The sequence below is a fragment of the Anas platyrhynchos genome, chromosome 23 (assembly GCF_047663525.1).
Source record: "Anas platyrhynchos isolate ZD024472 breed Pekin duck chromosome 23, IASCAAS_PekinDuck_T2T, whole genome shotgun sequence".
In the NCBI taxonomy this organism is placed as follows: Eukaryota; Metazoa; Chordata; class Aves; order Anseriformes; family Anatidae; genus Anas; species Anas platyrhynchos.
Genome location: NC_092609.1, coordinates 5986254 through 6057196, shown reverse-complemented (window position 1 = coordinate 6057196; position 70943 = coordinate 5986254).

Below are 70943 nucleotides of genomic sequence, written 5' to 3'. Positions count from 1 at the left end.
TGGGTACAAGAGAACTCCCCAGGGGAGCCTTTACGCAGCCCCACATGCAACTGGACCCTCCGGGTTCGCTGTTTCCGAGCATCCCTAAACATAGCCCTAGCCGTCATCGGAGACGACTGAAAAATCAGGCCCCAGGAAATGCGTTGCGAGCCCTTTTCGCCCATCCAAAAGTGCCCCCAAAGGAAGGCTTTGGGTACAAGAGAACTCCCCAGGGGAGCCTTTACGCAGCCCCACATGCAACTGGACCCTCCAGGTTCGCTCTTCCTGAGCAAACCTAAACGATTTCCTAGCCGTAATCGGAGACGAGTGAAAAATCAGGACCCAGGAAATGTGTTGCGAGCCCTTTTCGCCCATCCAAAAGTGCCCCCAAAGGAAGGCTTTGGGTACAAGAGAACTCCCCAGGGCAGCCTTTACGCAGCCCCACATGCAACTGGACCCTCCGGGTTCGCTGTTTCCGAGCATCCCTAAACATAGCACTAGCCGGCATCTAAGACGACTGAAAAATCAGGCCCAAGGAAATGCGTTGCGAGCCGTTTTCACCCATCAAAAAGTGCCCCCAAAGGAAGGCTTTGGGTACAAGAGAACTTCCCAGGGGAGCCTTTACGCAGCCCCACATGCAACTGGACCCTCCGGGTTCGCTGTTCCTGAGCAAACCTAAACGATTCCCTAGCCGTCATCGGAGACGACTGAAAAATCAGGCCCCAGGAAATGCGTTCCGAGCCCTTTTTGCCCATCCAAAAGTGCCCCCAAAGGAAGGCTTTGGGTACAAGAGAACTCCCCAGGGGAGCCTTTACGCAGCCCCACATGCAACTGGACCCTCCAGGTTCGCTCTTCCTGAGCAAACCTAAACGATTTCCTAGCCGTCATCGGAGACGAGTGAAAAATCAGGCCCCAGGAAATGCGTTGCGAGCCCTTTTCGCCCATCCAAAAGTGCCCCCAAAGGAAGGCTTGGGGTACAAGAGAACTCCCCAGGGGAGCCTTTACGCAGCCCCACATGCAACTGGACCCTCCGGGTTCGCTGTTTCCGAGGAACCCTAAATATATTCCTAGCTGGCTTCGAGACGACTGAAAAATCAGGCCGCAGGAAATGCGTTGCGAGCCCTTTTCGCCCATCCAAAAGTGCCCCCAAAGGAAGGCTTGGGGTACAAGAGAACTCCCCAGGGGAGCCTTTACGCAGCCCCACATGCAACTGGACCCTCCGGGTTCGCTGTTTCCGAGCATCCCTAAACATAGCCCTAGCCGGCATCGAACACGAGTGAAAAATCAGGACCCAGGAAATGCATTGTGAGACCCTTTCGCCCATCCAAAAGTGCCCCCAAAGGAAGGCTTTGGGTACAAGAGAACTCCCCAGGGGAGCCTTTACGCAGCCCCACATGCAACTGGACCCTCCGGGTTCGCTGTTTCCTAGCATCCCTAAACACAGCACTAGCCGGCATCTAAGACGACTGAAAAATCAGGCCCCAGGAAATGCGTTGCGAGCCCTTTTCGCCCATCCAAAAGTGCCCCCAAAGGAAGGCTTGGGGTACAAGAGAACTCCCCAGGGGAGCCTTTACGCAGCCCCACATGCAACTGGACCCTCCGGGTTCGCTGTTTCCGAGGAACCCTAAATATATTCCTAGCCGGCTTCGAGACGACTGAAAAATCAGGCCCCAGGAAATGCGTTCCGAGCCCTTTTCGCCCATCCAAAAGTGCCCCCAAAGGAAGGCTTTGGGTACAAGTGAACTCCCCAGGGGAGCCTTTACGCAGCCCCACATGCAACTGGACCCTCCGGGTTCGCTGTTTCCGAGCATCCCTAAACATAGCCCTAGCCGGCATCGGAGACGAGTTAAAAATCAGGCCCCAGGAAACGCGTTGTGAGACCCTTTCATCCATCCAAAAGTGCCCCCAAAGGAAGGCTTGGGGTACAAGAGAACTCCCCAGGGGAGCCTTTACGCAGCCCCACATGCAACTGGACCCTCCGGGTTCGCTGTTTCCGAGCATCCCTAAACATAGCACTAGCCGGCATCGAACACGAGTGAAAACTCAGGCCCCAGGAAATGCATTGTGAGAAACTTTCGCCCATCCAAACGTGCCCCCAAAGGAAGGCTTGGGGTACAAGAGAACTCCCCATGGGAGCCTTTACGCAGCCCCACATGCAACTGGACCCTCCGGGTTCGCTGTTTCCGAGCATCCCTAAACATAGCCCTAGCCGGCATCGGAGACGAGTGAAAAATCAGGCCCCAGGAAATGCGTTGCGAGCCCTTTTCGCCCATCCAAAAGTGCCCCCAAAGGAAGGCTTGGGGTACATCTGAAGTTCCCAGGGGAGCCTTTACGCAGCCCCACATGCAACTGGACCCTCCGGGTTCGCTGTTTCCGAGCATCCCTAAACATAGCACTAGCCGGCATCTAAGACGACTGAAAAATCAGGCCCCAGGAAATGCGTTGCGAGCCCTTTTCACGCATCCAAAAGTGCCCCCAAAGGAAGGCTTTGGGTACAAGAGAACTCCCCAGGGGAGCCTTTACGCAGCCCCACATGCAACTGGACCCTCCGGGTTCGCTGTTTCCGAGCATCCCTAAACATAGCCCTAGCCGGCATCGAACACGAGTGAAAAATCAGGCCGCAGGAAATGCGTTGCGAACCCTTTTCACCCATCCAAAAGTGCCCCCAAAGGAAGGCTTGGGGTACAAGAGAACTCCCCAGGGGAGCCTTTACGCAGCCCCACATGCAACTGGACCCTCCGGGTTCGCTGTTCCTGAGCAAACCTAAACGATTCCCTAGCCGTCATCGGAGACGAGTGAAAAATCAGGCCATAGGAAACGCGTTGTGAGACCCTTTCGCCCATCCAAAAGTGCCCCCAAAGGAAGGCTTGGGGTACAAGAGAACTCCCCAGGGGAGCCTTTACGCAGCCCCACATGCAACTGGACCCTCCGGGTTCGCTGTTTCCGAGGAACCCTAAATATATTCCTCGCCGGCTTCGAGACGACTGAAAAATCAGGCCCCAGGAAATGCGTTGCGAGCCGTTTTCACCCATCCAAAAGTGCCCCCAAAGGAAGGCTTCGGGTACAAGAGAACTCCCCAGGGGAGCCTTTACGCAGCCCCACATGCAACTGGACCCTCCGGGTTCGCTGTTTCCGAGCATCCCTAAACATAGCCCTAGCCGGCATCGAAGACGACTGAAAAATCAGGCCATAGGAAACGCGTTGTGAGACCCTTTCGCCCATCCAAAAGTGCCCCCAAAGGAAGGCTTGGGGTACAAGAGAACTCCCCAGGGGAGCCTTTACGCAGGCCCACAGGCAACTGGACCCTCCGGGTTCGCTGTTTCCGAGCATCCCTAAACATAGCTCTAGCCGGCATCGAAGACGAGTGAAAAATCAGGCCCCAGGAAATGCATTGTGAGAACCTTTCGCCCATCCAAAATTGCCCCCAAAGGAAGGCTTGGGGTACAAGAGAACTCCCCAGGGGAGCCTTTACGCAGCCCCACATGCAACTGGACCCTCCGGGTTCGCTGTTTCCGAGCATCCCTAAACATAGCACTAGCCGGCATCAAAGACGACTGAAAAATCAGGCCCCAGGAAATGCGTTCCTAGCCATTTTCGCCCATCCAAAAGTGCCCCCAAAGGAAGGCTTGGGGTACAAGAGAACTCCCCAGGGGAGCCTTTACGCAGCCCCACATGCAACTGGACCCTCCGGGTTCGCTGTTTCCGAGCATCCCTAAACATAGCCCTAGCCGGCATCGGAGACGAGTGAAAAATCAGGCCCCAGGAAATGCGTTGCAAGCCCTTTTCACCCATCCAAAAGTGCCCCCAAAGGAAGGCTTGGGGTACATCTGAAGTTCCCAGGGGAGCCTTTACGCAGCCCCACATGCAACTGGACCCTCCGGGTTCGCTGTTTCCGAGCATCCCTAAACATAGCCCTAGCCTGCATCGAAGACGAGTGAAAAATCAGGCCCCAGGAAATGCGTTGCGAGCCCTTTTCGCCCATCCAAAAGTGCCCCCAAAGGAAGGCTTGGGGTACAAGAGAACTCCCCAGGGGAGCCTTTACGCAGCCCCACATGCAACTGGACCCTCCGGGTTCGCTGTTTCCGAGGAACCCTAAATATATTCCTAGCCGGCTTCGAGACGACTGAAAAATCAGGCCCCAGGAAATGCGTTGCGAGCCCTTTTCGCCCATCCAAAAGTGCCCCCAAAGGAAGGCTTTGGGTACAAGAGAACTCCCCAGGGGAGCCTTTATGCAGCCCCACATGCAACTGGACCCTCCGGGTTCGCTGTTTCCGAGCATCCCTAAACATAGCCCTAGCCTGCATCGAACACGAGTGAAAAATCAGGCCGCATGAAATGCGTTGCGAGCCCTTTTCGCCCATCCAAAAGTGCCCCCAAAGGAAGGCTTTGGGTACAAGAGAACTCCCCAGGGGAGCCTTTACGCAGCCCCATATGCAACTGGACCCTCCGGGTTCGCTGTTTCCGAGCATCCCTAAACATAACCCTAGCCTGCATCGATGACGAGTGAAAAATCAGGCCCCAGGAAATGCGTTGCGAGCCCTTTTCGCCCATCCAAAAGTGCCCCCAAAGGAAGGCTTTGGGTACAAGAGAACTCCCCAGGGGAGCCTTTACGCAACCCCACATGCAACTGGACCCTCCGGGTTCGCTGTTTCCGAGCATCCCTAAACATAGCACTAGCCGGCATCTAAGACGACTGAAAAATCAGTCCCCAGGAAATGCGTTGCGAGCCCTTTTCGCCCATCCAAAAGTGCCCCCAAAGGTAGGCTTTGGGTACAAGAGAACTCCCCAGGGGAGCCTTTACGCAGCCCCACATGCAACTGGACCCTCCGGGTTCGCTGTTTCCGAGCATCCCTAAACATAGCCCTAGCCGGCATCGGAGACGAGTGAAAAATCAGGCCCCAGGAAATGCGTTGCGAGCCCTTTTCGCCCATCCAAAAGTGCCCCCAAAGGAAGGCTTGGGGTACAAGAGAACTCCCCAGGGGAGCCTTTACGCAGCCCCACATGCAACTGGACCCTCCGGGTTCGCTGTTTCTGAGCAACCCTAAATATATTCCTAGCCGGCTTCGAGACGACTGAAAAATCAGGCCCCAGGAAACGCGTTGCGAGCCCTTTTCGCCCATCCAAAAGTGCCCCCAAGGGAAGGCTTGGGGTACATCTGAAGTTCTCAGGGGAGCATTTATGCAGCCCCACATGCAACTGGACCCTCCGGGTTCGCTGTTTCTGAGCATCCCTAAACATAGCCCTAGCCGGCATCGAACACGAGTGAAAAATCAGGCCGCAGGAAATGCGTTGCGAGCCCTTTTCACCCATCCAAAAGTGCCCCCAAAGGAAGGCTTGGGGTACAAGAGAACTCCCCAGGGGAGCCTTTACGCAGCCCCACATGCAACTGGACCCTCCGGGTTCGCTGTTCCTGAGCAAACCTAAACGATTCCCTAGCCGTCATCGAAGACGAGTGAAAAATCAGGACCCAGGAAATGCGTTGCGAGCCCTTTTCGCCCATCCAAAAGTGCCCCCAAAGGAAGGCTTTGGGTACATCTGAAGTTCCCAGGGGAGCTTTACGCAGCCCCACATGCAACTGGACCCTCCGGGTTCGCTGTTTCCGAGCATCCCTAAACATAGCCGTAGCCTGCATAGAAAACGAGTGAAAAATCAGGCCCCAGGAAATGCGTTCCGAGCCCTTTTCACCCATCCAAAAGTGCCCCCAAAGGAAGGCTTGGGGTTCAAGAGAACTCCCCAGGGGAGCCTTTACGCAGCCCCACATGCAACTGGACCCTCCGGGTTCGCTGTTTCCGAGGAACCCTAAATATATTCCTAGCCGGCTTCGAGACGACTGAAAAATCAGGCAACAGGAAAAGCGTTCCGAGCCCTTTTAGCCCATCCAAAAGTGCCCCCAAAGGAAGGCTTTGGGTTCAAGAGAACTCCCCAGGGGAGCCTTTACGCAGCCCCACATGCAACTGGACCCTCCGGGTTCGCTGTTTCCGAGCATCCCTAAACATAGCCCTAGCCGGCATCGAAGACGACTGAAAAATCAGGCCATAGGAAACGCGATGTGAGACCCTTTCCCCCATCCAAAAGTGCCCCCAAAGGAAGGCTTTGGGTACAAGAGAACTCCCCAGGGGAGCCTTTACGCAGCCCCACATGCAACTGGACCCTCCGGGTTCGCTGTTTCCAAGCATCCCTAAACATAGCTCTAGCCGGCATCGAAGACGAGTGAAAAATCAGGCCCCAGGAAATGCATTGTGAGAACCTTTCGCCCACCCAAAATTGCCCCCAAAGGAAGGCTTGGGGTACAAGAGAACTCCCCAGGGGAGCCTTTACGCAGCCCCACATGCAACTGGACCCTCCGGGTTCGCTGTTTCCGAGCATCCCTAAACGTAGCCCTAGCCGGCATCGAAGACGACTGAAAAATCAGGCCCCAGGAAATGCGTTGCGAGCCCTTTTCGCCCATCCAAAAGTGCCCCCAAAGGAAGGCATGGGGTACAAGAGAACTCCCCAGGGGAGCCTTTACGCAGCCCCGCATGCAACTGGACCCTCTGGGTTCGCTGTTTCCGAGGAACCCTAAATATATTCCTAGCCGGCTTCGAGACGACTGAAAAATCAGGCCCCAGGAAATGCGTTGCGAGCCCTTTCGCCCATCCAAAAGTGACCCCCAAAGGAAGGCTTTGGGTACAAGAGAACTCCCCAGGGGAGCCTTTACGCAGCCCCACATGCAACTGGACCCTCCGGGTTCGCTGTTTCCGAGGAACCCTAAATATATTCCTAGCCGGCTTCGAGACGACTGAAAAATCAGGCCCCAGGAAATGCGTTGCGAGCCCTTTTCGCCCATCCAAAAGTGCCCCCAAAGGAAGGCTTTGGGTACAAGAGAACTCCCCAGGGGAGCCTTTACGCAGCCCCACATGCAACTGGACCCTCCGGGTTCGCTGTTTCCGAGCATCCCTAAACATAGCCCTAGCCGTCATCGGAGACGAGTGAAAAATCAGGCACCAGGAAACGCGTTGTGAGACCCTTTCATCCATCCAAAAGTTCCCCCAAAGGAAGGCTTGGGGTACATCTGAAGTTCCCAGGGGAGCCTTTACGCAGCCCCACATGCAACTGGACCCTCCGGGTTCGCTGTTTCCGAGCATCCCTAAACATAGCCCTAGCCGGCATCGAAGACGAGTGAAAAATCAGGCCCCAGGAAATGCGTTGCGAGCCCTTTTCACCCATCCAAAAGTGCCCCCAAAGGAAGGCTTGGGGTACAAGAGAACTCCCCAGGGGAGCCTTTACGCAGCCCCACATGCAACTGGACCCTCCGGGTTCGCTGTTTCCGAGGAACCCTAAATATATTCCTAGCCGGCTTCGAGACGACTGAAAAATCAGGCCCCAGGAAATGCGTTCCGAGCCCTTTTCGCCCATCCAAAAGTGCCCCCAAAGGAAGGCTTGGGGTACAAGAGAACTCCCCAGGGGAGCCTTTACGCAGCCCCACATGCAACTGGACCCTCCGGGTTCGCTGTTCCTGAGCAAACCTAAACGATTCCCTAGCCGTCATCGGAGACGAGTGAAAAATCAGTCCCCAGCAAAAGCGTTCCGAGCCCTTTTCGCCCGTCCAAAAGTGCCCCCAAAGGAAGGCTTTGGGTACATCTGAAGTTCCCAGGGGAGATTTACGCAGCCCCACATGCAACTGGACCCTCCGGGTTCGCTGTTTCCGAGCATCCCTAAACATAACCCTAGCCTGCATAGAAAACGAGTGAAAAATCAGGCCCCAGGAAATGCGTTCCGAGCCCTTTTCACCCATCCAAAAGTGCCCCCAAAGGAAGGCTTGGGGTTCAAGAGAACTCCCCAGGGGAGCCTTTACGCAGCCCCACATGCAACTGGACCCTCCGGGTTCGCTGTTTCCGAGGAACCCTAAATATATTCCTAGCCGGCTTCGAGACGACTGAAAAATCAGGCCCCAGGAAATGCGTTCCGAGCCCTTTTAGCCCATCCAAAAGTGCCCCCAAAGGAAGGCTTTGGGTACAAGAGAACTCCCCAGGGGAGCCTTTACGCAGCCCCACATGCAACTGGACCCTCCGGGATCGCTGTTTCCGAGCATCCCTAAACATAGCCCTAGCCGGCATCGAAGACGACTGAAAAATCAGGCCATAGGAAACGCGTTGTGAGACCCTTTCGCCCATCCAAAAGTGCCCCCAAAGGAAGGCTTTGGGTACAAGAGAACTCCCCAGGGGAGCCTTTACGCAGCCCCATATGCAACTGGACCCTCCGGGTTCGCTGTTTCCGAGCATCCCTAAACATAACCCTAGCAGGCATCGAAGACGAGTGAAAAATCAGGCCCCAGGAAATGCATTGTGAGAACCTTTCGCCCATCCAAAAGTGCCCCCAAAGGAAGGCTTGGGGTACAAGAGAACTCCCCAGGGGAGCCTTTACGCAGCCCCACATGCAACTGGACCCTCCGGGTTCGCTGTTTCCGAGCATCCCTAAACATAGCACTAGCCGGCATCTAAGACGACTGAAAAATCAGGCCCCAGGAAATGCATTCCTAGCCATTTTCACCCATCCAAAAGTGCCCCCAAAGGAAGGCTTTGGGTACAAGAGAACTCCCCAGGGGAGCCTTTACGCAGCCCCACATGCAACTGGACCCTCCGGGTTCGCTGTTTCCGAGCATCCCTAAACATAGCCCTAGCCGGCATCGGAGACGAGTGAAAAATCTAGCCCCAGGAAATGAGTTCCGAGCCCTTTTCGCCCATCCAAAAGTGCCCCCAAAGGAAGGCTTGGGGTACAAGAGAACTCCCCAGGGGAGCCTTTACGCAGCCCCACATGCAACTGGACCCTCCGGGTTCGCTGTTTCTGAGCAACCCTAAATATATTCCTAGCTGGCTTCGAGACGACTGAAAAATCAGGCCCCAGGAAATGCGTTCCGAGCCCTTTTCGCCCATCCAAAAGTGCCCCCAAAGGAAGGCTTTGGGTACAAGAGAACTCCCCAGGGGAGCCTTTACACAGCCCCACATGCAACTGGACCCTCCGGGTTCGCTGTTTCCGAGCATCCTTAAACATAGCTCTAGCCGGCATCGAACACGAGTAAAAACTCAGGCCCCAGGAAATGCATTGTGAGAACCTTTCGCCCATCCAAAAGTGCCCCCAAAGGAAGGCTTTGGGTACATCTGAAGTTCCGAGGGGAGCCTTTACGCAGCCCCACATGCAACTGGACCCTCCGGGTTCGCTGTTTCCGAGCATCCCTAAACATAACACTAGCCGGCATCGGAGACGTGTGAAAACTCAGGCCCCAAGAAATGCGTTGCGAGCCCTTTTCGCCCATCCAAAAGTGCCCCCAAAGGAAGGCTTTGGGTACATCTGAAGTTCCCAGGGGAGCATTTACGCAGCCCCACATGCAACTGGACCCTCCGGGTTCGCTGTTTCCGAGCATCCCTAAACATAACCCTAGCCTGCATAGAAAACGAGTGAAAAATCAGGCCCCAGGAAATGCGTTCCGAGCCCTTTTCACCCATCCAAAAGTGCCCCCAAAGGAAGGCTTGGGGTTCAAGAGAACTCCCCAGGGGAGCCTTTACGCAGCCCCACATGCAACTGGACCCTCCGGGTTCGCTGTTTCCGAGGAACCCTAAATATATTCCTAGCCGGCTTCGAGACGACTGAAAAATCAGGCCCCAGGAAATGCGTTCCGAGCCCTTTTAGCCCATCCAAAAGTGCCCCCAAAGGAAGGCTTTGGGTACAAGAGAACTCCCCAGGGGAGCCTTTACGCAGCCCCACATGCAACTGGACCCTCCGGGTTCGCTGTTTCCGAGCATCCCTAAACATAGCCCTAGCCGGCATCGAAGACGACTGAAAAATCAGGCCATAGGAAACGCGTTGCGAGACCCTTTCGCCCATCCAAAAGTGCCCCCAAAGGAAGGCTTTGGGTACAAGAGAACTCCCCAGGGGAGCCTTTACGCAGCCCCATATGCAACTGGACCCTCCGGGTTCGCTGTTTCCGAGCATCCCTAAACATAACACTAGCAGGCATCGAAGACGAGTGAAAAATCAGGCCCCAGGAAATGCATTGTGAGAACCTTTCGCCCATCCAAAAGTGCCCCCAAAGGAAGGCTTTGGGTACAAGAGAACTCCCCAGGGGAGCCTTTACGCAGCCCCACATGCAACTGGACCCTCCGGGTTCGCTGTTTCCGAGCATCCTTAAACATAGCTCTGGCCGGCATCGAACACGAGTAAAAACTCAGGCCCCAGGAAATGCATTGTGAGAACCTTTCGCCCATCCAAAAGTGCCCCCAAAGGAAGGCTTTGGGTACATCTGAAGTTCCGAGGGGAGCCTTTACGCAGCCCCACATGCAACTGGACCCTCCGGGTTCGCTGTTTCCGAGCATCCCTAAACATAACACTAGCCGGCATCGGAGACGTGTGAAAACTCAGGCCCCAGGAAATGCGTTCCGAGCCCTTTTAGCCCATCCAAAAGTGCCCCCAAAGGAAGGCTTGGGGTACAAGAGAACTCCCCAGGGGAGCCTTTACGCAGCCCCACATGCAACTGGACCCTCCGGGTTCGCTGTTTCCGAGCATCCCTAAACATAGCCCTAGCCGGCATCGAACACGAATGAAAAATCAGGCTGCAGGAAATGCTTTGCGAGCCCTTTTCACCCATCCAAAAGTGCCCCCAAAGGAAGGCTTGGGGTACAAGAGAACTCCCCAGGGGAGCCTTTACGCAGCCCCACATGCAACTGGACCCTCCGGGTTCGCTGTTCCTGAGCAAACCTAAACGATTCCCTAGCCGTCATCGGAGACGAGTGAAAAATCAGGACCCAGGAAATGCGTTGCGAGCCCTTTTCGCCCATCCAAAAGTGCCCCCAAAGGAAGGCTTTGGGTACATCTGAAGTTCCCAGGGGAGCCTTTACGCAGCCCCACATGCAACTGGACCCTCCGGGTTCGCTGTTTCCGAGCATCCCTAAACATAGCCCTAGCCTGCATAGAAAACGAGTGAAAAATCAGGCCCCAGGAAATGCGTTCCGAGCCCTTTTCACCCATCCAAAAGTGCCCCCAAAGGAAGGCTTGGGGTTCAAGAGAACTCCCCAGGGGAGCCTTTACGCAGCCCCACATGCAACTGGACCCTCCGGGTTCGCTGTTTCCGAGGAACCCTAAATATATTCCTAGCCGGCTTCGAGACGACTGAAAAATCAGGCCCCAGGAAATGCGTTCCGAGCCCTTTTCGCCCATCCAAAAGTGCCCCCAAAGGAAGGCTTTGGGTACAAGAGAACTCCCCAGGGGAGCCTTTACGCAGCCCCACATGCAACTGGACCCTCCGGGTTCGCTGTTTCCGAGCATCCCTAAACATAGCCCTAGCCGGCATCGAAGACGACTGAAAAATCAGGCCATAGGAAACGCGTTGTGAGACCCTTTCGCCCATCCAAAAGTGCCCCCAAAGGAAGGCTTTGGGTACAAGAGAACTCCCCAGGGGAGCCTTTACGCAGCCCCATATGCAACTGGACCCTCCGGGTTCGCTGTTTCCGAGCATCCCTAAACATAACCCTAGCCGTCATCGAAGACGAGTGAAAAATCAGGCCCCAGGAAATGCATTGTGAGAACCTTTCGCCCATCCAAAAGTGCCCCCAAAGGAAGGCTTGGGGTACAAGAGAACTCCCCAGGGGAGCCTTTACGCAGCCCCACATGCAACTGGACCCTCCGGGTTCGCTGTTTCCGAGCATCCCTAAACGTAGCCCTAGCCGGCATCGAAGACGACTGAAAAATCAGGCCCCAGGAAATGCGTTGCGAGCCCTTTTCGCCCATCCAAAAGTGCCCCCAAAGGAAGGCTTGGGGTACATCTGAAGTTCCCAGGGGAGCCTTTAGGCAGCCCCACATGCAACTGGACCCTCTGGGTTCGCTGTTTCCGAGCATCCCTAAACATAGCGCTAGCCGTCATCGGAGACGAGTGAAAAATCAGGCCCCAGGAAATGCGTTCCGAGCCCTTTTCGCCCATCCAAAAGTGCCCCCAAAGGAAGGCTTGGGGTACAAGAGATCTCCCCAGGGGAGCCTTTACGCAGCCCCGCATGCAACTGGACCCTCTGGGTTCGCTGTTTCCGAGGAACCCTAAATATATTCCTAGCCGGCTTCGAGACGACTGAAAAATCAGGACCCAGGAAATGCGTTGCGAGCCCTTTCGCCCATCCAAAAGTGCCCCCAAAGGAAGGCTTTGGGTACAAGAGAACTCCCCAGGGGAGCCTTTACGCAGCCCCACATGCAACTGGACCCTCCGGGTTCGCTGTTTCCGAGCATCCCTAAACATAGCCCTAGCCGGCATCGAACACGAGTGAAAAATCAGGCCGCAGGAAATGCGTTGCGAGCCCTTTTCACCCATCCAAAAGTGCCCCCAAAGGAAGGCTTGGGGTACAAGAGAACTCCCCAGGGGAGCCTTTACGCAGCCCCACATGCAACTGGACCCTATGGGTTCGCTGTTTCCGAGGAACCCTAAATATATTCCTAGCCGGCTTCGAGACGACTGAAAAATCAGGCCCCAGGAAATGCGTTGCGAGCCTTTTCGCCCATCCAAAAGTGCCCCCCAAAGGAAGGCTTTGGGTACAAGAGAACTCCCCAGGGGAGCCTTTACGCAGCCCCACATGCAACTGGACCCTCCGGGTTCGCTGTTTCCGAGCATCCCTAAACATAGCCCTAGCCGGCATCGAAGACGACTGAAAAATCAGGCCGCAGGAAATGCGTTGCGAGCCCTTTTCGCCCATCCAAAAGTGCCCCCAAAGGAAGGCTTGGGGTACAAGAGAACTCCCCAGGGGAGCCTTTACGCAGCCCCACATGCAACTGGACTCTCCGGGTTCGCTGTTCCTGAGCAAACCTAAACGATTCCCTAGCCGTCATCGGAGACGAGTGAAAAATCAGGACCCAGGAAATGCGTTGCGAGCCCTTTTCGCCCATCCAAAAGTGCCCCCAAAGGAAGGCTTGGGGTACATCTGAAGTTCCCAGGGGAGCCTTTACGCAGCCCCACATGCAACTGGACCCTCCGGGTTCGCTGTTTCCGAGCATCCCTAAACATAGCCCTAGCCGGCATCGAAGACTAGTGAAAAATCAGGCCCCAGGAAATGCGTTCCGAGCCCTTTTCGCCCATCCAAAAGTGCCCCCAAAGGAAGGCTTGGGGTACAAGAGAACTCCCCAGGGGAGCCTTTACGCAGCCCACATGCAACTGGACCCTCCGGGTTCGCTGTTTCCGAGCATCCCTAAACATAGCCCTAGCCGGCATCGAAGACGACTGAAAAATCAGGCCCCAGGAAATGCGTTCCGAGCCCTTTTCGCCCATCCAAAAGTGCCCCCAAAGGAAGGCTTTGGGTACAAGAGAACTCCCCAGGGGAGCCTTTACGCAGCCCCACATGCAACTGGACCCTCCGGGTTCGCTGTTTCCGAGCATCCCTAAACATAACACTAGCCGGCATCGGAGACGAGTGAAAAATCAGGCCCCAGGAAACGCGTTGTGAGACCCTTTCATCCATCCAAAAGTGCCCCCAAAGGAAGGCTTTGGGTACAAGAGAACTCCCCAGGGGAGCCTTTACGCAGCCCCATATGCAACTGGACCCTCCGGGTTCGCTGTTTCCGAGCATCCCTAAACATAGCTCTAGCCGGCATCGAACACGAGTGAAAACTCAGGCCCCAGGAAATGCATTGTGAGAACCTTTCGCCCATCCAAAAGTGCCCCCAAAGGAAGGCTTGGGGTACAAGAGAACTCCCCAGGGGAGCCTTTACGCAGCCCCACATGCAACTGGACCCTCCGGGTTCGCTGTTCCTGAGCAAACCTAAACGATTCCCTAGCCGTCATCGAAGACGAGTGAAAAATCAGGACCCAGGAAATGCGTTGCGAGCCCTTTTCGCCCATCCAAAAGTGCCCCCAAAGGAAGGCTTGGGGTACAAGAGAACTCCCCAGGGGAGCCTTTACGCAGCCCCACATGCAACTGGACCCTCCGGGTTCGCTGTTTCCGAGCATCCCTAAACATAACACTAGCCGGCATCGGAGACGTGTGAAAAATCAGGCCCCAGGAAATGCGTTGCGAGCCCTTTTCGCCCATCCAAAAGTGCCCCCAAAGGAAGGCTTGGGGTACAAGAGAACTCCCCAGGGGAGCCTTTACGCAGCCCCACATGCAACTGGACCCTTCGGGTTCGCTGTTTCCGAGCATCCCTAAACATAGCAATAGCCGGCATCGGAGACGTGTGAAAAATCAGGCCCCAGGAAATGCGTTGCGAGCCCTTTTCACCCATCCAAAAGTGCCCCCAAAGGAAGGCTTTGGGTACAAGAGAACTCCCCAGGGGAGCCTTTACGCAGCCCCACATGCAACTGGACCCTCCGGGTTCGCTGCTTCCGAGCATCCATAAACATAGCCCTAGCCGGCATCGGAGACGAGTGAAAAATCAGGCCCCAGGAAATGCGTTGCGAGCCCTTTTTGCCCATCCAAAAGTGCCCCCAAAGGAAGGCTTGGGGTACATCTGAAGTTCCCAGGGGAGCCTTTACGCAGCCCCACATGCAACTGGACCCTCCGGGTTCGCTGTTTCCGAGCATCCCTAAACATAACCCTAGCCTGCATCGAAGACGTGTGAAAAATCAGGCCCCCGGAAATGCGTTCCGAGCCCTTTTCGCCCATCCAAAAGTGCCCCCAAAGGAAGGCTTGGGGTACAAGAGAACTCCCCAGGGGAGCCTTTACGCAGCCCCACATGCAACTGGACCCTCCGGGTTCGCTGTTCCTGAGCAAACCTAAACGATTCCCTAGCCGTCATCGGAGACGAGTGAAAAATCAGGCCCCAGGAAATGCGTTGCGAGCCCTTTTCGCCCATCCAAAAGTGCCCCCAAAGGAAGGCTTTGGGTACATCTGAAGTTCCCAGGGGAGCCTTTACGCAGCCCCACATGCAACTGGACCCTCCGGGTTCGCTGTTTCCGAGCATCCCTAAACATAGCACTAGACGGCATCGAAGACGACTGAAAAATCAGGCCCCAGGAAATGCGTTGCGAGCCCTTTTCACGCATCCAAAAGTGCCCCCAAAGGAAGGCTTGGGGTACAAGAGAACTCCCCAGGGGAGCCTTTACGCAGCCCCACATGCAACTGGACCCTCCGGGTTCGCTGCTTCCGAGCATCCATAAACATATCCCTAGCCGGCATCGGAGACGAATGAAAAATCAGGCCCCAGGAAATGCGTTCCGAGCCCTTTTCGCCCATCCAAAAGTGCCCCCAAAGGAAGGCTTGGGGTACATCTGAAGTTCCCAGGGGAGCCTTTACGCAGCCCCACATGCAACTGGACCCTCCGGGTTCGCTGTTTCCGAGCATCCCTAAACATAGCCCTAGCCGGCATCGGAGACGAGTGAAAAATCAGGCCCCAGGAAATGCGTTGCGAGCCCTTTTCACCCATCCAAAAGTGCCCCCAAAGGAAGGCTTGGGGTACAAGAGAACTCCCCAGGGGAGCCTTTAGGCAGCCCCACATGCAACTGGACCCTCCGGGTTCGCTGTTTCCGAGCATCCCTAAACATAACACTAGCCGGCATCGGAGACGTGTGAAAAATCAGGCCCCAGGAAATGCGTTGCGAGCCCTTTTCACCCATCCAAAAGTGCCCCCAAAGGAAGGCTTTGGGTACAAGAGAACTCCCCAGGGGAGCCTTTACGCAGCCCCACATGCAACTGGACCCTCCGGGTTCGCTGTTTCCGAGCATCCCTAAACTTAGCACTAGCCGGCATCTAAGACGACTGAAAAATCAGGCCCCAGGAAATGCGTTGCGAGCCCTTTTCACCCATCCAAAAGTGCCCCCAAAGGAAGGCTTGGGGTACAAGAGAACTCCCCAGGGGAGCCTTTACGCAGGCCCACATGCAACTGGACCCTCCGGGTTCGCTGCTTCCGAGCATCCATAAACATAGCCCTAGCCGGCATCGGAGACGAGTGAAAAATCAGGCCCCAGGAAATGCGTTCCGAGCCCTTTTCGCCCATCCAAAAGTGCCCCCAAAGGAAGGCTTGGGGTACATCTGAAGTTCCCAGGGGAGCCTTTACGCAGCCCCACATGCAACTGGACCCTCCGGGTTCGCTGTTTCCGAGCATCCCTAAACATAGCACTAGCCGGCATCGAAGACGACTGAAAAATCAGGCCCCAGGAAATGCGTTGCGAGCCCTTTTCACCCATCCAAAAGTGCCCCCAAAGGAAGGCTTGGGGTACAAGAGAACTCCCCAGGGGAGCCTTTACGCAGCCCCACATGCAACTGGACCCTCCGGGTTCGCTGTTTCCGAGCATCCCTAAACATATCCCTAGCCGTCATCGGAGACGAGTGAAAAATCAGGCCCCAGGAAATGCGTTCCGAGCCCTTTTCACCCATCCAAAAGTGCCCCCAAAGGAAGGCTTTGGGTACAAGAGAACTCCCCAGGGGAGCCTTTACGCAGCCCCACATGCAACTGGACCCTCCGGGTTCGCTGTTTCCGAGCATCCCTAAACTTAGCACTAGCCGGCATCTAAGACGACTGAAAAATCTGGCCCCAGGAAATGCGTTGCGAGCCCTTTTCACCCATCCAAAAGTGCCCCCAAAGGAAGGCTTGGGGTACAAGAGAACTCCCCAGGGGAGCCTTTACGCAGCCCCACATGCAACTGGACCCTCCGGGTTCGCTGCTTCCGAGCATCCATAAACATAACCCTAGCCGGCATCGGAGACGAGTGAAAAATCAGGCCCCAGGAAATGCGTTCCGAGCCCTTTTCGCCCATCCAAAAGTGCCCCCAAAGGAAGGCTTGGGGTACATCTGAAGTTCCCAGGGGAGCCTTTACGCAGCCCCACATGCAACTGGACCCTCCGGGTTCGCTGTTTCCGAGCATCCCTAAACATAGCACTAGCCGGCATCGAAGACGACTGAAAAATCAGGCCCCAGGAAATGCGTTGCGAGCCCTTTTCACCCATCCAAAAGTGCCCCCAAAGGAAGGCTTGGGGTACAAGAGAACTCCCCAGGGGAGCCTTTACGCAGCCCCACATGCAACTGGACCCTCCGGGTTCGCTGTTTCCGAGCATCCCTAAACATATCCCTAGCCGTCATCGGAGACGAGTGAAAAATCAGGCCCCAGGAAATGCGTTCTGAGCCCTTTTCGCCCATCCAAAAGTGCCCCCAAAGGAAGGCTTTGGGTACAAGAGAACTCCCCAGGGGAGCCTTTACGCAGCCCCACATGCAACTGGACCCTCCGGGTTCGCTGTTTCCTAGCATCCCTAAACATAACACTAGCCGGCATCGGAGACGTGTGAAAAATCAGGCCCCAGGAAATGCGTTGCGAGCCCTTTTCACCCATCCAAAAGTGCCCCCAAAGGAAGGCTTTGGGTACAAGAGAACTCCCCAGGGGAGCCTTTACGCAGCCCCACATGCAACTGGACCCTCCGGGTTCGCTGTTTCCGAGCATCCCTAAACTTAGCACTAGCCGGCATCTAAGACGACTGAAAAATCTGGCCCCAGGAAATGCGTTGCGAGCCCTTTTCACCCATCCAAAAGTGCCCCCAAAGGAAGGCTTGGGGTACAAGAGAACTCCCCAGGGGAGCCTTTACGCAGCCCCACATGCAACTGGACCCTCCGGGTTCGCTGCTTCCGAGCATCCATAAACATAACCCTAGCCGGCATCGGAGACGAGTGAAAAATCAGGCCCCAGGAAATGCGTTCCGAGCCCTTTTCGCCCATCCAAAAGTGCCCCCAAAGGAAGGCTTGGGGTACATCTGAAGTTCCCAGGGGAGCCTTTACGCAGCCCCACATGCAACTGGACCCTCCGGGTTCGCTGTTTCCGAGCATCCCTAAACATAGCACTAGCCGGCATCGAAGACGACTGAAAAATCAGGCCCCAGGAAATGCGTTGCGAGCCCTTTTCACCCATCCAAAAGTGCCCCCAAAGGAAGGCTTGGGGTACAAGAGAACTCTCCAGTGGAGCCTTTACGCAGCCCCACATGCAACTGGACCCTCCGGGTTCGCTGTTTCCGAGCATCCCTAAACATAGCTCTAGCCGGCATCGGAGACGAGTGAAAAATCAGGCCCCAGGAAATGCGTTCCGAGCCCTTTTCGCCCATCCAAAAGTGCCCCCAAAGGAAGGCTTGGGGTACAAGAGAACTCCCCAGGGGAGCCTTTACGCAGCCCCACATGCAACTGGACCCTCCGGGTTCGCTGTTTCCGAGCATCCCTAAACATAACACTAGCCGGCATCGGAGACGTGTGAAAAATCAGGCCCCAGGAAATGCGTTGCGAGCCCTTTTCACCCATCCAAAAGTGCCCCCAAAGGAAGGCTTGGGGTACAAGAGAACTCCCCAGGGGAGCCTTTAGGCAGCCCCACATGCAACTGGACCCTCCGGGTTCGCTGTTTCCGAGCATCCCTAAACATAGCACTAGCCGGCATCTAAGACGACTGAAAAATCAGGCCCCAGGAAATGCGTTGCGAGCCCTTTTCACCCATCCAAAAGTGCCCCCAAAGGAAGGCTTGGGGTACAAGAGAACTCCCCAGGGGAGCCTTTACGCAGGCCCACATGCAACTGGACCCTCCGGGTTCGCTGCTTCCGAGCATCCATAAACATAGCCCTAGCCGGCATCGGAGACGAGTGAAAAATCAGGCCGCAGGAAATGCGTTCCGAGCCCTTTTCGCCCATCCAAAAGTGCCTCCAAAGGAAGGCTTTGGGTACATCTGAAGTTCCCAGGGGAGCCTTTACGCAGCCCCACATGCAACTGGACCCTCCGGGTTCGCTGTTTCCGAGCATCCCTAAACATAACCCTAGCCTGCATCGAAGACGAGTGAAAAATCAGGCCCCCGGAAATGCGTTGCGAGCCCTTTTCGCCCATCCAAAAGTGCCCCCAAAGGAAGGCTTTGGGTACATCTGAAGTTCCCAGGGGAGCCTTTACGCAGCCCCACATGCAACTGGACCCTCCGGGTTCGCTGTTTCCGAGCATCCCTAAACATAGCCCTAGCCGGCATCGGAGACGAGTGAAAAATCAGGCCCCAGGAAATGCGTTCCGAGCCCTTTTCGCCCATCCAAAAGTGCCCCCAAAGGAAGGCTTGGGGTACAAGAGAACTCCCCAGGGGAGCCTTTACGCAGCCCCACATGCAACTGGACCCTCCGGGTTCGCTGTTTCCGAGCATCCCTAAACATAACACTAGCCGGCATCGGAGACGTGTGAAAAATCAGGCCCCAGGAAATGCGTTGCGAGCCCTTTTCACCCATCCAAAAGTGCCCCCAAAGGAAGGCTTGGGGTACAAGAGAACTCCCCAGGGGAGCCTTTACGCAGCCCCACATGCAACTGGACCCTCCGGGTTCGCTGTTTCCGAGCATCCCTAAACATAACACTAGCCGGCATCGGAGACGTGTGAAAAATCAGGCCCCAGGAAATGCGTTGCGAGCCCTTTTCACCCATCCAAAAGTGCCCCCAAAGGAAGGCTTGGGGTACAAGAGAACTCCCCAGGGGAGCCTTTACGCAGGCCCACATGCAACTGGACCCTCCGGGTTCGCTGCTTCCGAGCATCCATAAACATAGCCCTAGCCGGCATCGGAGACGAGTGAAAAAGTCAGGCCCTAGGAAATGCGTTGTGAGACCCTTTCATCCATCCAAAAGTGCCCCCAAAGGAAGGCTTGGGGTACAAGAGAACTCCCCAGGGGAGCCTTTACGCAGCCCCATATGCAACTGGACCCTCCGGGTTCGCTGTTTCCGAGCATCCCTAAACATAGCTCTAGCCGGCATCGAACACGAGTGAAAACTCAGGCCCCAGGAAATGCATTGTGAGAACCTTTCGCCCATCCAAAAGTGCCCCCAAAGGAAGGCTTGGGGTACATCTGAAGTTCCCAGGGGAGCCTTTATGCAGCCCCACATGCAACTGGACCCTCCGGGTTCGCTGTTTCCGAGCATCCCTAAACATAGCCCTAGCCGGCATCGAACACGAGTGAAAAATCAGGCCCCAGCAAATGCGTTCCGAACCCTTTTCGCCCATCCAAAAGTGCCCCCAAAGGAAGGCTTGGGGTACAAGAGAACTCTGCAGGGGAGCCTTTACGCAGCCCCACATGCAACTGGACCCTCCGGGTTCGCTGTTTCCGAGCATCCCTAAACATAGCGCTAGCCGTCATCGGAGACGAGTGAAAAATCAGGCCCCAGGAAATGCGTTGCGAGCCCTTTTCGCCCATCCAAAAGTGCCCCCAAAGGAAGGCTTTGGGTACATCTGAAGTTCCCAGGGGAGCCTTTACACAGCCCCATATGCAACTGGACCCTCCGGGTTCGCTGTTTCCGAGCATCCCTAAACATAGCCCTAGCCGGCATCGGAGACGAGTGAAAAATGAGGCCCCAGGAAATGCGTTGTGAGCCCTTTTCGCCCATCCAAAAGTGCCCCCAAAGGAAGGCTTTGGGTACATCTGAAGTACCCAGGGGAGCCTTTACGCAGCCCCACATGCAACTGGACCCTCCGGGTTCGCTGTTCCTGAGCAACCCTAAATATATTCCTAGCCGGTTTCGAGACGACTGAAAAATCAGGCCCCAGGAAATGCGTTCCGAGCCCTTTTCACGCATCCAAAAGTGCCCCCAAAGGAAGGCTTGGGGTACAAGAGAACTCCCCAGGGGAGCCTTTACACAGCCCCACATGCAACTGGACCCTCCGGGTTCGCTGTTTCCGAGCAACCCTAAATATATTCCTAGCCGGCATCGAAGACGACTGAAAAATCAGGCCCCAGGAAATGCGTTCCGAGCCCTTTTCGCACATCCAAAAGTGCCCCCAAAGGAAGGCTTTGGGTACAAGAGAACTCCCCAGGGGAGCCTTTACGCAGCCCCACATGCAACTGGACCCTCCGGGTTCGCTGCTTCCGAGCAACCCTAAATATATACCTAGCCGGCGTCGAGACGACTGAAAAATCAGTCCCCAGGAAATGCGTTGCGAGCCCTTTTCGCCCATCCAAAAGTGCCCCCAAAGGAAGGCTTGGGGTACAAGAGAACTCCCCAGGGGAGCCTTTACGCAGCCCCACATGCAACTGGACCCTCCGGGTTCGCTGTTCCTGAGCAAACCTAAACGATTCCCTAGCCGTCATCGGAGACGAGTGAAAAATCAGGACCCAGGAAATGTGTTGCGAGCCCTTTTCGCCCATCCAAAAGTGCCCCCAAAGGAAGGCTTGGGGTACATCTGAAGTTCCCAGGGGAGCCTTTACGCAGCCCCACATGCAACTGGACCCTCCGGGTTCGCTGTTTCCGAGCATCCCTAAAAATAGCCCTAGCCGGCATCGGAGACGAGTGAAAAATCAGGCCCCAGGAAATGCGTTGGGAGCCCTATTCGCCCATCCAAAAGTGCCCCCAAAGGAAGGCTTTGGGTACATCTGAAGTACCCAGGGGAGCCTTTAGGCAGCCCCACATGCAACTGGACCCTCCGGGTTCACTGTTTCCGAGCAACCCTAAATATATTTCTAGCCGTCATCGGAGACGACTGAAAAATCAGGCCCCAGGAAATGCGTTGCGAGCCCTTTTCGCCCATCCAAAAGTGCCCCCAAAGGAAGGCTTGGGGTACAAGAGAACTCCCCAGGGGAGCCTTTACGCAGCCCCACATGCAACTGGACCCTCCCGGTTCGGTATTCCTGAGCAAACCTAAACGTAGCCCAAGCCGTCATGGGAGACGAGTGAAACATCAGGCCCCAGGAAATACGTTCCGAGCCCCTTTGGATCATCCAAAAGTGCCCCCAAAGGAAGGCTTGGGGTACATCTGAAGTTCCCAGGGGAGCCTTTACGCAGCCCCACATGCAACTGGACCCTCCGGGTTCGCTGTTTCCAAGCATCCCTAAACATAGTGCTAGCCGGCATCGAAGACGAGTGAAAAATCAGGCCCCAGGAAATGCGTTGCGAGCCCTTTTCGCCCATCCAAAAGTGCCCCCAAAGGAAGGCTTGGGGTACAAGAGAACTCCCCAGGGGAGCCTTTACGCAGCCCCACATGCAACTGGACCCTCCGGGTTCGCTGTTCCTGAGCAAACCTAAACGATTCCCTAGCCGTCATCGGAGACGAGTGAAAAATCAGGCCCCAGGAAATGCGTTGCGAGCCCTTTTCACCCATCCAAAAGTGCCCCCAAAGGAAGGCTTGGGGTACATCTGAAGTTCCCAGGGGAGCCTTTACGCAGCCCCACATGCAACTGGACCCTCCGGGTTCGCTGTTTCCGAGCATCCCTAAAAATAGCCCTAGCCGGCATCGGAGACGAGTGAAAAATCAGGCCCCAGGAAATGCGTTGCGAGCCCTATTCGCCCATCCAAAAGTGCCCCCAAAGGAAGGCTTTGGGTACATCTGAAGTACCCAGGGGAGCCTTTAGGCAGGCCCACATGCAACTGGACCCTCCGGGTTCACTGTTTCCGAGCAACCCTAAATATATTTCTAGCCGTCATCGGAGACGACTGAAAAATCAGGCCCCAGGAAATGCGTTCCGAGCCCTTTTCGCCCATCCAAAAGTGCCCCCAAAGGAAGGCTTTGGGTACAAGAGAACTCCCCAGGGGAGCCTTTACGCAGCCCCACATGCAACTGGACCCTCCGGGTTCGCTGTTTCCGAGCATCCCTAAACTTATCCCTAGCCGTCATCGGAGACGAGAGAAAAATCAGGCCCCAGGAAATGCGTTCCGAGTCCTTTTCGACCATCCAAAAGTGCCCCCAAAGGAAGGCTTTGGGTACAAGAGAACTCCCCAGGGGAGCCTTTACGCAGCCCCACATGCAACTAGACCCTCCGGGTTCGCTGTTTCCGAGCATCCCTAAACATAGCCCTAGCCGGCATCAAAGACGACTGAAAACTCAGTCCCCAGGAAATGCGTTGCGAGCCCTTTTCGCCCATCCAAAAGTGCCCCCAAAGGAAGGCTTGGGGTACAAGAGAACTCCCCAGGGGAGCCTTTACGCAGCCCCACATGCAACTGGACCCTCCGGGTTTGCTGTTCCTGAGCAAACCTAAACGATTCCCTAGCCGTCATCGGAGACGACTGAAAAATCAGGCAACAGGAAATGCGTTGCGAGCCCTTTTCGCCCATCCAAAAGTGCCCCCAAAGGAAGGCTTTGGGTACAAGAGAACTCCCCAGGGGAGCCTTTACGCAGCCCCACATGCAACTGGACCCTCCGGGTTCGCTGTTTCCGAGCAACCGTAAATATATTCCTAGCCGGCATCGAAGACGACTGAAAAATCAGGCCCCAGGAAATGCGTTGCGAGCCCTTTTCGCCCATCCAAAAGTGCCCCCAAAGGAAGGCTTTGGGTACATCTGAAGTTCCCAGGGGAGTCTTTACGCAGCCCCACATGCAACTGGACCCTCCGGGTTCGCTGTTTCCGAGCATCCCTAAACACAGCCCTAGCCGGCATCGGAGACGAGTGAAAAATCAGGCCCCAGGAAATGCGTTGCGAGCCCTTTTAGCCAATCCAAAAGTGCCCCCCAGAGGAAGGCTTTGGGTACAAGAGAACTCCCCAGGGGAGCCTTTACGAAGCCCCACATGCAACTGGACCCTCCGGGTTCGCTGTTTCCGAGCAACCCTAAATATATTCCTAGCCGGCATCGAAAACGACTGAAAAATCAGGCCCCAGGAAATGCGTTGCGAGCCCTTTTCACCCATCCAAAAGTGCCCCCGAAGGAAGGCTTTGGGTACAAGAGAACTCCCCAGGGGAGCCTTTATGCAGCCCCAAATGCAACTGGACACTCCGGGTTCGCTGTTCCTGAGCAAACCTAAACGATTCCCTAGCCGTCATCGGAGACGAGTGAAAAATCAGGCCCCAGGAAATGCGTTCCGAGCCCTTTTCGCCCATCCAAAAGTGCCCCCAAAGGAAGGCTTTGGGTACAAGAGAACTCCCCAGGGGAGCCTTTACGCAGCCCCATATGCAACTGGACCCTCCGGGTTCGCTGTTTCCGAGCATCCCTAAACATAACCCTAGCCGGCATCGAAGACGACTGAAAAATCTGGCCCCAGGAATAGCGTTGCGAGACCCTTTCACCCATCCAAAAGTGCCCCCAAAGGAAGGCTTTGGGTACATCTGAAGTTCCGAGGGGAGCCTTTACGCAGCCCCACATGCAACTGGACCTTCCGGGTTCGCTGTTTCCGAGCATCCCTAAACATAGCACTAGCCGGCATCGAAGACGAGTGAAAAATCAGGCCCCAGGAAATGCGTTGCGAGCCCTTTTCGCCCATCCAAAAGTGCCCCCAAAGGAAGGCTTTGGGTACAAGAGAACTCCCCAGGGGAGCCTTTACGCAGCCCCACATGCAACTGGACCCTCCGGGTTCGCTGTTTCCGAGCATCCATAAACATAACCCTAGCTGTCATAGGAGACGAGAGAAAAATCAGCCCCCAGGAAATGCGTTGCGAGCCATTTTCGCCCATCCAAAAGTGCCCCCAAAGGAAGGCTTTGGGTACATCTGAAGTTCCAAGGGGAGCCTTTACGCAGCCCCACATGCAACTGGACCCTCCGGGCTCGCTGTTCCTGAGCAAACCTAAACATAGCCCTAGCCAGCAACAAAGACGACTGAAAAATCAGGCCCCAGGAAATGCGTTCCGAGCCCTTTTCGCCTATCCAAAAGTGCCCCTAAAGGAAGGCTTGGGGTACATCTGAAGTTCCCAGGGGAGCCTTTACGCAGCCCCACATGCAACTGGACCCTCCGGGTTCGCTGTTTCCGAGCATCCCTAAACATAACACTAGCCGGCATCGAAGACGACTGAAAAATCAGGCCCCAGTAAATCCGTTCTGAGCACTTTTCGCATACCCAAAAGTGCCCCCAAAGGAAGGCTTTGGGTACAAGAGAACTCCCCAGGGGAGCCTTTACGCAGCCCCACATGCAACTGGACCCTCCGGGTTCGCTGTTTCCGTGCATCCCTAAACATAGCCCTAGCCGGCATCGAAGACGACTGAAAAGTCAGGCCCCAGGAAATGCGTTCCGAGCCCTTTTCGCCAATCCAAAAGTGCCCCCAAAGGAAGGCTTTGGGTACATCTGAAGTTCCGAGGGGAGCCTTTACGCAGCCCCACATGCAACTGGACCCTCCGGGTTCGCTGTTTCCGAGCATCCCTAAACATATCGCTAGCCGGCATCGAAGACGAGTGAAAAATCAGGCCCCAGGAAATGCGTTCCGAGCCCTTTTCGCCAATCCAAAAGTGCCCCCAAAGGAAGGCTTTGGGTACGAGAGAACTCCCCAGGGGAGCCTTTACGCAGCCCCACATGCAACTGGACCCTCCGGGTTCGCTGTTTCCGAGCAACCCTAAATATATTCCTAGCCAGCATCGAAAACGACTGAAAAAACCGGGCCCCAGGAAATGCGTTCTGAGCCCTTTTCGCCCATCCAAAAGTGCCCCCAAAGGAAGGCTTTGGGTACATCTGAAGTTCCGAGGGGAGCCTTTACGCAGCCCCACATGCAACTGGACCCTCCGGGTTCGCTGTTCCTGAGCAAACCTAAACGTAGCCCAGGCTGTCATCGGAGACGAGTGAAAGATAAGGCCCCAGGAAATGCGTTCCGAGCCCCTTTGGACCATCCAAAAGTGCCCCCAAAGGAAGGCTTTGGGTACCTCTGAAGTTCCGAGGGGAGCCTTTACGCAGCACCACATGCAACTGGACCCTCCGGGTTCGCTGTTTCCGAGCATCCCTAAACATAGCCCTAGCCGGCATCGAAGACGACTGAAAAATCTGGCCCCAGGAAATGCGTTCCGAGCCCTTTTCGCCCATCCAAAAGTGCCCCCAAAGGAAGGCTTTGGGTACAAGAGAACTCCCCAGGGGAGCCTTTACGCAGCCCCACATGAACTGGACACTCTGGGTTCGCTGTTTCCGAGCAATACTAAACATAGCTCTAGCCGGCATGGGGGTAGACTGAAAAATGAGGCCGCAGGAAACGCGTTGCGAGACCCTTTCGCCCATCCAAAAGTGCCCCCAAAGGAAGGCTTTGGGTACAAGAGAACTTCCCAGGGGAGCCTTTACGCAGCCCCACATGCAACTGGACCCTCCGGGTTCGCTGTTTCCGAGCATCCCTAAACATAGCCCTAGCCGGCATCGAAGACGACTGAAAAATCAGGCCCCAGGAAATTCGTTCCGAACCCTTTTCGCATATCCAAATGTGCCCCCAAAGGAAGGCTTTGGGTACAAGAGAACTCCCCAGGGGAGCCTTTACGCAGCCCCACATGCAACTGGACCCTCCGGGTTCGCTGTTTCCAAGCATCCCTAAACATAACTCTAGCCGGCATCGAAGACGAATGAAAAATCAGGCCCCAGGAAATGCGTTGCGAGACCCTTTCGCCCTTCCAAAAGTGCCCCCAAAGGAAGGCTTGGGGTACATCTGAAGTTCCCAGGGGAGCCTTTACGCAGCCCCACATGCAACTGGACCCTCTGGGTTCGCTGTTTCCGAGCATCCCTAAACATAACTCTAGCCGGCATCGAAGACGAGTGAAAAATCTGTCCCCAGGAAATGCGTTCCGAGCCCTTTTCACCCATCCAAAAGTGCCCCCAAAGGAAGGCTTTGGGTACAAGAGAACTCCCCAGGGAAGCCTTTACGCAGCCCCACATGCAACTGGACCCTCCGGGTTCGCTGTTCCTGAGCAAACCTAAACGTAGCCCTAGCCGTCATCGGAGACAAGTGAAAAATCAGGCCCCAGGAAATGCGTTCCGAGCCCTTTTCGCCCATCCAAAAGTGCCCCCAAAGGAAGGGTTTGGGTACAAGAGAACTCCCCAGGGGAGCCTTTACGCAGCCCCACATGCAACTGGACCCTCCGGGTTCGCTGTTTCCGAGCATCCCTAAACATAGCCCTAGCCAGCATCGAAGACGACTGAAAAATCAGGCCCCAGGAAATGTGTTTCTAGACCCTTTCGCCCATCCAAAAGTGCCCCCAAAGGAAGGCTTTGGGTACATCTGAAGTTCCAAGGGGAGCCTTTACGCAGCCCCACATGCAACTGGACCCTCCGGGTTCGCGGTTTCCGAGCATCCCTAAATATATTCATAGCCGGCTTCGAAGACGACTGAAAAATCAGGGCCCAGGAAATGCGTTGCGAGCCCTTTTCGCACATCCAAAAGTGCCCCCAAAGGAAGGCTTTGGGTACATCTGAAGTTCCCAGGGGAGCCTTTACGCAGCCCCACATGCAACTGGACCCTCCGGGTTCGCTGTTTCCGAGCAACCCTAAACATAACCCTAACCGGCATGGGAGTAGACTGAAAAATCAGGCCCCAGGAAATGCGTTCCGAGCCCCTTTGGACCACCCAAAAGTGTCACCAAAGGAAGGCTTTGGGTACAAGAGAACTCCCCAGGGGAGCCTTTACGCAGCCCCACATGCAACTGGACCCTCCGGGTTCGCTGTTTCCGAGCAACCCTAAATATATTCCTAGCCGGCTTCGAGACGACTGAAAAATCAGGGCCCAGGAAATGCGTTGCGAGCCCTTTTCGCCCATCCAAAAGTGCCCCCAAAGGAAGGCTTTGGGTACATCTGAAGTTCCCAGGGGAGCCTTTACGCAGCCCCACATGCAACTGGACCCTCCGGGTTCGCTGTTTCCGATCAACCGTAAACATAACCCTAACCGGCATGGGAGTAGACTGAAAAACCGGGCCTCAGGAAATTCGTTCCGAGCCCCTTTGGACCACCCAAAAGTGTCACCAAAGGAAGGCTTTGGGTACAAGTGAACTCCTCAGGGGAGCCTTTACGCAGCCCCACATGCAACTGGACCCTCCAGGTTCGATGTTTCTCAGCATCCTTAAACATAGCGCTACCCGGCATCGAAGACGAGTGAAAAATCAGGCCCCAGGAAATGCGTTCCGAGCCCTTTTCGTATATCCAAAAGTGCCCCCAAAGGAAGGCTTGGGGTACATCTGAAGTTCCCAGGGGAGCCTTTACGCAGCCCCACATGCAACTGGACCCTCTGGGTTCGCTGTTTCCGAGCATCCCTAAACATAGCCCTAGCCAGCATCGAAGACGAATGAAACATCAGGCCCCAGGAAACGCGTTGCGAGACCCATACACCCATCCAAAAGTACCCCAAAGGAAGGCTTTGGGTACAAGAGAACTCCCCAGGGGAGCCTTTACGCAGCCCCACATGCAACTGGACCCTCTGGGTTCGCTGTTTCTGAGCATCCCTAAACGTAGCCCTAGCCGTCATCGGAGACGAGTGAAAAATCAGGCCCCAGAAAATGCGTTCCGAGCCCTTTTCGCCAATCCAAAAGTGCCCCCAAAGGAAGGCTTTGGGTACATCTGAAGTTCCCCGGGGAGCCTATACACAGCCCCATATGCAACTGGACCCTCTGGGTTCGCTGTTTCCGAGCATCCCTAAACATAGCCCTAGCCGTCATTGGAGACGACTGAAAAATCAGGCCCCAGGAAATGCGTTGCGAGCCCTTTTCGCCCATCCAAAAGTGCCCCCAAAGGAAGGCTTGGGGTACATCTGAAGTTCCCAGGGGAGCCTTTACGCAGCCCCACATGCAACTGGACCCTCCGGGTTCGCTGTTTCCGAGCATCCCTAAACATAACCCTAGCCGGCATCTAAGACGTATGAAAAATCAGGCCCCAGGAAATGCGTTGCGAGCCCTTTTCACCCATCCAAAAGTGTTCCCAAAGGAAGGCTTTCGGTACATCTGAAGTTCCCAGGGGAGCCTTTACACAGCCCCACATGCAACTGGACCCTCCGGGTTCGCTGTTTCCGAGCATCCCGAAACATAGCACTAGCCGGCAGCGAAGACCACTGAAAAATCAGGCCCAAGGAAACGCGTTGCAAGACACTTTCGCCCATCCAAAAGTGCCCCCAAAGGAAGGCTTTGGGTACAAGAGAACTCCCCAGGGGAGCCTTTACGCAGCCCCACATGCAACTGGACCCTCCGGGTTCGCTGTTTCCGAGCAACCCTAAATATATTCCTAGCCGGCATCGAAGACGACTGAAAAATCAGGCCCCAGGAAATGGGTTCCGAGCCCTTTTAGCCCATCCAAAAGTGCCCCCAAAGGAAGGCTTTGGGTACAAGAGAACTCCCCAGGGGAGCCTTTACGCAGCCCCACATGCAACTGGACCCTCCGGGTTCACCGTTTCCGAGCAACCCTAAATATATTCCTAGCCGGCTTCGAGACGACTGAAAAATCAGGTCCCAGGAAATGCGTTCCGAGCCCTTTTCGCCCATCCAAAGGTGTCTGCAAAGGAAGGCTTTGGGTACAAGTGAACTCCCCAGGGGAGCCTTTACACAGCCCCATATGCAACTGGACCCTCCGGGTTCGCTGTTTCCGAGCATCCCTAAACATAGCCCTAGCCGTCATCGGAGACGAGAGAAAAATCAGGCCCCAGGAAATGCGTTCCGAGTCCTTTTCGCCAATCCAAAAGTGCCCCCAAAGGAAGGCTTTGGGTACATCTGAAGTTCCGAGGGGAGCCTTTACGCAGCCCCACATGCAACTGGACCCTCCGGGTTCGCTGTTTCCGAGCATCCCTAAACATAGCCCTAGTCGGCATCAAAGACGACTGAAAAATCAGGCCCCAGGAAATGCGTTGCGAGCCCTTTTCACCCATCCAAAAATGCCCCCAAAGGAAGGCTTGGGGTACAAGAGAACTCCCCAGGGGAGCCTTTACGCAGCCCCACATGCAACTGGACCCTCCGGGTTCGCTATTCCTGATCAAAACTAAACGTAGCCCAAGCCGTCATGGGAGACGAGTGAAAAATCAGGCCCCAGGAAATGCGTTCCGAGCCCTTTTAGCCAATCCAAAAGTGCCCCCCAAAGTAAGGCTTTGGGTACAAGAGAACTCCCCAGGGGAGCCTTTACGCAGCCCCACATGCAACTGGACCCTCCGGGTTCGCTGTTTCCGAGCAACCCTAAATATATTCCTAGCCGGCATCGAAAACGAATGAAAAATCAGGCCGCAGGAAATGCGTTCCGAGCCCTTTTCGCCCATCCAAAAGTGCCCCCAAAGGAAGGCTTTGGGTACAAGAGAACTCCCCAGGGGAGCCTTTACGCAGCCCCACATGCAACTGGACCCTCCGGGTTCGCTGTTTCCGAGCATCCCTAAACATAGCCCTAGCCAGCATCGAAGACGACTGAAAAATCAGGCCCCAGGAAATGTGTTTCTAGACCCTTTCGCCCATCCAAAAGTGCCCCCAAAGGAAGGCTTTGGGTACATCTGAAGTTCCAAGGGGAGCCTTTACGCAGCCCCACATGCAACTGGACCCTCCGGGTTCGCGGTTTCCGAGCATCCCTAAATATATTCATAGCCGGCTTCGAAGACGACTGAAAAATCAGGGCCCAGGAAATGCGTTGCGAGCCCTTTTCGCACATCCAAAAGTGCCCCCAAAGGAAGGCTTTAGGTACATCTGAAGTTCCCAGGGGAGCCTTTACGCAGCCCCACATGCAACTGGACCCTCCGGGTTCGCTGTTTCCGAGCAACCCTAAACATAACCCTAACCGGCATGGGAGTAGACTGAAAAACTGGGCCTCAGGAAATGCTTTCCGAGCCCCTTTGGACCACCCAAAAGTGTCACCAAAGGAAGGCTTTGGGTACAAGAGAACTCCCCAGGGGAGCCTTTACGCAGCCCCACATGCAACTGGACCCTCCGGGTTCGCTGTTTCCGAGCAACCCTAAATATATTCCTAGCCGGCTTCGAGACGACTGAAAAATCAGGGCCCAGGAAATGCGTTGCGAGCCCTTTTCGCCCATCCAAAAGTGCCCCCAAAGGAAGGCTTTGGGTACATCTGAAGTTCCCAGGGGAGCCTTTACGCAGCCCCACATGCAACTGGACCCTCCGGGTTCGCTGTTTCCGATCAACCGTAAACATAACCCTAACCGGCATGGGAGTAGACTGAAAAACCGGGTCTCAGGAAATTCGTTCCGAGCCCCTTTGGACGACCCAAAAGTGTCACCAAAGGAAGGCTTTGGGTACAAGTGAACTCCCCAGGGGAGCCTTTACGCAGCCCCACATGCAACTGGACCCTCCAGGTTCGATGTTTCTCAGCATCCTTAAACATAGCGCTACCCGGCATCGAAGACGAGTGAAAAATCAGGCCCCAGGAAATGCGTTCCGAGCCCTTTTCGTATATCCAAAAGTGCCCCCAAAGGAAGGCTTGGGGTACATCTGAAGTTCCCAGGGGAGCCTTTACGCAGCCCCACATGCAACTGGACCCTCCGGGTTCGCTGTTTCCGAGCATCCCTAAACATAGCACTAGCCAGCATCGAAGACGAATGAAACATCAGGCCCCAGGAAACGCGTTGCGAGACCCATACACCCATCCAAAAGTGCCCCCAAAGGAAGGCTTTGGGTACAAGAGAACTCCCCAGGGGAGCCTTTACGCAGCCCCACATGCAACTGGACCCTCTGGGTTCGCTGTTTCTGAGCATCCCTAAACGTAGCCCTAGCCGTCATCGGAGACGAGTGAAAAATCAGGCCCCAGAAAATGCGTTCCGAGCCCTTTTCGCCAATCCAAAAGTGCCCCCAAAGGAAGGCTTTGGGTACATCTGAAGTTCCCCGGGGAGCCTATACACAGCCCCATATGCAACTGGACCCTCTGGGTTCGCTGTTTCCGAGCATCCCTAAACATAGCCCTAGCCGTCATTGGAGACGACTGAAAAATCAGGCCCCAGGAAATGCGTTGCGAGCCCTTTTCGCCCATCCAAAAGTGCCCCCAAAGGAAGGCTTGGGGTACATCTGAAGTTCCCAGGGGAGCCTTTACGCAGCCCCACATGCAACTGGACCCTCCGGGTTCGCTGCTTCCGAGCATCCCTAAACATAACCCTAGCCGGCATCTAAGACGTATGAAAAATCAGGCCCCAGGAAATGCGTTGCGAGCCCTTTTCACCCATCCAAAAGTGTTCCCAAAGGAAGGCTTTGGGTACATCTGAAGTTCCCAGGGGAGCCTTTACACAGCCCCACATGCAACTGGACCCTCCGGGTTCGCTGTTTCCGAGCATCCCGAAACATAGCACTAGCCGGCAGCGAAGACCACTGAAAAATCAGGCCCAAGGAAACGCTTTGCAAGACACTTTCGCCCATCCAAAAGTGCCCCCAAAGGAAGGCTTTGGGTACATCTGAAGTACCCAGGGGAGCCTTTACGCAGCCCCACATGCAACTGGACCCTCCGGGTTCGCTGTTTCCGAGCAACCCTAAATATATTCCTAGCCGGCATCGAAAACGACTGAAAAATCAGGCCGCAGGAAATGCGTTCCGAGCCCTTTTCGCCCATCCAAAACTGCCCCCAAAGGAAGGCTTTGGGTACAAGAGAACTCCCCAGGGGAGCCTTTACGCAGCCCCACATGCAACTGGACCCTCCGGGTTCGCTGTTTCCGAGCAACCCTAAATATATTCCTAGCCGGCTTCGAGACGACTGAAAAATCAGGTCCCAGGAAATGCGTTGCGAGCCCTTTTCGCCCATCCAAAGGAGTCTGCAAAGGAAGGCTTTGGGTACAAGTGAACTCCGCAGGGGAGCCTTTACGCAGCCCCATATGCAACTGGACCCTCCGGGTTCGCTGTTTCCGAGCATCCCTAAACATAGCCCTAGCCGTCATCGGAGACGAGAGAAAAATCAGGCCCCAGGAAATGCGTTCCGAGTCCTTTTCGCCAATCTAAAAGTGCCCCCAAAGGAAGGCTTTGGGTACATCTGAAGTTCCGAGGGGAGCCTTTACGCAGCCCCACATGCAACTGGACCCTCCGGGTTCGCTGTTTCCGAGCATCCCTAAACATAGCCCTAGCCGGCATCGAAGACGACTGAAAAATCAGGCTCCAGGAAATGCGTTGCGAGCCCTTTTCACCCATCCAAAAGTGCCCCCAAAGGAAGGCTTGGGGTACAAGACAACTCCCCAGGGGAGCCTTTACGCAGCCCCACATGCAACTGGACCCTCCGGGTTCGCTGTTTCCGAGCATCCATAAACATAACCCAGGCAGGGATCGAAGACGACTGAAAAATCAGGCCCCAGGAAATGCGTTGCGAGCCCTTTTCGCCCATCCAAAGGTGTCTGCAAAGGAAGGCTTTGGGTACAAGTGAACTCCCCGGGGGAGCCTTTACACAGCCCCATATGCAACTGGACCCTCCGGGTTCGCTGTTTCCGAGCTTCCCTAAACATAGCCCTAGCCGTCATCGGAGACGAGAGAAAAATCAGGCCCCAGGAAATGCGTTCCGAGTCCTTTTCGCCCATCCAAAAGTGCCCCCAAAGGAAGGCTTTGGGTACATCTGAAGTTCCGAGGGGAGCCTTTATGCAGCCCCACATGCAACTGGACCCTCCGGGTTCGCTGTTTCCGAGCATCCCTAAACATAGCCCTAGCCGGCATTGAAGACGACTGAAAAATCTGGCCCCAGGAAATGCGTTGCGAGCCCTTTTCACCCATCCAAAAATGCCCCCAAAGGAAGGCTTGGGATACAAGAGAACTCCCCAGGGGAGCCTTTACGCAGCCCCACATGCAACTGGACCATCCGGGTTCGCTATTCCTGATCAAAACTAAACGTAGCCCAAGCCGTCATGGGAGACGAGTGAAAAATCAGGCCCCAGGAAATGCGTTCCGAGAACTTTTAGCCAATCCAAAAGTGCCCCCCAAAGGAAGGCTTTGGGTACAAGAGAACTCCCCAGGGGAGCCTTTACGCAGACCCACATGCAACTGGACCCTCCGGGTTCGCTGTTTCCGAGCATCCCTAAATATATTCCTAGCCGGCATCGAAAACGACTGAAAAATCAGGCCCCAGGAAATGCGTTGCGAGCCCTTTTCACCCATCCAAAAGTGCCCCCAAAGGAAGGCTTGGGGTACAAGAGAACTCCCCAGGGGAGCCTTTATGCAGCCCCACATGCAACTGGACCCTCCGGGTTCGCTGTTTCCGAGCATCCCTAAACATAACCCAGGCAGGGATCGAAGACGACTGAAAAATCTGGCCCCAGGAATAGCGTTGCGAGACCCTTTCACCCATCCAAAAGTGCCCCCAAAGGAAGGCTTTGGGTACATCTGAAGTTCCCCGGGGAGCCTTTACACAGCCCCATATGCAACTGGACCCTCCGGGTTCGCTGTTTCCGAGCATCCCTAAACGTATCCCTAGCCGGCATCGGAGACGAGAGAAAAATCAGGCCCCAGGAAATGCGTTGCGAGCCCTTTTCGCCCATCCAAAAGTGCCCCCAAAGGAAGGCTTGGGGTACAAGAGAACTCCCCAGGGGAGCCTTTACGCAGCCCCACAGGCAACTGGACCCTCCGGGTTCACTTTTCCTGAGGAAACCTATACGTAACCCTAGCCGTCATCGGAGATGACTGAAAAATCAGGCCCCAGGAAATGCGTTGCGAGCCCTTTTCGCCCATCCAAAAGTGCCCCCAAAGGAAGGCTTTGGGTACAAGAGAACTCCCCAGGGGAGCCTTTACGCAGCCCCACATGCAACTGGACCCTCCGGGTTCGCTGTTTACGAGCATCCCTAAACATATCCCTAGCCGGCATCGAAGACGAGTGAAAAATCAGGCCCCAGAAAATGTGTTCTGAGCCCTTTTCGCATATCCAAAAGCGCCCCCAAAGGAATGCTTTGGGTACAAGAGAACTCCCCAGGGGAGCCTTTATGCAGCCCCACATGCAACTGGACCCTCCGGGTTCGCTGTTTCCGAGCATCCCTAAACATAGCCCTAGCCGGCATCGGAGACGACTGAAAAATCAGGCCCCAGGAAATGCGTTGCGAGCCCTTTTCGCCCATCCAAATTTGTCTGCAAAGGAAGTCTTGGGGTACAAGTGAACTCCCCAGGGGAGCCTTTACGCAGCCCCACATGCAACTGGACCCTCCGGGTTCGCTATTCCTGATTAAACCTAAACGTAGCCCAAGCCGTCATGGGAGACGAGTGAAAAATCAGGCCCCAGGAAATGCGTTCCGAGCCCCTTTGGATCATCCAAAAGTGCCCCCAAAGGAAGGCTTTGGGTACAAGTGAACTCCCCAGGGGAGCCTTTACGCAGCCCCACATGCAACTGGACCCTCCGGGTTCGTTGTTTCCGAGCAACCCTAAATACATTCCTAGCCGGCTTCAAGACGACTGAAAAATCAGGCCCCAGGAAACGTGTTCCGAGACCCTTTGGACCATCCAAAAGTGCCCCCAAAGGAAGGCATTGGGTATATCTGAAGTTCCCAGGGGAGCCTTTACACAGCCCCATATGCAACTGGACCCTCCGGGTTCGCTGTTTCCGAGCATCCCTAAACATAACCCTAGCTGTCATCGGAGACGAGAGAAAAATCAGCCCCCAGGAAATGCGTTCCGAGTCCTTTTCGCCAATCCAAAAGTGCCCCCAAAGGAAGGCTTTGGGTACATCTGAAGTTCCGAGGGGAGCCTTTACGCAGCCCCACATGCAACTGGACCCTCCGGGTTCGCTGTTTCCGAGCATCCCTAAATATAACCCTAGCCAGCATCAAAGACGACTGAAAAATCAGGCCCCAGGAAATGCGTTGCGAGCCCTTTTCACCCATCCAAAAGTGCCCCCAAAGAAAGGCTTTGGGTACAAGAGAACTCCCCAGGGGAGCCTTTACGCAGCCCCACATGCAACTGGACCCTCTGGGTTCGCTGTTTCCGAGCATCCCTAAACATAGCCCTAGCCGTCATTGGAGACGACTGAAAAATCAGGCCCCAGGAAATGCGTTCCGAGCCCTTTTCGCCCATCCAAAAGTGCCCCCAAAGGAAGGCTTGGGGTACATCTGAAGTTCCCAGGGGAGCCTTTACGCAGCCCCACATGCAACTGGACCCTCCGGGTTCGCTGTTTCCGAGCATCCCTAAACATAACCCTAGCCGGCATCTAAGACGTATGAAAAATCAGGCCCCAGGAAATGCGTTGCGAGCCCTTTTCACCCATCCAAAAGTGTTCCCAAAGGAATGCTTTGGGTACATCTGAAGTTCCCAGGGGAGCCTTTACGCAGCCCCACATGCAACTGGACCCTCCGGGTTCGCTGTTTCCGAGCATCCCGAAACATAGCACTAGCCGGCAGCGAAGACCACTGAAAAATCAGGCCCCAGGAAACGCGTTGCGAGACACTTTCGCCCATCCAAAAGTGCCCCCAAAGGAAGGCTTTGGGTACATCTGAAGTACCCAGGGGAGCCTTTACGCAGCCCCACATGCAACTGGACCCTCCGGGTTCGCTGTTTCCGAGCAACCCTAAATATATTCCTAGCCGGCATCGAAGACGACTGAAAAATCAGGCCCCAGGAAATGCGTTCCGAGCCCTTTTAGCCCATCCAAAAGTGCCCCCAAAGGAAGGCTTTGGGTACAAGAGAACTCCCCAGGGGAGCCTTTACGCAGCCCCACATGCAACTGGACCCTCCGGGTTCACCGTTTCCGAGCAACCCTAAATATATTCCTAGCCGGCTTCGAGACGACTGAAAAATCAGGTCCCAGGAAATGCGTTCCGAGCCCTTTTCGCCCATCCAAAGGTGTCTGCAAAGGAAGGCTTTGGGTACAAGTGAACTCCCCATGGGAGCCTTTACACAGCCCCACATGAAACTGGACCCTCCGGGTTCACTGTTTCCGAGCATCCCTAAACATAGCCCTAGCCGTCATCGGAGACGAGAGAAAAATCAGGCCCCAGGAAATGCGTTCCGAGTCCTTTTCGCCAATCCAAAAGTGCCCCCAAAGGAAGGCTTTGGGTACATCTGAAGTTCCGAGGGGAGCCTTTACGCAGCCCCACATGCAACTGGACCCTCCGGGTTCGCTGTTTCCGAGCATCCCTAAACATAGCCCTAGCCGGCATCGAAGACGACTGAAAAATCAGGCCCCAGGAAATGCGTTGCGAGCCCTTTTCACCCATCCAAAAATGCCCCCAAAGGAAGGCTTGGGGTACAAGAGAACTCCCCAGGGGAGCCTTTACGCAGCCCCACATGCAACTGGACCCTCCGGGTTCGCTATTCCTGATCAAAACTAAACGTAGCCCAAGCCGTCATGGGAGACGAGTGAAAAATCAGGCCCCAGGAAATGCGTTCCGAGCCCTTTTAGCCAATCCAAAAGTGCCCCCCAAAGGAAGGCTTTGGGTACAAGAGAACTCCCCAGGGGAGCCTTTACGCAGCCCCACATGCAACTGGACCCTCCGGGTTCGCTGTTTCCGAGCAACCCTAAATATATTCCTAGCCGGCATCGAAAACGACTGAAAAATCAGGCCCCAGGAAATGCGTTCCGAGCCTTTTTCGCCCATCCAAAAGTGCCCCCAAAGGAAGGCTTTGGGTACAAGAGAACTCCCCAGGGGAGCCTTTACGCAGCCCCACATGCAACTGGACCCTCCGGGTTCGCTGTTTCCGAGCAACCCTAAATATATTCCTAGCCGGCTTCGAGACGACTGAAAAATCAGGTCCCAGGAAATGCGTTGCGAGCCCTTTTCGCCCATCCAAAGGTGTCTGCAAAGGAAGGCTTTGGGTACAAGTGAACTCCGCAGGGGAGCCTTTACGCAGCCCCATATGCAACTGGACCCTCCGGGTTCGCTGTTTCCGAGCATCCCTAAACATAGCCCTAGCCGTCATCGGAGACGAGAGAAAAATCAGGCCCCAGTAAATGCGTTCCGAGTCCTTTTCGCCAATCCAAAAGTGCCCCCAAAGGAAGGCTTTGGGTACATCTGAAGTTCGGAGGGGAGCCTTTACGCAGCCCCACATGCAACTGGACCCTCCGGGTTCGCTGTTTCCGAGCATCCCCAAACATAGCCCTAGCCGGCATCGAAGACGACTGAAAAATCAGGCCCCAGGAAATGCGTTGCGAGCCCTTTTCACCCATCCAAAAGTGCCCCCAAAGGAAGGCTTGGGGTACAAGAGAACTCCCCAGGGGAGCCTTTACGCAGCCCCACATGCAACTGGACCCTCCGGGTTCGCTGTTTCCGAGCATCCCTAAACATAACCCAGGCAGGGATCGAAGACGACTGAAAAATCAGGCCCCAGGAAATGCGTTCCGAGCCCTTTTCTCCCATCCAAAAGTGCCCCCAAAGGAAGGCTTTGGGTACATCTGAAGTTCCCCGGGGAGCCTTTACACAGCCCCACATGCAACTGGACCCTCCGGGTTCGCTGTTTCCGAGCATCCCTAAACGTATCCCTAGCCGGCATCGGAGACGAGAGAAAAATCAGGCCCCAGGAAATGCGTTGCGAGCCCTTTTCGCCCATCCAAAAGTGCCCCCAAAGGAAGGCTTGGGGTACAAGAGAACTCCCCAGGGGAGCCTTTACGCAGCCCCACAGGCAACTGGACCCTCCGGGTTCGCTGTTCCTGAGCAAACCTATATGTAACCCTAGCCGTCATCGGAGAAGACTGAAAAATCAGGCCCCAGGAAATGCGTTGCGAGCCCTTTTCGCCCATCCAAAAGTGCCCCCAAAGGAAGGCTTTGGGTATATCTGAAGTACCCAGGGGAGCCTTTACGCAGCCCCACATGCAACTGGACCCTCCGGGTTCGCTGTTTCCGAGCAACCCTAAATATATTCCTAGCCGGCTTCGAGACGACTGAAAAATCAGGTCCCAGAAAATGCGTTGCGAGCCCTTTTCGCCCATCCAAAGGTGTCTGCAAAGGAAGGCTTTGGGTACAAGTGAACTCCCCGGGGGAGCCTTTACACAGCCCCATATGCAACTGGACCCTCCGGGTTCGCTGTTTCCGAGCATCCCTAAACATAGCCCTAGCCGTCATCGGAGACGAGAGAAAAATCAGGCCCCAGGAAATGCGTTCCGAGTCCTTTTCACCAATCCAAAAGTGCCCCCAAAGGAAGGCTTTGGGTACATCTGAAGTTCCGAGGGGAGCCTTTACGCAGCCCCACATGCAACTGGACCCTCCGGGTTCGCTGTTTCCGAGCATCCCTAAACATAGCCCTAGCCGGCATCGAAGACGACTGAAAAATCAGGCCCCAGGAAATGCGTTGCGAGCCCTTTTCACCCATCCAAAAGTGCCCCCAAAGGAAGGCTTGGGGTACAAGAGAACTCCCCAGGGGAAACTTTACGCAGCCCCACATGCAACTGGACCCTCCGGGTTCGCTATTCCTGATCAAAACTAAACGTAGCCCAAGCCGTCATGGGAGACGAGTGAAAAATCAGGCCCCAGGAAATGCGTTCCGAGAACTTTTAGCCAATCCAAAAGTGCCCCCCAAAGGAAGGCTTTGGGTACAAGAGAACTCCCCAGGGGAGCCTTTACGCAGACCCACATGCAACTGGACCCTCCGGGTTCGCTGTTTCCGAGCATCCCTAAACATAGCCCTAGCCGGCATCGAAAACGACTGAAAAATCAGGCCCCAGGAAATGCGTTGCGAGCCCTTTTCACCCATCCAAAAGTGCCCCCAAAGGAAGGCTTGGGGTACAAGAGAACTCCCCAGGGGAGCCTTTATGCAGCCCCACATGCAACTGGACCCTCCGGGTTCGCTGTTTCCGAGCATCCCTAAACATAACCCAGGCAGGGATCGAAGACGACTGAAAAATCTGGCCCCAGGAATAGCGTTGCGAGACCCTTTCACCCATCCAAAAGTGCCCCCAAAGGAAGGCTTTGGGTACATCTGAAGTTCCCCGGGGAGCCTTTACACAGCCCCATATGCAACTGGACCCTCCGGGTTCGCTGTTTCCGAGCATCCCTAAACATATCCCTAGCCGGCATCGAAGACGAGTGAAAAATCAGGCCCCAGAAAATGTGTTCTGAGCCCTTTTCGCATATCCAAAAGCGCCCCCAAAGGAATGCTTTGGGTACAAGAGAACTCCCCAGGGGAGCCTTTATGCAGCCCCACATGCAACTGGACCCTCCGGGTTCGCTGTTTCCGAGCATCCCTAAACATAGCCCTAGCCGGCATCGGAGACGACTGAAAAATCAGGCCCCAGGAAATGCGTTGCGAGCCCTTTTCGCCCATCCAAATTTGTCTGCAAAGGAAGTCTTGGGGTACAAGTGAACTCCCCAGGGGAGCCTTTACGCAGCCCCACATGCAACTGGACCCTCCGGGTTCGCTATTCCTGATTAAACCTAAACGTAGCCCAAGCCGTCATGGGAGACGAGTGAAAAATCAGGCCCCAGGAAATGCGTTCCGAGCCCCTTTGGATCATCCAAAAGTGCCCCCAAAGGAAGGCTTTGGGTACAAGTGAACTCCCCAGGGGAGCCTTTACGCAGCCCCACATGCAACTGGACCCTCCGGGTTCGTTGTTTCCGAGCAACCCTAAATACATTCCTAGCCGGCTTCAAGACGACTGAAAAATCAGGCCCCAGGAAACGTGTTGCGAGACCCTTTGGACCATCCAAAAGTGCCCCCAAAGGAAGGCATTAGGTATATCTGAAGTTCCCAGGGGAGCCTTTACACAGCCCCATATGCAACTGGACCCTCCGGGTTCGCTGTTTCCGAGCATCCCTAAACATAACACTAGCTGTCATCGGAGACGAGAGAAAAATCAGCCCCCAGGAAATGCGTTCCGAGTCCTTTTCGCCAATCCAAAAGTGCCCCCAAAGGAAGGCTTTGGGTACATCTGAAGTTCCGAGGGGAGCCTTTACGCAGCCCCACATGCAACTGGACCCTCCGGGTTCGCTGTTTCCGAGCATCCCTAAATATAGCCCTAGCCAGCATCAAAGACGACTGAAAAATCAGGCCCCAGGAAATGCGTTGCGAGCCCTTTTCACCCATCCAAAAGTGCCCCCAAAGAAAGGCTTTGGGTACAAGAGAACTCCCCAGGGGAGCCTTTACGCAGCCCCACATGCAACTGGACCCTCCGGGTTCACTGTTTCCGAGCAACCCTAAATATATTCCTAGCCGGCATCGAAAACGACTGAAAAATCAGGCCCCAGGAAATGCGTTCCGAGCCCTTTTCGCCTATCCAAAAGTGCCCCCAAAGGAAGGCTTGGGGTACATCTGAAGTTCCCAGGGGAGCCTTTACGCAGCCCCACATGCAACTGGACCCTCCGGGTTCGCTGTTCCTGAGCAAACCTAAACGTAGCCCTAGCCGTCATCGGAGACGAGTGAAAAATCAGGCCCCAGGAAATGCGTTCCGAGCCCCTTTGGACCATCCAAAAGTGCCCCCAAAGGAAGGCTTTGGGTACATCTGAAGTTCCGAGGGGAGCCTTTACGCAGCCCCACATGCAACTGGAACCTCCGGGTTCGCTGTTTCCAAGCATCCCTAAACATATCACTAGCCGGCATCGAAGACGACTGAAAAATCAGTCCCCAGGAAACGCGTTGCGAGACACTTTCGCCCATCCAAAAGTGCCCCCAAAGGAAGGGTTTGGGTACAAGAGAACTCCCCAGGGGAGCCTTTACGCAGCCCCACATGCAACTGGACCCTCCGGGTTCGCTGTTTCCGAGCAACCCTAAATATATTCCTAGCCGGCATCGAAGACGACTGAAAAATCAGGCCCCAGGAAATGCCTTCCGAGCCCTTTTCGCCCATCCAAAACTGCTCCCAAAGGAAGGCTTTGGGTACAAGAGAACTCCCCATAGGAGCCTTTACGCAGCCCCACATGCAACTGGACCCTCCGGGTTCGCTGTTTCCGAGCATCCCTAAATACATTCCTAGCCGGCATCGAAAACGACTGAAAAATCAGGCCCCAGGAAATGCGTTCCGAGCCCTTTTCGCCCATCCAAAAGTGCCCCCAAAGGAAGGCTTTGGGTACATCTGAAGTTCCCAGGGGAGCCTATACACAGCCCCATATGCAACTGGACCCTCTGGGTTCGCTGTTTCCGAGCATCCCTAAACATAGCCCTAGCCGTCATTGGAGACGACTGAAAAATCAGGCCCCAGGAAATGCGTTCCGAGCCCTTTTCGCCAATCCAAAAGTGCCCCCAAAGGAAGGCTTTGGGTACATCTGAAGTTCACAGGGAAGCCTTTACGCAGCCCCACATGCAACTGGACCCTCCGGGTTCGCTGCTTCCGAGCATCCCTAAATACATTCCTAGCCGGCTTCGAAGACGACTGAAAAATCAGGCCCCAGGAAATGTGTTGCGAGCCCTTTTCGCCCATCCAAAAGTGCCCCCAAAGGAAGGCTTTGGGTACAAGAGAACTCCCCAGGGGAGCCTTTACGCAGCCCCACATGCAACTGGACCCTCCGGGTTCGCTGTTTCCGAGCATCCCTAAACATAGCCCTAGCCGGCATCGAAGACGACTGAAAAATCAGGCCCCAGGAAACGCGTTCCGAGCCCTTTTCGCCCATCCAAAAGTGCCCCCAAAGGAAGGCTTTGGGTACATCTGAAGTTCCCAGGGGAGCCTTTACGCAGCCCCACATGCAACTGGACCCTCCGGGTTCGCTGTTTCCGAGCATCCCTAAACATATCCCTAGCCGGCATCGAAGAAGACTGAAAAATCAGTCCCCAGGAAATGAGTTCCGAGCCCCTTTGGACCATCCAAAAGTGCCCCCAAAGGAAGGCTTTGGGTACATCTGAAGTACCGAGGGGAGCCTTTACGCAGCCCCACATGCAACTGGACCCTCCGGGTTCGCTGTTTCCAAGCATCCCTAAATACATTCCTAGCCGGCTTCGAAGACGAGTGAAAAATCAGGCCCCAGGAAATGCGTTCCGAGCCCTTTTCGCCCATCCTAAAGTGCCCCCAAAGGAAGGCTTTGGGTACATCTGAAGTTCCCAGGGGAGCCTATACACAGCCCCATATGCAACTGGACCCTCCGGGTTCGCTGTTTCCGAGCATCCCTAAACATAGCCCTAGCCGGCATCTAAGACGACTGAAAAATCAGGCCCCAGGAAATGCGTTGCGAGCCCTTTTCACCCATCCAAAAGTGCCCCCAAAGGAAGGCTTTGGGTACAAGAGAACTCCCCAGGGGAGCCTTTACGCAGCCCCACATGCAACTGGACCCTCCGGGTTCGCTGTTCCTGAGCAAACCTATACGTAGCCCTAGCCGTCATCGGAGACGAGTGAAAAATCAGGCCCCAGGAAATGCGTTCCGAGCCCTTTTAGCCCATCCAAAAGTGCCCCCAAAGGAAGGCTTTGGGTACAAGAGAACTCCGCAGGGGAGCCTTTACGCAGCCCCACATGCAACTGGACCCACCGGGTTCGCTGTTCCTGAGCAAACCTAAACGTATCCCTAGCCGTCATCGGAGACGACTGAAAAATCAGGCCCCAGGAAATGCGTTCCGAGCCCCTTTGGATCATCCAAAAGTGCCCCCAAAGGAAGGCTTTGGGTACAAGTGAACTCCCCAGGGGAGCCTTTACGCAGCCCCACATGCAACTGGACCCTCCGGGTTCGTTGTTTCCGAGCAACCCTAAATATATTCCTAGCCGGCTTCGAGACGACTGAAAAATCAGGCCCCAGGAAACGTGTTGCGAGACCCTTTGGACCATCCAAAAGTGCCCCCAAATTAAGGCATTGGGTACATCTGAAGTTCCCAGGGGAGCCTTTACACAGCCCCATATGCAACTGGACCCTCCGGGTTCGCTGTTTCCGAGCATCCCTAAACATAACCCTAGCTGTCATCGGAGACGAGAGAAAAATCAGCCCCCAGGAAATGCGTTCCGAGTCCTTTTCGCCAATCCAAAAGTGCCCCCAAAGGAAGGCTTTGGGTACATCTGAAGTTCCCAGGGGAGCCTTTACGCAGCCCCACATGCAACTGGACCCTCCGGGTTCGCTGTTTCCGAGCATCCCTAAATATAGCCCTAGCCAGCATCAAAGACGACTGAAAAATCAGGCCCCAGGAAATGCGTTGCGAGCCCTTTTCACCCATCCAAAAGTGCCCCCAAAGAAAGGCTTTGGGTACAAGAGAACTCCCCAGGGGAGCCTTTACGCAGCCCCACATGCAACTGGACCCTCCGGGTTCACTGTTTCCGAGCAACCCTAAATATATTCCTAGCCGGCATCGAAAACGACTGAAAAATCAGGCCCCAGGAAATGCGTTCCGAGCCCTTTTCGCCTATATAAAAGTGCCCCCAAAGGAAGGCTTGGGGTACATCTGAAGTTCCCAGGGGAGCCTTTACGCAGCCCCACATGCAACTGGACCCTCCGGGTTCGCTGTTTCCGAGCATCCCTAAATATAGCCCTAGCCAGCATCAAAGACGACTGAAAAATCAGGCCCCAGGAAATGCGTTGCGAGCCCTTTTCACCCATCCAAAAGTGCCCCCAAAGAAAGGCTTTGGGTACAAGAGAACTCCCCAGGGGAGCCTTTACGCAGCCCCACATGCAACTGGACCCTCCGGGTTCACTGTTTCCGAGCAACCCTAAATATATTCCTAGCCGGCATCGAAAACGACTGAAAAATCAGGCCCCAGGAAATGCGTTCCGAGCCCTTTTCGCCTATCCAAAAGTGCCCCCAAAGGAAGGCTTGGGGTACATCTGAAGTTCCCAGGGGAGCCTTTACGCAGCCCCACATGCAACTGGACCCTCCGGGTTCGCTGTTCCTGAGCAAACCTAAACGTATCCCTAGCCGTCATCGGAGACGACTGAAAAATCAGGCCCCAGGAAATGCGTTCCGAGCCCTTTTCGCCCATCCAAAAATTGCCCCCAAAGGAAGGCTTTGGGTACAAGAGAACTCCCCAGGGGAGCCTTTAGGCAGCCCCACATGCAACTGGACCCTCCGGGTTCGCTGTTCCTGAGCAAACCTATACGTATCCCTAGCAGTCATCGGAGACGAGTGAAACATCAGGCCCCAGGAAATGCGTTCCGAGCCCTTTTAGCCCATCCAAAAGTGCCCCCAAAGGAAGGCTTTGGGTAGAAGAGAACTCCCCAGGGGAGCCTTTACGCAGCCCCACATGCAACTGGACCCTCCGGGTTCGCTGTTCCTGAGCAAACCTAAACGTATCCCTAGCCGTCATCGGAGACGAGTGAAAAATCAGGCCCCAGGAAATGCGTTCCGAACCCCTTTGGACCATCCAAAAGTGCCCCCAAAGGAAGGCTTTGGGTACATCTGAAGTTCCGAGGGGAGCCTTTACGCAGCCCCACATGCAACTGGACCCTCCGGGTTCGCTGTTTCCGAGCATCCCTAAATACATTCCTAGCCGGCTTCGAAGACGAGTGAAAAATCAGGCCCCAGGAAATGCGTTCCGAGCCCTTTTCGCCCATCCTAAAGTGCCCCCAAAGGAAGGCTTTGGGTACATCTGAAGTTCCCAGGGGAGCCTATACACAGCCCCATATGCAACTGGACCCTCCGGGTTCGCTGTTTCCGAGCATCCCTAAACATAGCCCTAGCCGGCATCTAAGACGACTGAAAAATCAGGCCCCAGGAAATGCGTTGCGAGCCCTTTTCACCCATCCAAAAGTGCCCCCAAAGGAAGGCTTTGGGTACAAGAGAACTCCCCAGGGGAGCCTTTACGCAGCCCCACATGCAACTGGACCCTCCGGGTTCGCTGTTCCTGAGCAAACCTATACGTAGCCCTAGCCGTCATCGGAGACGAGTGAAAAATCAGGCCCCAGGAAATGCGTTCCGAGCCCTTTTAGCCCATCCAAAAGTGCCCCCAAAGGAAGGCTTTGGGTACAAGAGAACTCCGCAGGGGAGCCTTTACGCAGCCCCACATGCAACTGGACCCACCGGGTTCGCTGTTCCTGAGCAAACCTAAACGTATCCCTAGCCGTCATCGGAGACGACTGAAAAATCAGGCCCCAGGAAATGCGTTCCGAGCCCCTTTGGATCATCCAAAAGTGCCCCCAAAGGAAGGCTTTGGGTACAAGTGAACTCCCCAGGGGAGCCTTTACGCAGCCCCACATGCAACTGGACCCTCCGGGTTCGTTGTTTCCGAGCAACCCTAAATATATTCCTAGCCGGCTTCGAGACGACTGAAAAATCAGGCCCCAGGAAACGTGTTGCGAGACCCTTTGGACCATCCAAAAGTGCCCCCAAAGGAAGGCATTGGGTACATCTGAAGTTCCCAGGGGAGCCTTTACACAGCCCCATATGCAACTGGACCCTCCGGGTTCGCTGTTTCCGAGCATCCCTAAACATAACCCTAGCTGTCATCGGAGACGAGAGAAAAATCAGCCCCCAGGAAATGCGTTCCGAGTCCTTTTCGCCAATCCAAAAGTGCCCCCAAAGGATGGCTTTGGGTACATCTGAAGTTCCGAGGGGAGCCTTTACGCAGCCCCACATGCAACTGGACCCTCCGGGTTCGCTGTTTCCGAGCATCCCTAAATATAGCCCTAGCCAGCATCAAAGACGACTGAAAAATCAGGCCCCAGGAAATGCGTTGCGAGCCCTTTTCACCCATCCAAAAGTGCCCCCAAAGAAAGGCTTTGGGTACAAGAGAACTCCCCAGGGGAGCCTTTACGCAGCCCCACATGCAACTGGACCCTCCGGGTTCACTGTTTCCGAGCAACCCTAAATATATTCCTAGCCGGCATCGAAAACGACTGAAAAATCAGGCCCCAGGAAATGCGTTCCGAGCCCTTTTCGCCTATCCAAAAGTGCCCCCAAAGGAAGGCTTGGGGTACATCTGAAGTTCCCAGGGGAGCCTTTACGCAGCCCCACATGCAACTGGACCCTCCGGGTTCGCTGTTCCTGAGCAAACCTAAACGTAGCCCTAGCCGTCATCGGAGACGAATGAAAAATAAGGCCCCAGGAAATGCGTTCCGAGCCCTTTTCGCCCATCCAAAAATTGCCCCCAAAGGAAGGCTTTGGGTACAAGAGAACTCCCCAGGGGAGCCTTTAGGCAGCCCCACATGCAACTGGACCCTCCGGGTTCGCTGTTCCTGAGCAAACCTAAACGTAGCCCTAGCAGTCATCGGAGACGAGTGAAACATCAGGCCCCAGGAAATGCGTTCCGAGCCCTTTTAGCCCATCCAAAAGTGCCCCCAAAGGAAGGCTTTGGGTAGAAGAGAACTCCCCAGGGGAGCCTTTACGCAGCCCCACATGCAACTGGACCCTCCGGGTTCGCTGTTCCTGAGCAAACCTAAACGTATCCCTAGCCGTCATCGGAGACGAGTGAAAAATCAGGCCCCAGGAAATGCGTTCCGAACCCCTTTGGCCCATCCAAAAGTGCCCCCAAAGGAAGGCTTTGGGTACATCTGAAGTTCCGAGGGGAGCCTTTACGCAGCCCCACATGCAACTGGACCCTCCGGGTTCGCTGTTTCCAAGCATCCCTAAACATATCCCTAGCCGGCATCGAAGACGACTGAAAAATCAGGCCCCAGGAAATGCGTTGCGAGACACTTTCGCCCATCCAAAAGTGCCCCCAAAGGAAGGCTTTGGGTACATCTGAAGTTCCCAGGGGAGCCTATACACAGCCCCATATGCAACTGGACCCTCCGGGTTCGCTGTTTCCGAGCATCCCTAAATACATTCCTAGCCGGCTTCGAAAACGACTGAAAAATCAGGCCCCAGGAAATGCGTTCCGAGCCCTTTTAGCCCATCCAAAAGTGCCCCCAAAGGAAGGCTTTGGGTACATCTGAAGTTCCCAGGGGAGCCTATACACAGCCCCATATGCAACTGGACCCTCCGGGTTCGCTGTTTCCGAGCATCCCTAAACATAGCCCTAGCCGTCATTGGAGACGACTGAAAAATCAGGCCCCAGGAAATGCGTTGCGAGCCCTTTTCACCCATCCAAAAGTGCCCCCAAAGGAAGGCTTTGGGTACATCTGAAGTTCACAGGGAAGCCTTTACGCAGCCCCACATGCAACTGGACCCTCCGGGATCGCTGCTTCCGAGCATCCCTAAATACATTCCTAGCCGGCTTCGAAGACGACTGAAAAATCAGGCCCCAGGAAATGTGTTCTGAGCCCTTTTCGCCCATCCAAAAGTGCCCCCAAAGGAATGCTTTGGGTACAAGAGAACTCCCCAGGGGAGCCTTTACGCAGCCCCACATGCAACTGGACCCTGCGGGTTCGCTGTTTCCGAGCATCCCTAAACATAGCCCTAGCCGGCATCGAAGACGACTGAAAAATCAGGCTCCAGGAAACGCGTTCCGAGCCCTTTTCGCCCATTCCAAAAGTGCCCCCAAAGGAAGGCTTTGGGTACATCTGAAGTTCCCAGGGGAGCCTTTACGCAGCCCCACATGCAACTGGACCCTCCGGCTTCGCTGTTTCCGAGCATCCCTAAACATAGCCCTAGCCGGCATCGAAGAAGACTGAAAAATCAGTCCCCAGGAAATGAGTTCCGAGCCCCTTTTCGCCCATCCAAAAGTGCCCCCAAAGGAAGGCTTTGGGTACATCTGAAGTTCCCAGGGGAGCCTTTACGCAGCCCCACATGCAACTGGACCCTCCGGGTTCGCTGTTTCCGAGCAACCCTAAATATATTCCTAGCCGGCATCGAAGATGACTGAAAAATCAGGCCCCAGGAAATGCGTTCCGAGCCCTATTCGCCCATCCAAAAGTGCCCCCAAAGGAAGGCTTTGGGTACAAGAGAACTCCCCAGGGGAGCCTTTACGCAGCCCCACATGCAACTGGACCCTCCGGGTTCGCTGTTTCCGAGCATCCCTAAATACATTCCTAGCCGGCTTCGAAAACGACTGAAAAATCAGGCCCCAGGAAATGCGTTCCGAGCCCTTTTCGCCCATTCCAAAAGTGCCCCCAAAGGAAGGCTTTGGGTACATCTGAAGTTCCCAGGGGAGCCTATACACAGCCCCATATGCAACTGGACCCTCTGGGTTCGCTGTTTCCGAGCATCCCTAAACATAGCCCTAGCTGTCATTGGAGACGACTGAAAAATCAGGCCTCAGGAAATGCGTTCCGAGCCCTTTTCGCCAATCCAAAAGTGCCCCCAAAGGAAGGCTTGGGGTACATGTGAAGTTCACAGGGGAGCCTTTACGCAGCCCCACATCCAACTGGACCCTCCGGGTTCGCTGTTTCCGAGCATCCCTAAACATAGCCCTAGCCGGCATCGAAAACGACTGAAAAATCAGGCCCCAGGAAACGCGTTGCGAGACATTTTCGCCCATCCAAAAGTGCCCCCAAAGGAAGGCTTTGGGTACAAGAGAACTCCCCAGGGGAGCCTTTACGCAGCCCCACATGCAACTGGACCCTCCGGGTTCGCTGTTTCCGAGCAACCCTAAATATATTCCTAGCCGGCATCGAAGACGACTGAAAAATCAGGCCCCAGGAAATGCGTTGCGAGCCCTTTTCGCCCATCCAAAAGTGCCCCCAAAGGAAGGCTTTGGGTACAAGAGAACTCCCCAGGGGAGCCTTTACGCAGCCCCACATGCAACTGGACCCTCCGGGTTCGCTGTTTCCGAGCATCCCTAAATACATTCCTAGCCGGCTTCGAAAATGACTGAAAAATCAGGCCCCAGGAAATGCGTTCCGAGCCCTTTTCGCCCATCCAAAAGTGCCCCCAAAGGAAGGCTTTGGGTACATCTGAAGTTCCCAGGGGAGCCTATACACAGCCCCATATGCAACTGGACCCTCTGGGTTCGCTGTTTCCGAGCATCCCTAAACATATCCCTAGCCGTCATTGGAGACGACTGAAAAATCAGGCCCCAGGAAATGCGTTCCGAGCCCTTTTCGCCAATCCAAAAGTGCCCCCAAAGGAAGGCTTGGGGTACATGTGAAGTTCACAGGGGAGCCTTTACGCAGCCCCACATCCAACTGGACCCTCCGGGTTCGCTGTTTCCGAGCATCCCTAAACATAGCCCTAGCCGGCATCTAAGACGTATGAAAAATCAGGCCCCAGGAAATGCGTTGCGAGCCCTTTTCGCCCATCCAAAAGTGTCTCCAAAGGAAGGCTTTGGGTACAAGAGAACTCCCCAGGGGAGCCTTTACGCAGCCCCACATGCAACTGGACCCTCCGGGTTCGCTGTTCCTGAGCAAACCTAAACGTAGCCCTAGCCGTCATCGGAGACGACTGAAAAATCAGGCCCCAGGAAACGCGTTGCGAGACCCTTTCGCCCATCCAAAAGTGCCCCCAAAGGAAGGCTTTGGTTACAAGAGAACTCCCCAGGGGAGCCTTTACGCAGCCCCACATGCAACTGGACCCTCCGGGTTCGCTGTTTCTGAGCATCCCTAAATACATTCCTAGCCGACTTCGAAGACCAGTGAATAATCAGGCCCCAGGAAATGAGTTCCGAGCCCTTTTCGCCCATCCAAAAGTGCCCCCAAAGGAAGGCTTTGGGTACATCTGAAGTTCCAAGGGGAGCCTATACACAGCCCCATATGCAACTGGACCCTCCGGGTTCGCTGTTTCCGAGCATCCCTAAACATAGCCCTAGCCGGCATCTAAGACGACTGAAAAATCAGGCCCCAGGAAATGCGTTGCGAGCCCTTTTCACCCATCCAAAAGTGCCCCCAAAGGAAGGCTTTGGGTACAAGAGAACTCCGCAGGGGAGCCTTTACGCAGCCCCACATGCAACTGGACCCTCCGGGTTCACTGTTCCTGAGCAAACCTATACGTAGCCCTAGCCGTCATCGGAGACGAGTGAAAAATCAGGCCACAGGAAATGCGTTGCGAGCCCTTTTAGCCCATCCAAAAGTGCCCCCAAAGGAAGGCTTTGGGTACAAGAGAACTCCGCAGGGGAGCCTTTACGCAGCCCCACATGCAACTGGACCCACCGGGTTCGCTGTTCCTGAGCAAACCTAAACGTATCCCTAGCCGTCATCGGAGACGACTGAAAAATCAGGCCCCAGGAAATGCGTTGCGAGCCCCTTTGGACCATCCAAAAGTGTCACCAAAGGAAGGCTTTGGGTACATCTGAAGTTCCCAGGGGAGCCTTTACGCAGCCCCACATGCAACTGGACCCTCCGGGTTCGCTGTTTCCAAGCATCCCTAAACATAACCCTAGCCGGCATCTAAGGCGACTGAAAAATCAGGCCCCAGGAAATGCGTTGCGAGACACTTTCGCCCATCCAAAAGTGCCCCCAAAGGAAGGCTTTGGGTACATCTGAAGTACCCAGGGGAGCCTTTACGCAGCCCCACATGCACTGGACCCTCCGGGTTCGCTGTTTCCGAGCAACCCTATATATATTCCTAGCCGGCATCGAAGACGACTGAAAAATCAGGCCCCAGGAAATGCGTTCCGAGCCCGTTTCACCCATCCAAAAGTGCCCCCAAAGGAAGGCTTTGGGTACAAGAGAACTCCCCAGGGGAGCCTTTACGCAGCCCCACATGCAACTGGACCCTCCGGGTTCACTGTTCCTGAGCAAACCTATACGTAGCCCTAGCCGTCATCGGAGACGAGTGAAAAATCAGGCCACAGGAAATGCGTTGCGAGCCGTTTTAGCCCATCCAAAAGTGCCCCCAAAGGAAGGCTTTGGGTACAAGAGAACTCCGCAGGGGAGCCTTTACGCAGCCCCACATGCAACTGGACCCACCGGGTTCGCTGTTCCTGAGCAAACCTAAACGTATCCCTAGCCGTCATCGGAGACGACTGAAAAATCAGGCCCCAGGAAATGCGTTCCGAGCCCCTTTGGACCATCCAAAAGTGTCACCAAAGGAAGGCTTTGGGTACAAGAGAACTCCCCAGGGGAGCCTTTACGCAGCCCCACATGCAACTGGACCCTCCGGGTTCGCTGTTTCCGAGCATCCCTAAATACATTCCTAGCCGGCTTCGAAGACGACTGAAAAATCAGGCCCCAGGAAATGCATTCCGATCCCTTTTCGCCCATCCAAAAGTGCCCCCAAAGGAAGGCTTTGGGTACATCTGAAGTTCGCAGGGGAGCCTTTACGCAGCCCCACATGCAACTGGACCCTCCGGGTTCGCTGTTTCCGAGCAACCCTAAATATATTCCTAGCCGGCATCGAAGACGACTGAAAAATCAGGCCCCAGGAAATGCGTTCCGAGCCCTTTTCGCCCATCCAAAAGTGCCCCCAAAGGAAGGCTTTGGGTACAAGAGAACTCCCCAGGGGAGCCTTTACGCAGCCCCACATGCAACTGGACCCTCCGGGTTCGCTGTTTCCGAGCATCCCTAAATACATTCCTAGCCGGCTTCGAAAACGACTGAAAAATCAGGCCCCAGGAAATGCGTTCCGAGCCCTTTTCGCCCATCCAAAAGTGCCCCCAAAGGAAGGCTTTGGGTACATCTGAAGTTCCCAGGGGAGCCTATACACAGCCCCATATGCAACTGGACCCTCTGGGTTCGCTGTTTCCGAGCATCCCTAAACATAGCCCTAGCTGTCATTGGAGACGACTGAAAAATCAGGCCTCAGGAAATGCGTTCCGAGCCCTTTTCGCCAATCCAAAAGTGCCCCCAAAGGAAGGCTTGGGGTACATGTGAAGTTCACAGGGGAGCCTTTACGCAGCCCCACATGCAACTGGACCCTCCGGGTTCGCTGTTTCCGAGCAACCCTAAATATATTCCTAGCCGGCATCGAAGACGACTGAAAAATCAGGCCACAGGAAATGCGTTGCGAGCCCTTTTCGCCCATCCAAAAGTGCCCCCAAAGGAAGGCTTTGGGTACAAGAGAACTCCCCAGGGGAGCCTTTACGCAGCCCCACATGCAACTGGACCCTCCGGGTTCGCTGTTTCCGACCATCCCTAAATACATTCCTAGCCGGCTTCGAAAATGACTGAAAAATCAGGCCCCAGGAAATGCGTTCCGAGCCCTTTTCGCCCATCCAAAAGTGCCCCCAAAGGAAGGCTTTGGGTACATCTGAAGTTCCCAGGGGAGCCTATACACAGCCCCATATGCAACTGGACCCTCTGGGTTCGCTGTTTCCGAGCATCCCTAAACATATCCCTAGCCGTCATTGGAGACGAGAGAAAAATCAGGCCCCAGGAAATGCGTTCCGAGCCCTTTTCGCCAATCCAAAAGTGCCCCCAAAGGAAGGCTTGGGGTACATGTGAAGTTCACAGGGGAGCCTTTACGCAGCCCCACATCCAACTGGACCCTCCGGGTTCGCTGTTTCCGAGCATCCCTAAACATAGCCCTAGCCGGCATCTAAGACGTATGAAAAATCAGGCCCCAGGAAATGCGTTGCGAGCCCTTTTCGCCCATCCAAAAGTGTCTCCAAAGGAAGGCTTTGGGTACAAGAGAACTCCCCAGGGGAGCCTTTACGCAGCCCCACATGCAACTGGACCCTCCGGGTTCGCTGTTCCTGAGCAAACCTAAACGTAGCCCTAGCCGTCATCGGAGACGACTGAAAAATCAGGCCCCAGGAAACGCGTTGCGAGACCCTTTCGCCCATCCAAAAGTGCCCCCAAAGGAAGGCTTTGGTTACAAGAGAACTCCCCAGGGGAGCCTTTACGCAGCCCCACATGCAACTGGACCCTCCGGGTTCGCTGTTTCTGAGCATCCCTAAATACATTCCTAGCCGACTTCGAAGACCAGTGAATAATCAGGCCCCAGGAAATGCGTTCCGAGCCCTTTTCGCCCATCCAAAAGTGCCCCCAAAGGAAGGCTTTGGGTACATCTGAAGTTCCAAGGGGAGCCTATACACAGCCCCATATGCAACTGGACCCTCCGGGTTCGCTGTTTCCGAGCATCCCTAAACATAGCCCTAGCCGGCATCTAAGACGACTGAAAAATCAGGCCCCAGGAAATGCGTTGCGAGCCCTTTTCACCCATCCAAAAGTGCCCCCAAAGGAAGGCTTTGGGTACAAGAGAACTCCGCAGGGGAGCCTTTACGCAGCCCCACATGCAACTGGACCCTCCGGGTTCACTGTTCCTGAGCAAACCTATACGTAGCCCTAGCCGTCATCGGAGACGAGTGAAAAATCAGGCCACAGGAAATGCGTTGCGAGCCCTTTTAGCCCATCCAAAAGTGCCCCCAAAGGAAGGCTTTGGGTACAAGAGAACTCCACAGGGGAGCCTTTACGCAGCCCCACATGCAACTGGACCCACCGGGTTCGCTGTTCCTGAGCAAACCTAAACGTATCCCTAGCCGTCATCGGAGACGACTGAAAAATCAGGCCCCAGGAAATGCGTTCCGAGCCCCTTTGGACCATCCAAAAGTGTCACCAAAGGAAGGCTTTGGGTACATCTGAAGTTCCCAGGGGAGCCTTTACGCAGCCCCACATGCAACTGGACCCTCCGGGTTCGCTGTTTCCAAGCATCCCTAAACATAACCCTAGCCGGCATCTAAGGCGACTGAAAAATCAGGCCCCAGGAAATGCGTTGCGAGACACTTTCGCCCATCCAAAAGTGCCCCCAAAGGAAGGCTTTGGGTACATCTGAAGTACCCAGGGGAGCCTTTACGCAGCCCCACATGCACTGGACCCTCCGGGTTCGCTGTTTCCGAGCAACCCTAAATATATTCCTAGCCGGCATCGAAGACGACTGAAAAATCAGGCCCCAGGAAATGCGTTCCGAGCCCGTTTCACCCATCCAAAAGTGCCCCCAAAGGAAGGCTTGGGGTACAAGAGAACTCCCCAGGGGAGCCTTTACGCAGCCCCACATGCAACTGGACCCTCCGGGTTCACTGTTCCTGAGCAAACCTATACGTAGCCCTAGCCGTCATCGGAGACGAGTGAAAAATCAGGCCACAGGAAATGCGTTGCGAGCCGTTTTAGCCCATCCAAAAGTGCCCCCAAAGGAAGGCTTTGGGTACAAGAGAACTCCGCAGGGGAGCCTTTACGCAGCCCCACATGCAACTGGACCCACCGGGTTCGCTGTTCCTGAGCAAACCTAAACGTATCCCTAGCCGTCATCGGAGACGACTGAAAAATCAGGCCCCAGGAAATGCGTTCCGAGCCCCTTTGGACCATCCAAAAGTGTCACCAAAGGAAGGCTTTGGGTACAAGAGAACTCCCCAGGGGAGCCTTTACGCAGCCCCACATGCAACTGGACCCTCCGGGTTCGCTGTTTCCGAGCATCCCTAAATACATTCCTAGCCGGCTTCGAAGACGACTGAAAAATCAGGCCCCAGGAAATGCATTCCGATCCCTTTTCGCCCATCCAAAAGTGCCCCCAAAGGAAGGCTTTGGGTACATCTGAAGTTCCCAGGGGAGCCTTTACGCAGCCCCACATGCAACTGGACCCTCCGGGTTCGCTGTTTCCGAGCAACCCTAAATATATTCCTAGCCGGCATCGAAGACGACTGAAAAATCAGGCCCCAGGAAATGCGTTCCGAGCCCTTTTCGCCCATCCAAAAGTGCCCCCAAAGGAAGGCTTTGGGTACATCTGAAGTTCCCAGGGGAGCCTTTACGCAGCCCCACATGCAACTGGACCCTCCGGGTTCGCTGTTTCCGAGCATCCCTAAATACATTCCTAGCCGGCTTCGAAGACGAGTGAAAAATCAGGCCCCAGGAAATGCGTTCCGAGCCCTTTTCGCCCATCCAAAAGTGCCCCCAAAGGAAGGCTTTGGGTACATCTGAAGTTCCCAGGGGAGCCTATACACAGCCCCATATGCAACTGGACCCTCCGGGTTCGCTGTTTCCGAGCATCCCTAAACATAGCCCTAGCCGGCATCTAAGACGACTGAAAAATCAGGCCCCAGGAAATGCGTTCCGAGCCCTTTTCACCCATCCAAAAGTGCCCCCAAAGGAAGGCTTGGGGTACATGTGAAGTTCACAGGGGAGCCTTTACGCAGCCCCACATGCAACTGGACCCTCCGGGTTCGCTGTTCCTGAGCAAAACTATACGTAGCCCTAGCCGTCATCGGAGACGAGTGAAAAATCAGGCCCCAGGAAATGCGTTTCGAGCCCTTTTCACCCATCCAAAAGTGTCACCAAACGAAGGATTTGGATACAAGTGAACTCCCGAGGGGAGCCTTTACGCAGCCCCACATGCAACTGGACCCTCCGGGTTCGCTGTTTCCGAGCATCCCTAAACATAGCCCTAGCCGGCATCGAAGACGACTGAAAAATCAGGCCCCAGGAAACGCGTTGCGAGACATTTTCGCCCATCCAAAAGTGCCCCCAAAGGAAGGCTTGGGGTACAAGAGAACTCCCCAGGGGAGCCTTTACGCAGCCCCACATGCAACTGGACCCTCCGGGTTCGCTGTTTCCGAGCAACCCTAAATATATTCCTAGCCGGCATCGAAGACGACTGAAAAATCAGGCCCCAGGAAATGCGTTCCGAGCCCTTTTAGCCCATCCAAAAGTGCCCCCAAAGGAAGGTTTTGGGTACATCTGAAGTTCCCAGGGGAGCCTATACACAGCCCCATATGCAACTGGACCCTCTGGGTTCGCTGTTTCCGAGCATCCCTAAATACATTCCTAGCCGGCTTCGAAAACGACTGAAAAATCATGCCCCAGGAAATGCGTTCCGAGCCCTTTTCGCCCATCCAAAAGTGCCCCCAAAGGAAGGCTTTGGGTACATCTGAAGTTCCCAGGGGAGCCTTTACGCAGCCCCATATGCAACTGGACCCTCTGGGTTCGCTGTTTCCGAGCATCCCTAAACATAGCCCTAGCCGTCATTGGAGACGACTGAAAAATCAGGCCCCAGGAAATGCGTTCCGAGCCCTTTTCGCCAATCCAAAAGTGCCCCCAAAGGAAGGCTTGGGGTACATGTGAAGTTCCCAGGGGTGCCTTTACGCAGCCCCACATCCAACTGGACCCTCCGGGTTCGCTGTTTCCGAGCATCCCTAAACATAGCCCTAGCCGGCATCTTAGACGTATGAAAAATCAGGCCCCAGGAAATGCGTTCCGAGCCCTTTTCACCCATCCAAAAGTGCCCCCAAAGGAAGGCTTTGGGTACAAGAGAACTCCCCAGGGGAGCCTTTACGCAGCCCCACATGCAACTGGACCCTCCGGGTTCGCTGTTCCTGAGCAAACCTAAACGTAGCCCTAGCCGTCATCGGAGACGAGTGAAAAATCAGGCCCCAGGAAACGCGTTGCGAGACCCTTTCGCCCATCCAAAAGTGCCCCCAAAGGAAGGCTTTGGGTACAAGAGAACTCCCCAGGGGAGCCTTTACGCAGCCCCACATGCAACTGGACCCTCCGGGTTCGCTGTTTCTGAGCATCCCTAAATACATTCCTAGCCGACTTCGAAGACCAGTGAATAATCAGGCCCCAGGAAATGCGTTCCGAGCCCTTTTCGCCCATCCAAAAGTGCCCCCAAAGGAAGGCTTTGGGTACATCTGAAGTTCCCAGGGGAGCCTATACACAGCCCCATATGCAACTGGACCCTCCGGGTTCGCTGTTTCCGAGAATCCCTAAACATAGCCCTAGCCGGCATCGAAGACGACTGAAAAATCAGGCCCCAGGAAATGCGTTCCGAGCCCTTTTCACCCATCCAAAAGTGCCCCCAAAGGAAGGCTTGGGGTACAAGAGAACTCCCCAGGGGAGCCTTTACGCAGCCCCACATGCAACTGGACCCTCCGGGTTCGCTGTTCCTGAGCAAACCTATACGTAGCCCTAGCCGTCATCGGAGACGAGTGAAAAATCAGGCCCCAGGAAATGCGTTCCGAGCCCTTTTAGCCCATCCAAAAGTGCCCCCAAAGGAAGGCTTTGGGTACAAGAGAACTCCGCAGGGGAGCCTTTACGCAGCCCCACATGCAACTGGACCCTCCGGGTTCGCTGTTCCTGAGCAAACCTAAACGTATCCCTAGCCGTCATCGGAGACGACTGAAAAATCAGGCCCCAGGAAATGCGTTCCGAGCCCCTTTGGACCATCCAAAAGTGTCACCAAAGGAAGGCTTTGGGTACATCTGAAGTTCCCAGGGGAGCCTTTACGCAGCCCCACATGCAACTGGACCCTCCGGGTTCGCTGTTTCCGAGCATCCCTAAACATAGCCCTAGCCGGCATCGAAGACGACTGAAAAATCAGGCCCCAGGAAATGTGTTGCGAGCCCTTTTCGCCCATCCAAAAGTGCCCCCAAAGGAAGGCTTTGGGTACAAGAGAACTCCCCAGGGGAGCCTTTACGCAGCCCCACATGCAACTGGACCCTCCGGGTTCGCTGTTTCCGAGCATCCCGAAACATAGCACTAGCCGGCATCGAAGACGACTGAAAAATCAGGCCCCAGGAAACGCGTTGCGAGACACTTTCGCCCATCCAAAAGTGCCCCCAAAGGAAGGCTTTGGGTACATCTGAAGTACCCAGGGGAGCCTTTACGCAGCCCCACATGCACTGGACCCTCCGGGTTCGCTGTTTCCGAGCAACCCTAAATATATTCCTAGCCGGCATCGAAGACGACTGAAAAATCAGGCCCCAGGAAATGCGTTGCGAGCCCTTTTCACCCATCCAAAAGTGCCCCCAAAGGAAGGCTTGGGGTACAAGAGAACTCCACAGGGGAGCCTTTATGCAGCCCCACATGCACTGGACCCTCCGGGTTCGCTGTTTCCGAGCAACCCTAAACATAGACCTAGCCGGCATCGAAGAAGACTGAAAAATCAGTCCCCAGGAAATGAGTTCCGAGCCCCTTTGGACCATCCAAAAGTGCCCCCAAAGGAAGGCTTTGGGTACATCTGAAGTTCCCAGGGGAGCCTTTACGCAGCCCCACATGCAACTGGACCCTCCGGGTTCGCTGTTTCCGAGCATCCCTAAATACATTCCTAGCCGGCTTCGAAGACGAGTGAAAGATCAGGCCCCAGGAAATGCGTTCCGAGCCCTTTTCGCCCATCCTAAAGTGCCCCCAAAGGAAGGCTTTGGGTACATCTGAAGTTCCCAGGGGAGCCTATACACAGCCCCATATGCAACTGGACCCTCCGGGTTCGCTGTTTCCGAGCATCCCTAAACATAGCCCTAGCCGGCATCTAAGACGACTGAAAAATCAGGCCCCAGGAAATGCGTTGCGAGCCCTTTTCACCCATCCAAAAGTGCCCCCAAAGGAAGGCTTGGGGTACAAGAGAACTCCCCAGGGGAGCCTTTACGCAGCCCCACATGCAACTGGACCCTCCGGGTTCGCTGTTCCTGAGCAAACCTATACGTAGCCCTAGCCGTCATCGGAGACGAGTGAAAAATCAGGCCCCAGGAAATGCGTTCCGAGCCTCTTTGGACCATCCAAAAGTGTCACCAAAGGAAGGATTTGGATACAAGTGAACTCCCCAGGGGAGCCTTTACGCAGCCCCACATGCAACTGGACCCTCCGGGTTCGCTGTTTCCGAGCATCCCTAAACATAGCCCTAGCCGGCATCGAAGACGACTGAAAAATCAGGCCCCAGGAAACGCGTTGCGAGACATTTTCGCCCATCCAAAAGTGCCCCCAAAGGAAGGCTTGGGGTACAAGAGAACTCCCCAGGGGAGCCTTTACGCAGCCCCACATGCAACTGGACCCTCCGGGTTCGCTGTTTCCGAGCAACCCTAAATATATTCCTAGCCGGCATCGAAGACGACTGAAAAATCAGGCCCCAGGAAATGCGTTCCGAGCCCTTTTCGCCCATCCAAAAGTGCCCCCAAAGGAAGGTTTTGGGTACATCTGAAGTTCCCAGGGGAGCCTATACACAGCCCCATATGCAACTGGACCCTCTGGGTTCGCTGTTTCCGAGCATCCCTAAATACATTTCTAGCCGGCTTCGAAAACGACTGAAAAATCATGCCCCAGGAAATGCGTTCCGAGCCCTTTTCGCCCATCCAAAAGTGCCCCCAAAGGAAGGCTTTGGGTACATCTGAAGTTCCCAGGGCAGCCTATACACAGCCCCATATGCAACTGGACCCTCTGGGTTCGCGGTTTCCGAGCATCCCTAAACATAGCCCTAGCCGTCATTGGAGACGACTGAAAAATCAGGCCCCAGGAAATGCGTTCCGAGCCCTTTTCGCCAATCCAAAAGTGCCCCCAAAGGAAGGCTTGGGGTACATGTGAAGTTCACAGGGGAGCCTTTACGCAGCCCCACATCCAACTGGACCCTCCGGGTTCGTTGTTTCCGAGCATCCCTAAACATAGCCCTAGCCGGCATCTAAGACGTATGAAAAATCAGGCCCCAGGAAATGCGTTCCGAGCCCTTTTCACCCATCCAAAAGTGCCCCCAAAGGAAGGCTTTGGGTACAAGAGAACTCCCCAGGGGAGCCTTTACGCAGCCCCACATGCAACTGGACCCTCCGGGTTCGCTGTTCCTGAGCAAACCTAAACGTAGCCCTAGCCGTCATCGGAGACGAGTGAAAAATCAGGCCCCAGGAAACGCGTTGCGAGACCCTTTCGCCCATCCAAAAGTGCCCCCAAAGGAAGGCTTTGGGTACAAGAGAACTCCCCAGGGGAGCCTTTACGCAGCCCCACATGCAACTGGACCCTCCGGGTTCGCTGTTTCTGAGCATCCCTAAATACATTCCTAGACGACTTCGAAGACCAGTGAATAATCAGGCCCCAGGAAATGCGTTGCGAGCCCTTTTCGCCCATCCAAAAGTGCCCCCAAAGGAAGGCTTTGGGTACATCTGAAGTTCCAAGGGGAGCCTATACACAGCCCCATATGCAACTGGACCCTCCGGGATCGCTGTTTCCGAGCATCCCTAAACATAACCCTAGCCGGCATCTAAGACGACTGAAAAATCAGGCCCCAGGAAATGCGTTGCGAGCCCTTTTCACCCATCCAAAAGTGCCCCCAAAGGAAGGCTTTGGGTACAAGAGAACTCCCCAGGGGAGCCTTTACGCAGCCCCACATGCAACTGGACCCTCCGGGTTCGCTGTTCCTGAGCAAACCTATACGTAGCCCTAGCCGTCATCGGAGACGAGTGAAAAATCAGGCCCCAGGAAATGCGTTCCGAGCCCTTTTAGCCCATCCAAAAGTGCCCCCAAAGGAAGGCTTTGGGTACAAGAGAACTCCGCAGGGGAGCCTTTACGCAGCCCCACATGCAACTGGACCCTCCGGGTTCGCTGTTCCTGAGCAAACCTAAACGTATCCCTAGCCGTCATCGGAGACGACTGAAAAATCAGGCCCCAGGAAATGCGTTCCGAGCCCCTTTGGACCATCCAAAAGTGTCACCAAAGGAAGGCTTTGGGTACATCTGAAGTTCCCAGGGGAGCCTTTACGCAGCCCCACATGCAACTGGACCCTCCGGGTTCGCTGTTTCCAAGCATCCCTAAACATAGCCCTAGCCGGCATCGAAGACGAGTGAAAAATCAGGCCCCAGGAAATGTGTTGCGAGACCCTTTTCGCCCATCCAAAAGTGCCCCCAAAGGAAGGCTTTGGGTACAAGAGAACTCCCCAGGGGAGCCTTTACGCAGCCCCACATGCAACTGGACCCTCCGGGTTCGCTGATTCCGAGCATCCCGAAACATAGCACTAGCCGGCATCGAAGACGACTGAAAAATCAGGCCCCAGGAAACGCGTTGCGAGACACTTTCGCCCATCCAAAAGTGCCCCCAAAGGAAGGCTTTGGGTACATCTGAAGTACCCAGGGGAGCCTTTACGCAGCCCCACATGCACTGGACCCTCCGGGTTCGCTGTTTCCGAGCAACCCTAAATATATTCCTAGCCGGCATCGAAGACGACTGAAAAATCAGGCCCCAGGAAATGCGTTGCGAGCCCTTTTCACCCATCCAAAAGTGCCCCCAAAGGAAGGCTTTGGGTACAAGAGAACTCCACAGGGGAGCCTTTATGCAGCCCCACATGCACTGGACCCTCCGGGTTCGCTGTTTCCGAGCAACCCTAAACATAGGCCTAGCCGGCATCGAAGAAGACTGAAAAATCAGTCCCCAGGAAATGAGTTCCGAGCCCCTCTGGACCATCCAAAAGTGCCCCCAAAGGAAGGCTTTGGGTACATCTGAAGTTCCCAGGGGAGCCTTTACGCAGCCCCACATGCAACTGGACCCTCCGGGTTCGCTGTTTCCGAGCATCCCTAAATACATTCCTAGCCGGCTTCGAAGACGAGTGAAAAATCAGGCCCCAGGAAATGCGTTCCGAGCCCTTTTCGCCCATCCTAAAGTGCCCCCAAAGGAAGGCTTTGGGTACATCTGAAGTTCCCAGGGGAGCCTGTACACAGCCCCATATGCAACTGGACCCTCCGGGTTCGCTGTTTCCGAGCATCCCTAAACATAGCCCTAGCCGGCATCTAAGACGACTGAAAAATCAGGCCCCAGGAAATGCGTTGCGAGCCCTTTTCACCCATCCAAAAGTGCCCCCAAAGGAAGGCTTGGGGTACAAGAGAACTCCCCAGGGGAGCCTTTACGCAGCCCCACATGCAACTGGACCCTCCGGGTTCGCTGTTCCTGAGCAAACCTATACGTAGCCCTAGCCGTCATCGGAGACGAGTGAAAAATCAGGCCCCAGGAAATGCGTTCCGAGCCTCTTTGGACCATCCAAAAGTGTCACCAAAGGAAGGATTTGGATACAAGTGAACTCCCCAGGGGAGCCTTTACGCAGCCCCACATGCAACTGGACCCTCCGGGTTCGCTGTTTCCGAGCATCCCTAAATACATTCCTAGCCGTCATCGGAGACGAGTGAAAAATCAGGCCCCAGGAAATGCATTCCGAGCCCTTTTCGCCCATCCAAAAGTGCCCCCAAAGGAAGGCTTTGGGTACATCTGAAGTTCCCAGGGGAGCCTATACACAGCCCCATATGCAACTGGACCCTCTGGGTTCGCTGTTTCCGAGCATCCCTAAACATAGCCCTAGCCGTCATTGGAGACGACTGAATAATCAGGCCCCAGGAAATGCGTTCCGAGCCCTTTTAGCCCATCCAAAAGTGCCCCCAAAGGAAGGCTTTGGGTACAAGAGAACTCCGCAGGGGAGCCTTTACGCAGCCCCACATGCAACTGGACCCACAGGGTTCGCTGTTCCTGAGCAAAACTAAACGTATCCCTAGCCGTCATCGGAGACGACTGAAAAATCAGGCCCCAGGAAATGCTTTCCGAGCCCCTTTGGACCATCCAAAAGTGTCACCAAAGGAAGGCTTTGGGTACATCTGAAGTTCCCAGGGGAGCCTTTACGCAGCCCCACATGCAACTGGACCCTCCGGGTTCGCTGTTTCCAAGCATCCCTAAACATAGCCCTAGCCGGCATCGAAGACGACTGAAAAATCAGGCCCCAGGAAATGTGTTGCGAGCCCTTTACGCCCATCCAAAAGTGCCCCCAAAGGAAGGCTTTGGGTACAAGAGAACTCCCCAGGGGAGCCTTTACGCAGCCCCACATGCAACTGGACCCTCCGGGTTCGCTGTTTCCGAGCATCCCGAAACATCACTAGCCGGCATCGAAGACGACTGAAAAATCAGGCCCCAGGAAACGCGTTGCGAGACACTTTCGCCCATCCAAAAGTGCCCCCAAAGGAAGGCTTTGGGTACGAGAGAACTCCCCAGGGGAGCCTTTATGCAGCCCCACATGCAACTGGACCCTCCGGGTTCGCTGTTTCCGAGCAAACCTAAACGTATCCCTAGCCGTCATCGGAGACGACTGAAAAATCAGGCCCCAGGAAATGCGTTGCGAGCCCTTTTCATCCATCCAAAAGTGCCCCCAAAGGAAGGCTTTGGGTACATCTGAAGTTCCCAGGGGAGCCTTTACGCAGCCCCACATGCAACTGGACCCTCCGGGTTCGCTGTTTCCGAGCATCCCTAAATACATTCCTAGCCGGCTTCGAAGACGAGTGAAAAATCAGGCCCCAGGAAATGCGTTCCGAGCCCATTTCGCCCATCCTAAAGTGCCCCCAAAGGAAGGCTTTGGGTACATCTGAAGTTCCCAGGGGAGCCTATACACAGCCCCATATGCAACTGGACCCTCCGGGTTCGCTGTTTCCGAGCATCCCTAAACATAGCCCTAGCCGGCATCGAAGACGACTGAAAAATCAGGCCCCAGGAAATGCGTTGCGAGCCCTTTTCACCCATCCAAAAGTGCCCCCAAAGGAAGGCTTGGGGTACAAGAGAACTCCCCAGGGGAGCCTTTACGCAGCCCCACATGCAACTGGACCCTCCGGGTTCGCTGTTCCTGAGCAAACCTATACGTAGCCCTAGCCGTCATCGGAGACGAGTGAAAAATCAGGCCCCAGGAAATGCGTTCCGAGCCTCTTTGGACCATCCAAAAGTGTCACCAAAGGAAGGATTTGGATACAAGTGAACTCCCCAGGGGAGCCTTTACGCAGCCCCACATGCAACTGGACCCTCCGGGTTCGCTGTTTCCGAGCATCCCTAAATACATTCCTAGCCGTCATCGGAGACGAGTGAAAAATCAGGCCCCAGGAAATGCGTTCCGAGCCCTTTTCGCCCATCCAAAAGTGCCCCAAAGGAAGGCTTTGGGTACATCTGAAGTTCCAAGGGGAGCCTATACACAGCCCCATATGCAACTGGACCCTCCGGGTTCGCTGTTTCCGAGCATCCCTAAACATAGCCCTAGCCGGCATCTAATACGACTGAAAAATCAGGCCCCAGGAAATGCGTTGCGAGCCCTTTTCACCCATCCAAAAGTGCCCCCAAAGGAAGGCTTTGGGTACAAGAGAACTCCCCAGGGGAGCCTTTACGCAGCCCCACATGCAACTGGACCCTCCGGGTTCGCTGTTCCTGAGCAAACCTATACGTAGCCCTAGCCGTCATCGGAGACGAGTGAAAAATCAGGCCCCAGGAAATGCGTTCCGAGCCCTTTTAGCCCATCCAAAAGTGCCCCCAAAGGAAGGCTTTGGGTACAAGAGAACTCCGCAGGGGAGCCTTTACGCAGCCCCACATGCAACTGGACCCTCCGGGTTCGCTGTTCCTGAGCAAACCTAAACGTATCCCTAGCCGTCATCGGAGACGACTGAAAAATCAGGCCCCAGGAAATGCGTTCCGAGCCCCTTTGGACCATCCAAAAGTGTCACCAAAGGAAGGCTTTGGGTACATCTGAAGTACCCAGGGGAGCCTTTACGCAGCCCCACATGCAACTGGACCCTCCGGGTTCGCTGTTTCCAAGCATCCCTAAACATAGCCCTAGCCGGCATCGAAGACGACTGAAAAATCAGGCCCCAGGAAATGTGTTGCGAGCCCTTTTCGCCCATCCAAAAGTGCCCCCAAAGGAAGGCTTTGGGTACAAGAGAACTCCCCAGGGGAGCCTTTACGCAGCCCCACATGCAACTGGACCCTCCGGGTTCGCTGATTCCGAGCATCCCGAAACATAGCACTAGCCGGCATCGAAGACGACTGAAAAATCAGGCCCCAGGAAACGCGTTGCGAGACACTTTCGCCCATCCAAAAGTGCCCCCAAAGGAAGGCTTTGGGTACATCTGAAGTACCCAGGGGAGCCTTTACGCAGCCCCACATGCACTGGACCCTCCGGGTTCGCTGTTTCCGAGCAACCCTAAATATATTCCTAGCCGGCATCGAAGACGACTGAAAAATCAGGCCCCAGGAAATGCGTTGCGAGCCCTTTTCACCCATCCAAAAGTGCCCCCAAAGGAAGGCTTGGGGTACAAGAGAACTCCACAGGGGAGCCTTTATGCAGCCCCACATGCACTGGACCCTCCGGGTTCGCTGTTTCCGAGCAACACTAAACATAGGCCTAGCCGGCATCGAAGAAGACTGAAAAATCAGTCCCCAGGAAATGAGTTCCGAGCCCCTTTGGACCATCCAAAAGTGCCCCCAAAGGAAGGCTTTGGGTACATCTGAAGTTCCCAGGGGAGCCTTTACGCAGCCCCACATGCAACTGGACCCTCCGGGTTCGCTGTTTCCGAGCATCCCTAAATACATTCCTAGCCGGCTTCGAAGACGAGTGAAAAATCAGGCCCCAGGAAATGCGTTCCGAGCCCTTTTCGCCCATCCTAAAGTGCCCCCAAAGGAAGGCTTTGGGTACATCTGAAGTTCCCAGGGGAGCCTATACACAGCCCCATATGCAACTGGACCCTCCGGGTTCGCTGTTTCCGAGCATCCCTAAACATAGCCCTAGCCGGCATCTAAGACGACTGAAAAATCAGGCCCCAGGAAATGCGTTGCGAGCCCTTTTCACCCATCCAAAAGTGCCCCCAAAGGAAGGCTTGGGGTACAAGAGAACTCCCCAGGGGAGCCTTTACGCAGCCCCACATGCAACTGGACCCTCCGGGTTCGCTGTTCCTGAGCAAACCTATACGTAGCCCTAGCCGTCATCGGAGACGAGTGAAAAATCAGGCCCCAGGAAATGCGTTCCGAGCCTCTTTGGACCATCCAAAAGTGTCATCAAAGGAAGGATTTGGATACAAGTGAACTCCCCAGGGGAGCCTTTACGCAGCCCCACATGCAACTGGACCCTCCGGGTTCGCTGTTTCCGAGCATCCCTAAATACATTCCTAGCCGTCATCGGAGACGAGTGAAAAATCAGGCCCCAGGAAATGCGTTCCGAGCCCTTTTCGCCCATCCAAAAGTGCCCCCAAAGGAAGGCTTTGGGTACATCTGAAGTTCCCAGAGTAGCCTATACACAGACCCATATGCAACTGGACCCTCTGGGTTCGCTGTTTCCGAGCATCCCTAAACATAGCCCTAGCCGTCATTGGAGACGACTGAATAATCAGGCCCCAGGAAATGCGTTCCGAGCCCTTTTAGCCCATCCAAAAGTGCCCCCAAAGGAAGGCTTTGGGTACAAGAGAACTCCGCAGGGGAGCCTTTACGCAGCCCCACATGCAACTGGACCCACAGGGTTCGCTGTTCCTGAGCAAAACTAAACGTATCCCTAGCCGTCATCGGAGACGACTGAAAAATCAGGCCCCAGGAAATGCTTTCCGAGCCCCTTTGGACCTTCCAAAAGTGTCACCAAAGGAAGGCTTTGGGTACATCTGAAGTTCCCAGGGGAGCCTTTACGCAGCCCCACATGCAACTGGACCCTCCTGGTTCGCTGTTTCCAAGCATCCCTAAACATAGCCCTAGCCGGCATCGAAGACGACTGAAAAATCAGGCCCCAGGAAATGTGTTGCGAGCCCTTTACGCCCATCCAAAAGTGCCCCCAAAGGAAGGCTTTGGGTACAAGAGAACTCCCCAGGGGAGCATTTACGCAGCCCCACATGCAACTGGACCCTCCGGGTTCGCTGTTTCCGAGCATCCCGAAACATAGCACTAGCCGGCATCGAAGACCACTGAAAAATCAGGCCCCAGGAAACGCGTTGCGAGACACTTTCGCCCATCCAAAAGTGCCCCCAAAGGAAGGCTTTGGGTACGAGAGAACTCCCCAGGGGAGCCTTTATGCAGCCCCACATGCAACTGGACCCTCCGGGTTCGCTGTTTCCGAGCAAACCTAAACGTATCCCTAGCCGTCATCGGAGACGACTGAAAAATCAGGCCCCAGGAAATGCGTTGCGAGCCCTTTTCATCCATCCAAAACTGCCCCCAAAGGAAGGCTTTGGGTACATCTGAAGTTCCCAGGGGAGCCTTTACGCAGCCCCACATGCAACTGGACCCTCCGGGTTCGCTGTTTCCGAGCATCCCTAAATACATTCCTAGCCGGCTTCGAAGACGAGTGAAAAATCAGGCCCCAGGAAATGCGTTCCGAGCCCTTTTCGCCCATCCTAAAGTGCCCCCAAAGGAAGGCTTTGGGTACATCTGAAGTTCCCAGGGGAGCCTATACACAGCCCCATATGCAACTGGACCCTCCGGGTTCGCTGTTTCCGAGCATCCCTAAACATAGCCCTAGCCGGCATCTAAGACGACTGAAAAATCAGGCCCCAGGAAATGCGTTGCGAGCCCTTTTCACCCATCCAAAAGTGCCCACAAAGGAAGGCTTGGGGTACAAGAGAACTCCCCAGGGGAGCCTTTACGCAGCCCCACATGCAACTGGACCCTCCGGGTTCGCTGTTCCTGAGCAAACCTATACGTAGCCCTAGCCGTCATCGGAGACGAGTGAAAAATCAGGCCCCAGGAAATGCGTTCCGAGCCTCTTTGGACCATCCAAAAGTGTCACCAAAGGAAGGATTTGGATACAAGTGAACTCCCCAGGGGAGCCTTTACGCAGCCCCACATGCAACTGGACCCTCCGGGTTCGCTGTTTCCGAGCATCCCTAAATACATTCCTAGCCGTCATCGGAGACGAGTGAAAAATCAGGCCCCAGGAAATGCGTTCCGAGCCCTTTTCGCCCATCCAAAAGTGCCCCCAAAGGAAGGCTTTGGGTACATCTGAAGTTCCCAGGGGAGCCTATACACAGCCCCATATGCAACTGGACCCTCTGGGTTCGCTGTTTCCGAGCATCCCTAAACATAGCCCTAGCCGTCATCGGAGACGACTGAATAATCAGGCCCCAGGAAATGCGTTCCGAGCCCTTTTAGCCCATCCAAAAGTGCCCCCAAAGGAATGCTTTGGGTACAAGAGAACTCCGCAGGGGAGCCTTTACGCAGCCCCACATGCAACTGGACCCACAGGGTTCGCTGTTCCTGAGCAAAACTAAACGTATCCCTAGCCGTCATCGGAGACGACTGAAAAATCAGGCCCCAGGAAATGCTTTCCGAGCCCCTTTGGACCATCCAAAAGTGTCACCAAAGGAAGGCTTTGGGTACATCTGAAGTTCCCAGGGGAGCCTTTACGCAGCCCCACATGCAACTGGACCCTCCGGGTTCGCTGTTTCCAAGCATCCCTAAACATAGCCCTAGCCGGCATCTAAGACGACTGAAAAATCAGGCCCCAGGAAATGTGTTGCGAGCCCTTTACGCCCATCCAAAAGTGCCCCCAAAGGAAGGCTTTGGGTACAAGAGAACTCCCCAGGGGAGCCTTTACGCAGCCCCACATGCAACTGGACCCTCCGGGTTCGCTGTTTCCGAGCATCCCGAAACATAGCACTAGCCGGCATCGAAGACCACTGAAAAATCAGGCCCCAGGAAACGCGTTGCGAGACACTTTCGCCCATCCAAAAGTGCCCCCAAAGGAAGGCTTTGGGTACGAGAGAACTCCCCAGGGGAGCCTTTATGCAGCCCCACATGCAACTGGACCCTCCGGGTTCGCTGTTTCCGAGCAAACCTAAACGTATCCCTAGCCGTCATCGGAGACGACTGAAAAATCAGGCCCCAGGAAATGCGTTGCGAGCCCTTTTCATCCATCCAAAAGTGCCCCCAAAGGAAGGCTTTGGGTACATCTGAAGTTCCCTGGGGAGCCTTTACGCAGCCCCACATGCAACTGGACCCTCCGGGTTCGCTGTTTCCGAGCATCCCTAAACATAGCACTAGCCGTCATCGGAGACGAGTGAAAAATCAGGCCCCAGGAAATGCGTTCCGAGCCCTTTTCGCCCATCCAAAAGTGCCCCCAAAGGAAGGCTTGGGGTACAAGAGAACTCCCCAGGGGAGCCTTTACGCAGCCCCACATGCAACTGGACCCTCCGGGTTCGCTGTTCCTGAGCAAACCTAAACGATTCCCTAGCCGTCATCGGAGACGAGTGAAAAATCAGGCCCCAGGAAATGCGTTCCGAGCCCTTTTAGCCCATCAAAAAGTGCCCCCAAAGGAAGGCTTTGGGTACAAGAGAACTCCCCAGGGGAGCCTTTACGCAGCCCCACATGCAACTGGACCCTCCGGGTTCGCTGTTTCCGAGCATCCCTAAACATAGCCCTAGTCGGCATCAAAGACGAATGCAAAATCAGGCCCCAGGAAATGCGTTGCGAGACCCTTTCGCCGATCCAAAAGTGCCTCCAAAGGAAGGCTTTGGGTATATCTGAAGTTCCCAGGGGAGCCTTTACACAGCCCCATATGCAACTGGACCCTCCGGGTTCGCTGTTTCCGAGCATCCCTAAACATAGCCCTAGCCGTCATCGGAGACGAGTGAAAAATCAGGCCCCAGGAAATGCGTTCCGAGCCCTTTTGAACCATCCAAAAGTGTCACCAAAGGAAGGCTTTGGGTACAAGTGAACTCCCCAGGGGAGCCTTTACGCAGCCCCACATGCAACTGGACCCTCCAGGTTCGCTGTTTCTCAGCATCCTTAAACATAGCCCTAGCCGGCATCTAACACGTATGAAAAATCAGGCCCCAGGAAATGCGTTCCGAGCCCTTTTCACCCATCCAAAAGTGCCCCCAAAGGAAGGCTTTGGGTACAAGAGAACTCCCCAGGGGAGCCTTTACGCAGCCCCACATGCAACTGGACCCTCCGGGTTCGCTGTTTCCGAGCATCCCTAAACATAGCGCTAGCCGTCATCGGAGACGAGTGAAAAATCTGGCCCCAGGAAATGCGTTCCGAGCCCTTTTCGCCCATCCAAAAGTGCCGCCAAAGGAAGGCTTTGGGTACAATTGAACTCCCCAGGGGAGCCTTTACGCAGCCCCACATGCAACTGGACCCTCCGGGTTCGCAGTTCCTGAGCAAACCAAAACGTATACCCAGCCGTCATCGGAGACGACTGAAAAATCAGGCCCCAGGAAATGAGTTCCGAGCCCCTTTGGACCATCCAAAAGTGCCCCCAAAGGAAGGCTTTGGGTACATCTGAAGTTCCCAGGGGAGCCTTTACGCAGCCCCACATGCAACTGGACCCTCCGGGTTCGCTGTTCCTGAGCAAACCTAAACGATTCCCTAGCCGTCATCGGAGACGAGTGAAAAATCAGGCCCCAGGAAATGTGTTCCGAGCCCTTTTAGCCCATCAAAAAGTGCCCCCAAAGGAAGGCTTTGGGTACAAGAGAACTCCCCAGGGGAGCCTTTACGCAGCCCCACATGCAACTGGACCCTCTGGGTTCGCTGTTTCCGAGCATCCCTAAACATAGCCCTAGTCGGCATCAAAGACGAATGAAAAATCAGGCCCCAGGAAATGCGTTGCGAGACCCTTTCGCTGATCCAAAAGTGCCTCCAAAGGAAGGCTTTGGGTATATCTGAAGTTCCCAGGGGAGCCTTTACACAGCCCCATATGCAACTGGACCCTCCGGGTTCGCTGTTTCCGAGCATCCCTACATTCCTAGCCGGCATCTAAGACGAATGAATAATCAGGCCCCAGGAAATGCGTTGCGAGCCCTTTTCACCCATCCAAAAGTGTCCCCAAAGGAAGGCTTTGGGTACAAGAGAACTCCCCAGGGGAGCCTTTACGCAGCCCCACATGCAACTGGACCCTCCGGGTTCGCTGTTTCCGAGCATCCCTAAATACATTCCTAGCCGGCTTCGAAGACGACTGAAAAATCAGGCCCCAGGAAATGTGTTCCGAGCCCTTTTCGCCCATCCTAAAGTGCCCCCAAAGGAAGGCTTTGGGTACAAGAGAACTCCCCAGGGGAGCCTTTATGCAGCCCCACATGCAACTGGACCCTCCGGGTTCGCTGTTTCCGAGCATCCCTAAACATAGCCCTAGCCGGCATCTAAGACGTATGAAAAATCAGGCCCCAGGAAATGCGTTGCGAGCCCTTTTCACCCATCCAAAAGTGCCCCCAAAGGAAGGCTTTGGGTACAAGAGAACTCCCCAGGGGAGCCTTTACGCAGCCCCATATGCAACTGGACCCTCCGGGTTCGCTGTTTCCGAGCATCCCTAAACATAACGCTAGCCGGCATCGGAGACGAGTGAAAAATCTGCCCCAGGAAATGCGTTCCGAGCTCTTTTAGCCCATCCAAAAGTGCCGCCAAAGGAAGGCTTTGGGTACAAGTGAACTCCCCAGGGGAGCCTTTACGCAGCCCCACATGCAACTGGACCCTCCGGGTTCGCTGTTCCTGAGCAAACCTATAAGTACCCCTAGCCGTCATCGG